We start from the raw sequence: 72,089 nt of genomic DNA, 5'->3' as shown, positions 1-72,089 counted from the left end.
CCTTTTTAAAAGCATGGCATTTCCCAGAGAAGGGGAAGCAGGGGCTTGGAAACAGATAATATTAATAAAAAGCATAATGCAAACTGCAGGCTCTAAGAGGCTAAACCTTTATAGCAGGTTCGGTGTCTTTAGTAACCTGGCAGCTTCTTATTAAATTTCTCTCAGGGACAAAATAAAACTGAAGAAGTGGCACAGTAAAGTGACTATTATTATTATCATTATTATTAAAACATTTTAAAGTGATGTTTTTCTGTTTACACAGCAAAGTGTCAAAACACTATGCCCCAGCAACTTATTTGTTTGACTAGAACCTTTATTTCTTCCAGCAAGAATTTTGCTGGATGAATTTTAACAGCCAAACATTTGGAAAAATGTCTTTAGAGGATTAGGTGGCTGGAGCTGCTTAAATGCTCTTATGCAAGCTGGGAAAGCCGTTGCTTAAAGGGCAAAATTCAACACACAGCATGTTGTTTAGGCAAATTATTTCCAGGCAAAAAGTGATAACCTGAGTTGGCATTTGTGTTAGTGGATTCTGTGATACTGTCCCTCAGGGCTTTATCCAGTATTAAAAGCCGAAGGGAAGGGATTTCCCACCCTTTCCCTTGGGAAACTCTCAGTCATCTGGTAATTGTGATTTTCAGGAAATATATCCTAATCATCAGCCTTATTTTTCCTTCTGTCATTTTTCAACTCCTCACAACTAACTCTGCTTCAACAGTATTTCTTCCTCTGTGCCTATCTAGTATGTGTGCATACTGTATTTTCCAAGATTGATCTCCTATTAACCCTCATGAAGTTGTGAAAATACAAATGATATTTGATAATTTTAATTAAATTTCTGTTCCTAGAATCATGCGATTTAAAAAAAAAATACGTTTAGGACACATTTGTTGTGAGAAAAACTGGAAAATACCTCCTGTGAAACATTACAAATCAGAAGGAAAATAAAATAATTCCAATAATATTTCTAAGCTAATTAGAAGCCAATGTCATAATTTCTGGCATCCTGCATGAAGACTTGTGGCAACTTGTGTGTAGTGACCTGGTACTCACTGCTTACCTTGAGCATGCACACATGGCGTCCTGAGTGTCTGTTCCTTGTGCTAGTTCTCACTGGAAGTGATCATTGAGGTCAGTAGGACCACTCTTCACAAATGTCTTGGGTCAAAAGGATGGATCAGAGGATCCTTAGAAATCCATTTCAAACTTTCTTCCCCTTATTTTATCAGCCCATAAATATGAATAAGCTGTAGACAATCTTCCTCACAGTATCGCTTACACTTCACATGACTAGTGTTGATGGCCTTGATGAATCAGGTTCTTCATTGCTGGAGTCACCTGAGATGCTCTTCCTTCACTATCCTTTCCTGTATATTATCAATGTATTTTAAATGTTCATTTGTAGGATGCTCCCATTTGAGCACAGTTTTGTCTCTCGCTTCTCCAGAAGTTCAAGTCTTTCTATGCATCTGAAATGCCTGCAAGTATTGCTGTGTGGTGTGGGATCATTTACCCATAGAATCACAGAATTATTTAGGCTGGAAAAGACCTTTAAGATCATCAAGTCCAACCATTAACCTAACACTGCCAAGTCCACCACTAAACTGTGTCCCGAAGCACCACATCTATACACCTTTTAAATACCTCCAGGGATGGCGACTCCACCACCTCCCTGAGCAGTCTGTTCCAGTGCTTGACAACCCTTTCAAGGCACACCTTTGCAGCATAGCACAGCACTGGAAGAAATATCTAAGCTGAAGTGGCAGCAAATCAGCTACCTGAGGTCCCAAAATTTTTATAACTGGATAAACATGAGACTATCCAGAGCTAGATGAAATACTTTCCCACCGCTGCACCCTCTGGTACAATTATAGGAAGAAAGCAAGGTCTAGATGACCTTGAGGAGATTTCCCCCTCTGTCTTTGCCAGCTCCAGTTTCAAAAAGACATGGTAAGATCTGGAGTTACCATAATCCCCTGGGAGTCCCAGACGATAAATACATTTCACAGTTTTGTGGGAATGGGAAAAAGAGAAAAAAGTACAGGACTATCCAGCCTTTTTGGAAAGACACAAATTTCTCCAGATTGCAGTGAGAGCCTGAGATTAGCCACAAGGCTTTATTTAGCTCAGGGATGTTCCTATACTAACAAGTAATCTATGCTGAAGCATCTCAAAGCATGGCCAAGGCATGCAGCAGATAGCACATACAAGTACAAATTTGTTTTTTTAATTTTTTTTTTTACAAATAAATCTAGAAAAACATCTTCCTATCACAAATGCTTAAGCCCAGATTAATCTCACTTAATCAAGACACTCAAGTCAATGGTCTGGTCAAACTCACCTCCATCAACAGCTGGACAGCAGGACACCTGACTTATTTTGACACCTCTCAGAAGAGGATGAAGCACACTTTGGGAGTGCTTATTTCTCTCCACTGAGTGTACAAGAGACATAAAGTGATTAATTTATGACCTTACTGGCCATCTTTTAGAGGATTTACACCATCAGTGTTTCGAGGCCCCCTCTCTGCCCAGGCTGTGTGGGAGGACATGTATGTGTGGCCGGGGGTTAACAACCATCAGCCTGGCTCAGCTCTGTGGTGAGAACCACGGAAGGATCCCATGTGCAGGAAGAAGTCTGAACAGCTCCATAAGCGCTGCCGGAACTGTGAACCACGTTCATACCACACTGTGTCCCTTCTCAGTCACATCATTTGCTGTCCTCAAACCACTTCCCACGCTCATCAAGCTGTGTCTCTTCCTGCTCCCACTTTTGTGCTCCCTTCTCACTCACATCAGGTCCAGCTCTGCAATTTTCAGCTACCTCATCTTATGCCCTGGCACCCTCTTGAAGACCACCTTTCCCAGGTTTTTCTTATTATTGCAGACTCTTTCTTTTTTCCCTTCACCTCCTGTTATTCTATGTATCTCTCTAGTTTTAGAGGATATGATGTCATCTGAGGTATTTATGTTTGTTCTCTGGGTTAAAATTTATAAGCAGATGTCCTGAGGTAATGCTATCATCCTCCTAAATTAAGTGGTGGGTTTTTTTCCCGTTTATTTTCAAATCCTTTCTGAACGCCCTACAAGCTCATGAGCTTGTGAAAGTCTCTCAAGAACTTCAGTTGCAAAGATCTTTCTTTGGTGATGGCTCCTCTTTGACAGCTGCCTTTTGAAATTTGTCCTCCAGCAAGTTATGTACTTTATCGAGAGTTTACTCTTCTGATATTTCACGAGATTAAAATACAAATAAAAATATCCTGGAAAACAGGCTCAAGGAAATCTCAAGAAGCCATTTACTTTGACTCCTGAGAAGGGAATAGTTAAGTTAGCACTGGTAATCAATAATGTCCACAGACTTACTCCTGACTATCTGCTCCACTGTTTCAATACTTTTATAATTAAAAATTCCGTTATCAAAATCCAACCCCCACTCCCAATTTCTAAATTGACTTTCCCTGATTGAAGTTTAAGACCAAAGTCTCTTATCCTGTCCTTAGTGGGCAGGGAGGTTGGTTTGTTTTCTTTACATGCTACTGTCTCTAGATTAGAAGACATGGTATCATGTTTCCCTTCTGTTTATTTTTCCCTGGACTTAAAAAAAAAAAAAAAAAAAAAAGTCTACTCACTGGAAAGGAAAGGTATAAGGGAAAACACTTGCACTTTTCCTCCTACTGAGAAACCATTTCTCAAATAATAAACAGGCTATGAAGCACTGAGTCAAAGGTCTCTTTCATCAAATCTGAAATTTCCTCCATGAATGAAATTGAGTTTTGTTGATCTGAGGTTGTGTCTGTAAAATTTTATTCACCAATAGCAGATACATCTGTTCCTTTCTTTTCCTGGAGCTGATATTGCACTGTTTCCCCACAGGCTGCTTAGGTTGCTGCCTTCTCCACTGCTAAACGTGCCACACCAGCAATAGCAGTCTTTTTGGATTTCTAGGATTTAGCATCAGCCTGTTTTCTGCACCGGTTAAGTATACATTGACACAATGTGCAATAAGAAAATAGTCATCATGCTTCTCTTGAGAAATGAGTACTGGAAAACTATTTCAAAATGACTGCGTGTGGAGTTCATATTTTGATATGAAAAAGAAAGATAATAGAAACGATCTCAAAAATGACCATTTTAAGCTATATTGCAATGAAGTTGTCAGAAGTATATAATAAGATTGTACTGAGATGAATCAGATTTAGAACTCATATGAATGTTAGATTTTTGTAATAATTTATTGCTGTGTAAGAAAACTTGATTTCACCAATCTCTGTCCATTTTTTTTCAATAACAAATATTCTGATGCAAGAACTGTGAAAAATCATTTTTTAATCTCAAAAGTCCCCAGTATTACTTAAACCTTGTATGACTTCTCTTTTCTTTCTGCTCTTCCTTGGTCAAAATTATCAGCTTTTAAAATCTTTTGCCTGCATTCATGTGCCTATGATAGGAAACTAATCTTCTTATACTCCGGTGGTATGTTGTCCATGTACCATGTATCATATCTTCACTTGTCCAAATCATTGTCTTGTCATTACCCTTCTAGCCTTGGATCTTTGCCTAACATTCCCATGCAAATGGATTTGGCCTCCCTCTGTTTGTTTTCACAAGCTGTATTGGGCCATTACGCTTTCTTATCCTATTTTCTCCTTCCTCCCCTTATAATATTAGGAATGTGCCTACACTAAAATATATATTTATCAAGTCTAGATTAAAGATGACCTTTGAAAATGGAAAGGTTCTTTGGATCAAACTTGTTCCACTCACAGAGCATATAGATTAGCAGCATGGCCAACTAAAGTTTTTTAAACCTGAATAAGAACACACCATTTCGCAGAAAGGCCAGGCTAAGAATAGATCCTGGGTCTCACTTGATCAAGAATAGCTAAAAGGATTTGATTTTTTTATGCTTCATATGGGGTAGGATTAGCTTCACCTAAACCCAGAAGTTTAGCTCACAGGTACAGAAAGCTAAATGTTGGAATTTGCATGTCGATGCCCTGGGGGGATTTCATCTGGCCTTCAGCTGCTGCTCCAACAGGCACAGTTCTCCGAAAAGACCTTTGTTATGTTAATCATATGGATGTCTCAGATATACTCAGGCTTTTCAACTGACACTAGAGATCTATGATTACCCATCCTGAGTCTAGCCTTAGTTTACACGTAGGCTTCAAGAAAATAATGGTTTTTATTTAGTTGGCAAAACGTACATGATTAGTGCCATCACAAATGCCAAAGGTGTCTTGTTAGGTTTTCAGATACTGCTGCAGAAAGGCAAAGGTTTCAACGACATTATGCTCAGAAATAAAACTAGGGGGAAGGTTGACCAGGGGGTCTACTGCTCAGGGACTGGCTGAACATCGGTCAATTGGTGGTAAGCAATTGTTTTCATTTGCATCACTTGTCTTTTTTTTGGGTTTTATTTGTCCCTCTCTTCATCATTTTTTCCCTTTCTTTACAATTTATTATGATGATAATTATTATGATTATGATTATCATATTTAAATTTTTAGAATTAAACTCGTTTAACCTCAAACCATGAGTTTTCTTACTTTTACACTTCCTATTCTCTCCCCTATCCCACTGGGGGAAGGCAGAGTGAGTGAGCAGTGGTGTGGTGCTTAGTTGCTGGCTGAGGTAAAACCATGACAAATACTGAACTCTGACAACAAGAAATATCTAGTTCTGAATTTTCCCAGAAATAACACATCAAGCTTTTAATCCCTGCAGACTCAAGTAGGTCAATATTATTCTCTTTGTCAGAAATGAATGAGCCTACTTATTGTAACCATAGCTATAGCCATAACAATATCAGTAACAATGACAGTAGGTCTTACCTACTAATGAGAATCTTAGAATCATGGAATCATAGAATGGTTTGGGTTGGAAGGGATCATTAAAGGCCATCCAGTACAGTCACCCTGCAAGGAGCAGGGACATCTCCAACCAGATCAGGTTGCTCAGAGCCCCGTCCAACCTGGCCTTGAACGTTTCCAGGGATGGGGCATCCACCACCTTTCTGGGCAACCTGGGCCAGTGCTCCACCACCCTCAGTGTAAAAAATTTTTTCCTAATATCTAATCTAAATCTACCTCCCTCTATTTTAAAACCATTAGCCCTCGTCCTGTCACACCAGGCCCTACTGAAGAGTTTCTCCCCATCTTTCTTGTAGGCCCGCTTTAGGTACTGGAAGGCTGCTCTAAGGTCTCCCCGGAGCCTCCTCTTCTCCAGGCTGAACAGCCCCAACTCTCTCAGCCTGGCCTCATAGGAGAGGTGCTCCATCCCTCTCATCATCTTCGTGGCCTCCTCTGGACCTTCTCCAACTGGTCCATGTCCTTCTTGTGCTGGGGGCTCCAGAACTGGACACAGTACTCCAGGTGGGGTCTCACCAGGGCAGAGTAGAGGGGGAGAATCACCTCCCTCGACCTGCTGGCCACGCTCCTCTTGATGCAGCCCAGGATGCGGTTGGCCATCTGGGCTGCAAGGGCGCATTGCCTGCTCATGTTGAGCTTCTCATCCACCAGCATTCCTAAGTCCCTCTCCTCAGGGCTGGTCTCAATCCATTCTCTGCCCAGCCTGGATTTGTACCTGGGAAGAAGAATGACTTAATTTTCTATCACTGTTTTCTATAAAAATTTTCTACTGGTGAAAGTCACTTCTGTTATGATTGTTTAATTATATTCCCACCTATACAAAGTGGATGAAAATGAGGAAGATCTTAAATAAAGCCTGTGGCCCATGATAATCCACAAAACTAATTGTTCACCTTAGTTTCAGGTCACCTTAGCTCAATCATCATTTCAGGTCACTGAAAAATTGAAGGAGGGGAAGAAGCATAAAACTTAGTCGCAAGGGCTGGAGGATGGAGGAGCAGAGAGGATGCTGACATATCTTCGTTACAGTTATAGGAAAAGCAGATCATTTTATGAAAATTTGAGTCAGATGAACTCTACAGGCTTCACAACACAGACGTTTACCTAAGAAATAACATGTCATGTATCTTTATTAATCATAAAGGCTGCAGGAAGGAGGCCACAAATACCACTCTCCTATTTTGACGGAGCTGCGTGGCTCTCTTGCTGAGTGTGGCTACTGTGCTCTGGCATGGAGAATAAAAGGTGGGGAGCTGCTGGGGAAATGGGTGTTTCTGGCAGCTGTGAGGAGGTGGCTGAAGGAATTTGTTTTTACAGGGACTCACAAGGAACTTTAATGTGTGAGCTACTTCTCCCAGGGATGTAATGGGAATTTGTGGCAATAAAATGTGGCCTCAGGAGGGCTATTCAGATTTTATTAGTTTTTGTGGAAAGATTAAAAACTCATCTAAAGACCATCCCACTATTGCTTTTCAATTATCCTACCCCCCTGGGTTTCTTGGCCAGCATTTTGGGAAGGAATGCTGCAGTGTGGGCAGGTGATGCTTTAGACTTTCCATGGGACACTCTGATTCTGCCTCCCCCCTTCTCTTTCTTCCCTTCTCCTCCATCCTAATCACCTTTCCTCCTTCCTAACACACAAACACAGGCACACACAGAGCTCCTGATTGTGCACAGGACTTTCTATGTGAATAAGGCTATCCATCTGCCTAGTTTAAGATTTTAAACTAGAGGCAATGTCAGAGCTTAAATACAACCAAGAGAACATCTAAAATCCCCTATATATGCTGGAAAGAGTTGCTTGGACACATTTTACTCCACTCAGACTCTCTGTAGACGTTCTTTTTCCCCAAACCAGCCCCTTCCATCAAAATCTGAATGAAGAAAAAAGAGCTTTGCCCGTCTGCTTAGCCTTAGCGAAAGGGACATTAGCAAAGCAGAGACTTCTCCCCTTATGACCTCAGTATGTTTTTTACTTCAGAGCATGGCAGAGAGCTTCTAATTCAAGCCTTTCATGTCTGTGTGGGTACACACCACTTTCTCGCTTGGCAGCAGCCAAATGAATCCCTATGATGTGGGAGCGGGATGCCAGCTCCTCGGCTCGTGTTGCTGGCACTAGTCCTTACCCATGGCGCAGAGTGGAAGAGCTGCTGTTGCGTCTCCACAAAATGAGGATGTGTTTTGGCTAAAACCAAGAGGTTAAGTGATGCTTAACCGCATAGCCTCAGCTGCCTTCTAAAGACGCTTGCTCATTAGTGTGCTCCTTAAAAAAGCAGCTCGTTTTGATAGAAGGCTGCTGTTGTAACTTCCTACAGTTGGATGGAGTTTTGTCAGTTCTCATAGGGTTAGTAATTTGTTTTGTCGAGGCTGGGAAGCCTCTAAAGAAAACTAGTGGCATGTAGGATGCTGTTCTGGCAACTCTAGGATTTTATTTTTCTGCCTGAGTCTATATGAAAACAATATTTTAGAAAAAACAAATTCTATTGAGGCATAAAGCCAAATCCCTACATGACTGTGCAGGCAGAAGGTTCGTTGGACCTTTTTCTCTTGATCATTAAGTGATCTGATGGTAGGAACAGCATCAGTAAAGGGACTTTTAATGATTTGTTGCACTGGAAGCTTGAAAGGGAGAACAGAGAAAGATCTCAATATTTATACAGGATCTAAGGAAATAAACTCCTCCTTATGACTAGGGGTATATGGCAAAGCCAAGTGAAGAAGATCAAATAAGGCATTTTATTTAGAGGCCTGATATGGCTTATGAGAGCCTAAACTTGTGCTCCCTAGCTTGAAACATTTTCCAACTTGAAAATAAAAATAAAATCTTACAAATTCCCCTGCTAAACAGCAAGCGGAATACATCTCTGGGTTACTTTAAACAGCATTAAGGACTAGGGGAAAAAAAGTATAAACTTTGTCTGGATTTGTTTTGCCGTATCACCTGTAACTTTACTTAATTCTTGTTGCACAGTGGATTTGTTTCAGTTTACGTTTCAGGTGTGGAGGAGCCAATTCGTTTTTTTAGAATGACAAGCACGGGTCACCCCATCCATGGCTTTGAGGAAAGGCTGAAATGACCTCAGCAAGCTGAATCTCAAGACAGTAATTCCACAGTCTCACAGCTAGAAGCTTTTTCAAGGCCCCCGCATTCATGTCCCAGACCAGATTGCTATCTGATATCCATTTCATGTTTGCTGCACAGAAGTGTCCAGCTGAACTCCTTCAGCCCTTTCCAGTGAAGGAGAACAAACCGTTTCTCAGGGTTCTATAGGCCATCCCAGAACTGCTGTCTGAAATAAGTCAGTTCTGATATATCTGTAAGTGTCTGATGGCAGGAGCCTTCACATCTTTCTTTCTCCAACTGAGACATCACAGATAGTGCTGCTCTCATCACCCTATATCAGACATTGGGCAGGGTTAGGAGGCCAAGGTGGTTACCTGAACGTTGATATGCCTAAGCACCATAGGTACTGAAATAAACCTCCTGCTGTCACTCCAAAAAAGAGACAGGTCTCCCATAGCTCCGGTGTCACGTTTAGCCTCATATGGGTGTCTTGGTGTTAAGTCTGCTCTAGACCAAACATCAAAGTTTGGGTAGCTAGAGCTCCACTGACTCTAGCTGACAGTCGATGCATACGTGTTGAACCTAAATTTAGGAGACTCAGTCTGTAAACCGAACACTACCCCTAAAGTTTAATGAGATAAATCCTCTCTCTTTGGACAAAAAGGCTGAGTCATATCTCATTTAACAGTAGACATGTTCGTGTTAGACACCCACATCTCAAGCTGTTAGCTTAGGCTTTGAGCTAATGGGAGATTACACATTTGCAAAGAAGGATTTCAAGAGCTCAATTTAGTTGCACACCTACAGGCATCTTGAGCCAACTGAGAAGCTTGAGGGCGTCTGATACATCCACACAGGTCAGCCAGACATGACATAACGACTGCAAGAAGCTTGTATCTTACTGAAGTGGCAGCTGGAGGCAAAGTAAAATTCTTTCAGACATCTCAAATTCCATTAGGCCCTTATGCTCAGACAGTTGAATTAGCCTCTCTCTATAGTTATTTCTATTTCCTTCATGGAAGAAGATAGAAATCGGGCATAGATAAACAGGGAGAGAGACACTGTACAGAAACACTGGAGCACATTGTTACCAGAAGTGTATATTTTCCCTTTCTTTGTGCTTCTTAACCAAGACTCAACTTCTTGTCAAGAACATAGGATTCAAGTAAGTAATTAGAATTAAAACAAGGTAATATGAAATTCCAAAGGTTCTGTTATGCAAGGTATAAAATTGGCCTGAAAATCTTTATAAACATTTATATACTATTTTCACCTAAACCAAGTTTTTTCCTTTGTATAATGAACTTTCATTCAGGATACAAAATGCATGTCTTTTGTGAATTCTGGAGTAGACAAATCACTGGGCCTGACATATTGACCTCAGCAGACATCCTCATCTGCTAATTGTTTTTCCACCAGACAGCAGAAACATTTTTCCTGTTTGTCTCCAGTAGGAACAGAAAACTGCAGATGCCTATGAGTTAGTTATATAATCCTAGCTTTTTTTTTCTAGCTTCTATCTATAGGAAAACAGAAAAAAAATATTTCAAATTGTGGCTTGCGACTCTAGCCTTATTACAGGAAGGCCTGCCATGTGCAGATGCCCATATATACCTGCTTCTTACATGGGATGACAAATAACTGGCTTAAAAAAGAGGGTGGACTTTCACATGTCTATGATTTAGAGAAATTAACCCAACACTTGGGAGCTAGTGGGTCCAGTTCTAGGAGGGATATTAAAGCAGCCACCTGCCAGCGTGCCAGTTCCCATAGCCAGCAGTGAACCAGAAGGTGATGCCGCAACTGTTCGCATCTGCCTACGCCTGAGCTGACAGACGGAATGACCAGAGCATCACTTACTGATGAGGTATAGCATTCAGCATACATCCAAACCAAGGCTCGAAGTCCTAATTTGGAATCCGTTATAGGAGGCCGTATACCCTGTAGGACCTTCCTACTGAAGTCACCAGATGACTTGGTTTACAGATTCCTTCATGACAGTTTACCACATTCTGAGCAATTCTAGCCTACAGTTATAAAGACTGTCTCATGTCATGATGGTCCCTATTATTAAATATGGAGCTGCTCTGCTGAACTGCAATTTTGTTATCAAGCGAGTAATTTAACACATGGTAATGAAGTTGCAGTTGTTCCTGGTGTAGAGCTAAGCCTAGAATTTGGACAGAGCCCATCAGTATATGTGAAAACAAACAAAAAAAAAGACAGGAAGAATAGCTAGAAATGCAAATTCTCAAGTCAAATAGGAATGACATTTGGCTTGAAAATTATGTACTTAAATTTAGACATCTAAATGTAGGAGTGTAAATGTTTTACCGGTGTCTAACCTCCCACCACGGTCAAAGAAGGGGCAGTCAATCTTGTCAACAGGAGACTTAATTCAGCTGCCCACAGGTAAGCACCTAGTGTTACATGAGATACCCTACTGTATTTGAGACATCCAACCGTGGGCAACAGATAGGAAATAGGATTTATGGGAAACGCTCTGCCTCTTGGCACAGCAGCAGTAGGCTAAGTGGGACAACCATCACCATTGCTAATAGCACGAGGGTCCAATGTCAGGGCAACCGAATTGTTTCCAGAGCCCAAGGGGTGATTCAGCTCACCTTGAAGTAAACACCCAAGATATGGTGCAAGTTACTGAGTTCAGGTTCCTAGTGCCTTTTAGACACCCTAGAGCAGCTGAAGCATCTTTCCGGGCCGGTGAGTATGACCACAGAACTTGCAGAAGATTAATTCCTCTCTGAAACGATAAATAGAAACCAAGCAAGGTACTCTACAGCTTATCGATGGCTGTATAGCACTGAAAACCTAAATTGAAGTGAATGAATCGCCTCCAAATGACTATTCACTGGATCTGCTTTAATTTTAATGACCATTTAGAATCATAGAATCATAGAATGGTTAGGGTTGGAAGGGACCTTCAAAGGTCATCTAGTCCAACCCCCCTGCAAGGAGCAGGGACATCTCCAATCAGATCAGGTTGCTCAGAGACTCATCCAACCTGGCCTTGAACATTTCCAGAGATGGGGCCTCCACCACCTTTCTGGGCAACCTGTTCCAGTGTTCTATAACTGGCATCGTAAAAATTTTTTTCCTAATTTCTAATCTAAATCTACCCCCCACTATTTTAAAACCATTACTCCTTGTCTTATTGCAACAGGCCCTACTAAACAGCCTCTCCCCATCTTTCTTGTAGCCCCCCTGAGGTACTGGAAGACCGCTATCAGGTCTCCCCGGAGCCTCCTCTTCTCCAAGCTGAACAGCCCCAACTCTCTCAGCCTGTCCTCATAAGAGAGGTGCTCCAGCCCTTTTATCATCTTCGTGGCCCTCCTCTGGACCTTCTCCAACTGGTCCATGTGCCATGTGTTAGGCACATAACTTAATGATTGACATTTTCCTCCCTATTTTCAGATGTTAATCTTGGGGAATAAACTCTCATGGACTGAGAAAAGGAAAGAGAACCAACAGATTTAAAAGCATCTGCCCACCTTGGAACCATATTAGCTGGATCTCCAGGTGCCACTGCCTGATGTCAGTGTGTGGATGCGTCTCTGGCCAGATGATGTAGGAAATCCATCTGCAAAGCAGAAGTAGTAGGATGCATGCATCACTGAGTTGGCTGACGGCAGCTGGAGCTACACAGATGTACATCAGCTTCTGATGGAGTTGTTCCCAATGAGCAAAGGTGGGCAGCCAACTTTGTGAGGTACAAGTGTTGGCTTTGTGTACTGGGAATGTGGGAGATTACGTCTTCCCCTTACCTCCCTCAGGGCCATTGAATATGCCATTTCAGAATTCCTTTGGCCTGTGATTGTCTTGATTTAAGGTATAAGACCTGTGAAAGAGGATTGTTCGGGGTTGCACAGTGGAACGGATTGATTGTGGCTTGCTCAGAGATATGCCACACTGCCCGGAGATGGAATGATAAGGCTTGGACCGCACAGAAGAACTCGAGTTTTCTGTTTTGTTTGTATTATTACAGTAGATTCCAATTAATAGGTTCCCTAGTAAATGTCACCCTCCCTCACCTGGCAAGGTTTCCTGGGAACAGATTCAGTGTGAGTCATTTCATTGCCTTGAAACAATGAATAAACAGCACATCTAATCCACAGAAAGGGCATGTTAGAGGGGATGGCTTAACAGGCTAAACAACAGATTTAAAATGTGTAGACTTGCTGGAACCACAGAAATGAATTCAAGTACTGTCATTACTTCTGTTTAATTTTTTTTTTTCCCCTTCTCCTTTCTTTCTTCTAAAGGTTAGGCCAAAGGAGTATCAGCAGACCGTAGTACTCTGCAGTGTTCTGCACTGCTTTACGATCCTAATTCACAAGTGCTCCGGATGGACCTTGAAAAGCAGCAGGCGTATTTCATATAAGTGGGAATTCACCCTGTTGTCCTTGGACATACTTTTCCTCCTTCCTATTGTTACGGCCAGGACAGGCTGAATTTCAGCACCAGCTCTGTGACCTTTGGGTGTGTAATTTGCGGAGTGCTTTGGGATCACAAGGGATGAAGGGCTCTGTTTAAACGCAAACTTTTTATTATTAGCTCCTGTGAATAGACTGCAGGCGACAGGTGTGAATTGGTGCTGGCTTAGCTAAGACTTCCTGCTGCGCTCGCCTTGGTCATCTCTGCCTGTCCTCCAAGCACTGCCGCTGCTTCCAAAGCTCAAGCTTACCTCCACAAATACTTCCATGCTTCCTACAACGGCTATTTTTAAAGGCATTACTCAAGTGGAATGATACCCTAAGGATTCCCCCATAGACCCTACGGATCAGCAGATACAGAGAGGAAATCCTAACTCAGGGCTTTTCAATCCAGGGTTTGCAGATTTCTGCTGGCCCACTGACTGCCTGAGAGGGGTCTGTGCAATGTAACTCCAACCCAAATTCGATAAGCAGGCATCTTCATGTGTAGCAGAGAATGTTTAAAGATCCAAAATTAAAAAAAAAAAAAAAAGACAAAACCAAAACCAAGACACCAAAACCAACTGAAAACTACTCTTTGAGTCAGAGATATAAGGAATAAAAATGAATCCAAGGGGTCAGTTTGCCACTGTAAATTCAATCCTTCAGCTTTTTGCAGATGTCCTGTGCGACCTTACGCAACTTACGTCTTTTTCGCCTGTTAATTACATTTTTCCTGTACTTTTTTCCATGGGGATGAGAGTCAAGATTTTACACTGTATGTGATATGGGGTTATTATTAATTGATTCATTAATAATAAGATCTACTTATTAGTAGGTCTGCGAAAGTTCTGGTTCTAGTTTGGGTTTTTGTTTTTTTTTTTTTTCTTTTAAGTAGTTGGAAACCTCTCTTGAAATGGCATTGCTCCCTTCTGCCCTCATCTGCTGGTAATTACAGCATGATAGCATCAGTGTCAAATGACACAGACAGGCAGTCACTGGGAAACAATTCCAGGAACAGTGACTGCAGAGAACAGACCTGCTAGCAGTGGCAATTAGTTCCCAGGGGTTGCTCCACGGGAGCCAAGCTGTGAGAAAAAAATGTAGAGTCTTGCAGGTTGAACAAGTTAGGAGCTAAAACTGATGGAGGTTGGTGTTTTCCTTAGGGAAACACTGCTTATTCTAGAAGAATGGGCAAAATGCTGCTTCTGTCTACCTAAAGGCATCACTTGATGGCAGAGCATGTCTTTGCTAGCAGCTACAAGATCTTTTCCACTTACCCCCAAATCGTCTGTTAGCTTTCCTGAGGGATATACTCCTATCTTTGATCAGGCTCTCTCCTGCTTCCTCCTCCATCCACCTGAGTTTCTCTGTTTTTAAGTCTTTGCTGTTTAATGCAGACATATTAAAAAAAAAAAAAAAGAATGTTTCTGAGTGAAATTTAAGACGATGCAAATAGCTATGGATATGGCATATATATTAGTATTTGCTGAGGATTTACGTATCTTCCATAATGAGGATGGGTGAACATGATTGTTCAAGACAGGTATCAGAAAGCTGGTTCAGCTGGCATCAAACAAGCATCAGCAGCCAATTTAATTTTTTTTTTTCTTTTTGTGGCTCAACACAAACTGGAACAACATGGGATTCATCAAAATCAGTGTTCTAGTGCTGGTAAAACAAGGATGAGATAACTCTTTTGATCAGATAATAGTACATTCTCCCACTGTAAGAACAAAAACTTGATTTTTTTCTAAAAGTTTTGCTATGACTGCTTCTTAATATTCCCAGCTTTGCGACAGCATCACCCTGGAGAGCTACATCCTGGGTATCTGATTCACTTGTAGAAAAGGACACCTTCACCCCAGGCTAGTAGTCTAAAAAAAAGCCTAATTATGAATACGTCCAAATCTTCGTCCCTAGTTATAGTCATCTTGCAATAAAAATCCGTGAGAGAGAAAGAATAATTAACTATTTTAGATCAAATCACTGCCAGAGAGAGAAATGAGGATTAAAGAGCCAGAAAGATAATGGAACAGGAAGTACAGAAAACTATCAGTTTGGGCAGGAGGGTAAAGAACAAAAAATATATAAGAAAGAACTAGGGAAATTAGAAGGAAAGGAACTACTGAAGCTCGGAAGTACATCAGTAAAGATTCAAGTTTATTATTGTTTTAAAATCCCAAAAATTATGATACCAGGGTGGAGGGAGCAATGCAAGTCCTCCATGACAGATTAAGTTACATGTTAATAAGATGTATTAAATAAAAGGTTTGAGTGGCAATACTACAATTACACTAATACACAACTGTTTTGCAGCAAGACTCAAAGCCCATTGGAAAGACTCCCATCGTTTTCAGAGTATCACAGAACAAGACAATTGCTTCTTTAAATAATAAACACAAAGGCAATTAGCCAGGGCCTTAAATTTAGGTCCTTGAGTGCTGAGGTCCTGCTTTAAAGCTGACAAAGAGCCATCTTTTAAATGGTTTACTGAATTTTGGGTTAAGAACTACTGGGAAATTACCTCTTGATTTAAAGATTATTAACTACCAGTGCTACTGAACTCCTGTTCTTTCTGAAGAAACTGCAAGAAAACAGCATAGAAACTGAAATGAGACAGCTACAGGTGTAAAACCTCAGGAGATGGCTCACAGATGCCACAGGCAAAGGTCCTCTCCTGCCTGCAACTTATTCAGACATGATCTCTCTCTAAGACAGAAAATGTGCTGACTGTGGTCATCATGCAAAGGAAAAATAAACTACTCTGTCTGCCTCCACAAATATATTAAAAAATAGAAAAGGATGCAAGGAAATGTTCCAGCCTTCACAGATGTGCATGATAGGCTGAAATTTATAGATGTGATCTGAAGATCAAGTTTTATTCTGGATTCTTAATTGTAGTTTGATTTTAAGATGTGTTTGTGTTTGCTTCTCTGGAATTGCGAAAACACCATGAATAATATCAGAAGGTCGGCACAGGTTGCATTCTTCAGAGGCTGCAGTCTAAAAGCATGTTAAGGAAAAGATGGGTAATAGAAGCCCTTGATGTGGGAAGAGCTGCAAGTGTTTTCTGATATGCCTGTTTTTGTATTCCTGTAAAAGGTTTCAGAATTTGTACTTGGGTGAAATTTCCAGATATGGTGGAGAAATGGAAAATTTTATCTCCCATTTCTGGAATCACTTCCTTTTGCTATGAAACAATTCTGAAGGGATGAAGACTTGTTGAGATAAATCAACAGTTCTGAAACTACTAGATTAAGTAACAAAATAAAGGTTAGACTTCACAGTGGTGTAGATATGGCTCTGTTTTACCCAGATGTATCTCAGAGTGCATTTTTTATATAATCTGCAGCAGGGAAAAAGAGATCCAATGACAAGTTCTGAAGCTATCAACAGAATTCATTTGGACTGGTGGGTCTGGAGGCAAGGAGCAAAACCAAGCACAGGACATAGATATAAACTGAAATTTATGCTGAGGGTCCAAGACTCATTTGGTATAACCATGCATATTGTCTTCCAGATGTGTAACATCACATAGACACTCTGATTTAGCAATTTATTTGCAGATGTCTCCTTGTTCCTTTGACTCCAGAGAGACCAAAACAAATGTTCACAGAGTTCACAAATATTCACAAAAGTTCCTAGACCTAAAATTGTCCCAAATGATGAACTAAATCATTCCACCGGGAGAAGTAGCTTTACCAGGAAACAGGTGGATCTATTCAAGTCTATATTTCATTTTTTTAATGTTGACTGTTGTCATCAAGAAGACAGGATTTGGTATCCAACTTTAACCACAGTTTTCCCTACAGTGTTGCTAAGGGTAATGAAGAACACAGTTGTAAGGACTGCACAAAACCGTCATATGAGGATAATACAAAGAGAAGTGAAATGCTTGTTCAGTCAAAAGGACCGCGTCCTCTGGAGAATTTAAGTGAAGACTTAGCCCCAAAACTGATTTGTTTGAGATCTTGAAAGCTGCAGTGGCTGGAAAGGACATATAGAAATTCAATGGAGTCCTGAGAGACTCAGTTATACAGAAAATCCCAAATGAGAAGGGAAGAGGCTGATTTCAGTATATTTATGTTTATGTATCTTTGTCCTTCACAATCTGCCAGACTTCAGGGACAGGGGCCTGATCCTGCCAGTCACCCATGTACTGACTCTGACGCTCATGTTCATTTTGCTGAGTGTTGATTTCATAGGATCTCTATGAGATAAAACTTCAGGGAAATGACAGAAGTTCATGAGAGGTCTCAATTTTTCCCTCTGTGTGTTTCCACTTGACAGAGCTACATCATCTGATGGGAAAAAGAAAAAATCTCAAAGGAATTTTATTTATTTCACACAGTTGCTGGTTTCTCTGATGGTTTTGATATTTGAATTTTGAAGAATTTGCTTCTTAGTCCTTGCAGTGCTATTTTAGAGAAAAGTATGCCAATATTTCTTTTTCCACTCAAATTTTGAAAATTGTCCTGGTTTCTGTTGATATCACAATCACCTTTGTTCTCAATCTTACCTTATAAAACAGCCTAATGTACAAGTTAAACAGCAGCAACTACATACTGGGCTTTGCCAACTTTACTGGCAGCTGAGTGGGCTGTTTTTGAAATCTGACCTTTTTTTTTATTAGCTGCAACTGAAGTCATACAATGTCTTCATGGATCAGTCCTTCTGACTGAGGGCCACTGTGGATGGGATCCATCTCATCTAACAGTAGTCATCCAAGAAACAGACACGCAAATATGATTTAGTCACCAAAGGTTTGTGCTGTAGCCAGTGGAAAAGTGGGCACTTCTAGATACCAATTCCTTTCTTCAATTTTAGCTACTTATTTTGGTATGAGGTGGAATGGACCCTTTAGCTGAAGATGTCTGGACATCAATCACCCTAAGAGCAGTAGCAGTAATGTTGGTTGGTGGATCTCTAGAAAAAAAAATATTTTCTCATGCGCAGAAAACTTCACATTTGCTCCGTACTTAGTCTGTGCACAATAAGAAGTTGAAATAACCTGGAGGTATTGAATGGGAGTTGCTTGGACGTACAGTCCAGTACATCCAGCTTATAATCTACTGGAGAAGACTGTATATGAGTGCCTTGCATGACACAAACACTGCTCATTAACCCAGAGGCAAGGATTTACATGTAAGCAGATTTAGGAAAACTGTCAAGGTTTTTCAGAAGTGCTCAGACCTGCCAAAAATTGATTCCTACTGAAAGGGTTCCCTGTTAGGAAAAAGCTAGGAAAAAAACTAACAGTAAGGCTTGGATTTATTTGTGCACACATCAGTGTCTGGTGCTGCACTTTTCCTGGCTGCTAGGTGTCATGTCAGGCAGATGAATGTCACAGAATCAGCTTTTTTTTTTTCAATAAGTTGTCTAAAATGAAATAAAAGAGACTCATTCATACCCAGATAGTGGACTTCTGAGTAAAGATGTCTAAATTTATATGTCTATTATGTAGATGTCTATAGGTGAGATAGAGTACTGATTCCTTTGATTTAATTGATTTGTTCCATTTGATGCACTCTAAGCATCTTAGTTGGCCCTCAAGTAGCTCTTCAGAAAGACATAGTCTCCTTTAGATCCTGTCTCATATCTGCCAGTCCAATGCAGATGTTGTGGATGTCTTAGGTCATCTCAGCTGGCAGTAGATGCCTCTGGTTAGATCAGCGAATCACGTTCACACTTTTGGTCAGTTGAATAGCTGTTTGGATCATACTGACTTTAGTGACTGATCTCCACTGATTTATAACGAGAGCTTAGATACCTACTGACATGTAGATACCTCCATTTACGTAGCTATGAGCCGAGAGCTAAATCTTACCATGAATACATTTGAAAAAAAAAAAAACAACACTCTACTGCATGCTCACGAATCATCTACTTATGGTTTAGTCCTGACTATATTTCAAACTGAGCACACTGTGTAGGTGGACATGTGTTCCCAACTGAAGCTCAAAATATGCTCAAAAGTCATGACATCACATGTAGGAAATAGCCAACAGATGTCATAAAAGTAACCAAACAACCTATGGTACTAACATTAGACTTCCCAGAAAACTTTAAGGATTCATATATTTTAGTCAAGACTGGTCTTGGATTCTCTAGTCTGACCTCATTCATAACACAGACTGGGGAAAAGAAACAAAACAAGCTACTCCACTACAAACATGAGTTCAATAAGTTGCTCTCTTAAATAATTTTTTCAAGAAAAGTATATCATCTTGACATGAAAAGTTCAGGAAACTGATGCCTCAGCTCTTCTCCTGGAGGATTATTATTGTAGCTAATGACCCTAATAAAAACAAAGAAAAAATAAACAAACAAGAAAACCTCATAGAATCACAGAATACAGAATAATTTAGGTTGGAAGTGACCTCTGACAGTCAACTAGTTCAACCGTCTGCTTAAAGCAGGTCCAATTAAACGAAGCTGAAGGTGTTCAGTTTTGGTTTTTAATTTGAATTGCACGGCTGCAACTTTGTTCTTCTTTTGGCAGGAGGAAGACTCTCAAATAAAGAGATTTTTAGCACTCAATATTTAATTTTCATGAAAGCCATTCTATATTTTTATGAAATCTTGGGACAGGAAAGATACCTATATAAGGCTGTTGGGTAATTGGTAGAGCTACAAAGCCTGAAATTACAAATATTACATATGTTTTGGTCAATGTCATGAGCTGAATTGTTATTTTAATTTGGAACAAATAAAATATTGGATCATAAATGCCTTATTCATGCGCATAAGCCTTTAATATTTGAGAAATGAAAAAAAAAGAAAAAAGTTATTTGAAATAAAGTCGTAATAAAATATGTTATTAGTAGGAATTTTTATACATATATACAATATTGTTGACATTTAATACAATTAATATGAGGAAAATGTCAGCTGTATATGGTGGCTTAAGCATGTGTGTACCTCAGAGGCTTGGTCTCAAATTTTGGTCTATAAAAATAACATTTACATATGTAACTTTCAAAGCATTCTTCTTTGGTAAAACTATTGAATTTCTGACACACATTCAGCATCTGGAGTCCCATAGGAGATCAATCTCCACCTAGTAAGACAGAAATTATGGTTTAAGATTAGAGGTTTGAATAGAAGACAAGTCTGCAGATGCTGACCCAAGGAATGAAGATTTTTGGATGCTTGGATCAGTTTGCTAAACATAGATGTTTAATGACATTTCAGGCTTCCTAGGCTATTCAAGGCGTATACACAAAGTTGGAGACAATATACAGGATATGTAGGAGAGCCATGCTCTTCCGAAAAAGTGGAGACCAGCAGGAACATCCTGTGACTTCTCAAATGTCACAAGACACCTATGTTTAGGAAACCAAGCTGAGTCCTTTGTGATTTGCTCATGGTGAGACAGGAAATTGGTGTCAAAATAAAGCTTGGACTCTGATTTCCTGAGCCTGCACCTGTTCATCCTAGCCATAAACGCATCTTTTTCTTTTAAAGAGCAAATAACTTTAGAAGGGTATGATTATATTGAGACAAAAGGAGACATTGTAAAGCCTTCACTTGCAAAATGAAAAATAGAGAAGGAGTAGAAAAGGATTTGTCAGGCTTCAAGATATATAGTCAGAGTAGTCTTTGAGGATCAATATTTAAAAAAAGCAGACAAGTCACCCCAACCTACGTGATCAACTTTAGACGTATTTCTGAAAACTTGGATATAAGTGCCTGCACAACCCATGTCTAAAACCAGATGAAGGTCAATTTGAGGCACAAGCTTCCTATAAGGATTGTAGGAGCATGCAGGGCAAAGACGAGCAGCATGCTGGTCTGGTCTTCAGACCACTCCTGGACCCCGCGGCAGATGCAGATGAACTGAGCCTAAATCTCTAATGACTACAGTTGCACCTTAGCTTACGTAGATGTCTAGATTTAAGGATTTAGGGGCATCTTCAATCTCAGATTGATTTTTTTCTCCTAAAGTCAGATTTCCTTTCCCTTTATTGCTGTGTTCTATTCATACTGTAAAGTTTGAAATCCAAGGAATTTCAGGAAGAATTACTGATAACTTCTGTATGCTTTAGAGAATACTGGTTTTCCTCTCTCAAAGTGTTGTACTGTTAGCATGGAAATCCAGGGACAGAGTCCTCTTGTCTTTACAGGCAACAGGAGTCAGGACATCTGGTTCCAACCCAATGAAGTTTGCAAGTGAATCAGATCTCTTTTTTTTTTTTTTTTTAATAAAAAATAAGAGGGTCTTTGGAATATTCCTTCACCTGGAAAAAAATGAATATTTTGGAAACACTTCAATTTCCACTGATTGAAATCTAGAGTATTGAACTGAAATCAGTTATAAAAATATATTATCAAAATTAGAGGTAATTATTGTCAAAATGGTCACAATTGAAACAAATTTTATTCAGACTTTCGGAAAAATAAATGTTGGATCTACATGAATGACTTTTCTGCTCTATAGTTTTGGTTTTGAAAAATGTCATTATTCTAGATTTTTTAGATCATTGAAGGACAGAAAAAGTAATCTTAAATTTGCAGACTTTGAAGGAGTGGTTAAAACATTTCCACTCAAACATAATTGCTCTGCTTAAGCTGTGAAAACTAAAGAAGGTCTGAGGCTGAGAAAATGGCTTCTTTATGAAAATCTGGAGCTCCTATACTTCTTAAATCTTAAAGCATTTTTGATAATTTTGATCCATGTCTATTAGAACAAGGGGTTCATGACTGAAGACCCACTGCCGTTAAAAAGATGAGCAGTTTGCAATGATGTTGTTAAGACTAACAAGGAAACACTTATTACTCCTGGCTTAAGTTTTGCATTTGAATGTACAAAAGAAAAAAAAAAAAAAAAAGCCCAGAGTTGGGCTTTAGTGGTAATGCTACATCTGATAGGCACAAAGTGATCTTTTTAAGAGGCAATGAAGCAATGGTCACCGGGGAAGGACAAGGAAGGATTTCACTTCAGTATTAAACAGATGATTTTCTATATTGCGGACTGCGTGATACGAGAGATGAGCTTACAGGTGTGGATTTTGATCGGGCTCTGGATTTTGATGTTTTGGAGTTACGCAACAGGCTTTAAATAACAAAAACATAGGAGTTAGATTCCAAATCGTGTTGCTTGGGTAGGAGGAAGAATATAGAATGTAGAGCTATAGAGCTTTGCTGGTTTCTTTTCTGTTGGGGTAGAGGGCAGAGATAGGTAATTTGCTGTCAGTAATTCAATAATTCCATCCTGGCTTTGGATGGAAGGGAGTTTAGACTCATGGACATGAGACAGATTATGCCACATGCTTTCGGGATTAAAAATCTACCTCTTGCCTGTTTTATTTGTCAGTATCATTGTAATCTTTGAATCTGAGCTTCAGGTGCACTAGAGGCAGGCATTGTAGGGGGAAAGCTGATAGCTAGGAGGACTCAACACTGGTTTTGCCTTGTGGTAGGGTCATAGCTATGCAGTTTTCCTGTGCAAGACCTGGGTTTTTAGCACAAGCCATAGATGTTGGTTCTTTCTCACCTTTGTAAGTTTTTCATTTCTGCTGAGCCATTCAATTTGGTCTATTAACCTTCTGGGTTAACCATTTCAAATGCTTGAAACCTACTTAGCAGCAGCTGTAAACTTTTCCCAAGGAAATTCAAGTCCAATCTCCCTATTGATTCCAGTCTCTCACAGCTGGAGTGCTTTATTTTTTCTTTATCCCTAGTGGAGGAGCAAATTAGATGCTTTTTAGTTTCCTTCTTTCTCTACGAACTTCCCTCCTCAGGCTAAATTATGCCTGAGGGAAAGAGGATGAGTACAGAAGGTACCACTCCATGAGGAGTCCTGGGAGATGTTGCAATTCAGAAACATCTTCCAGAGATTCAGTTCCCTCCTTGCTTCCTCTTATTCTGGGGAGTATGGGGATTTCTTAGTAATTTGACACTTGCCTATCCTAGCTGTAGTTTTCAACACCCTGCATACTAGTTTTTCTGCATCGACTAGTGAACTGCTGGGTAACTCCAAAGCTACGGTCTGTCCATGTTGTGTGCACAGCATGGAAATGACAGGCATTTCTGCTGCCTGAAACCTTGTATTTCAGGAAGCAAGGACAAGGTCCTAGGGAAGAAAAAAAATAGGGTTTTTTTTTCAGCAGTAAGTAAACATTCATCCCTGTCTTGTGCACGGTCTTTTAATCTTGAGTAGGACTGTTCACACCACGAGTTCCTGCTTTTCCTTGTTTCCCCCAAGGAGACATAGCTTCCAAGTCACAGTCCAGCTTGGTTGTATCACCTGAAATATGAATGTTATGAATTGTTTTTTCCTTCCACTGTTAGGACCATCTTTATATTAACCTGCCTGGGCACACAGAAATTTTAAAATGATACCTAGATTCAGTGGAAATGGATATGACAGAAGTTCCTGAAGGACTGATCCCAGACCTGGTTCATGAGCAACAGGTAGACGACGAAGCCAAGAAACTGTTCATTAGTAGAACAACATCAAGCTATAATATATTTTTTTTTTTTATTTCCACAAGAAGTTTAGAATATTAATAACATTACAATACTTCCAAAAATTTGATTGACAGAGCAGTGAAGTACACTAATCACTCCCCAGCAAATGTAACTTAAAATCCTATATTCTGTCCCAGGCCCATAAGCCATTGTGGATGTCCCAGGCCCACAAACCATTGCCAATCTGCCACGTCTGCTTTGTCTCTGGGCTGACCCAGGCAGCAATTAATTGACAGAACTAGACTAGAAATCGCCATAAATTGGTATGGTATTTTTATTACAGAAGACCTGCAAAGATTCATGTTGCCTGAGGATCTGGTTCAAAACACCTGTTTAATGTCCCATCTTTTAAACTGGAATTAGCAAGTGTGAAAAGGAATCAGAAAGTCACACATCCCAAAATCGCATTTGACTTTGTCTGAAGTGCTTATTGTGAGTTATGAGTTGGGTTTGCTCCCTCCCTCTCCATGTTTGCAGGATAAGCTCAGTACTCATCACGGCAAAATATTTTGGCTATGTTGTGTTTTTCCATGTCAAATCCCATTCAACCAAGCAAATACAATAATAATACCAGTGTCACACATCATGAGTTCACACTTTATAGACCATTACATGAGGACTAAGCACTGCAGTGCGGATGCAAAGGAGAGGGGTACAGCCTGCAGTTCAAGATCTTTTCAAGATGCTGTCTTTTCTCAGCTGTAGCTGAACTTCTTCATACTGCTTTAATGGCTTTTGTGTCACTTTCTGGCAGGGCAGCTCCATTAAAAAAAAAAAAAAAAACACCTCCCAACAAAAAAAACCCCCACAACTTAAAAATGGGGAAAATGTTTCTTGTGCCTCTATTAACCACCCAGTGTAACCCTAATAAATCAAGTGAATACATTGTTCTTAAAATATGTCCTTAAAATAGATTTGCGTGAACACATTGAAAGCTAGGGAACCACGTTGATCGTAGTAATCTATAACACTTCATGCTCGTGTAGTGCGAGGATGCCAAAATGCTTTCCGAGCATTAATTAATTGAGTTTCACATTACGCTGCGTGAGCGTGGGGATTATCCTTGCTGTATAACTGGAGGGACACGGCTGAATGGTTTTCTCAAGGCAACCTCACCCAGCAGTCAATGACAAGACAAGGAGCTGAATCGAGATAAGCCAAGTGTAGGAGGCCCTTTTCCGAAGGCAAGAAGGCTCGTTCGTATTTGTCAGTGTGTAAGCCCTGTTTCAGAGTTCACTTGGGTCAGGAATAGTTCTTTTGACACCAGTGGAGTTGCTGCGTGGTGATACCTTTACCTAGATATACTTACGCAGCAATACTTTGAAGGCAGCTGCATGCCAATCAGCTGCCAAGGAAAGAGGACCTGTTGGCATGGGGCGAACTGAAACAAGTCACTTGAAGAGTGGCAGTGCAAGCTGCCCAATACTGACCTCCTATCTATGTGTCTCCAGTTTGCTTTCCAGAAATGTGATAAAAGGTACCTCCTATATATTCAGCAATTAAGTTCTCTGTTAGGAAGTCACCAGGCAGAGTAATGGTGCTTTCAGATTGTTTAAATTTTGCTGAAATTTTACAAAAATATTCAACTTTGTGGCTGAGAGGTGGCAATGATATCCAAGTATATAAAATAAAGATTGCCAAAGAATTTGTGAATACTAAAGAAGAGTTATATGGTTAAGGGAACGTGTGTGTTTATTAAGGGGATGTTCAATTTGTCTTTTTTTTTTTTTCGATTAGAGCTGCTGTATTTTTGTGTTTGTGCACAGTTGCCTGAGAAAGTGGAGGACTGAACTCTACATATCTTTGTCACCTCCTAAACCCATTGGCGATGGTAAACATTCTTTTTGGTCTTTTTTTTAATGATGAAATTACACTCCTCATCTTTTCCTTCCCTCTGACTTCACTTACCATGTCACCATTTGCTTATCCCACACACATACTGTTTGACGGTGGGAGGACAGATGTCCTTTATGTCCTTTTTTAATTTTTTTTTTTTTTCCCTCCACCAAAGCCAGCTCCAGGAACATGTCTGCTAATAGCTGGCATTTGTCTCCCTCCTTCCTTTCTGGACTCCTAACCCTGGCCATGATGCCAGGCAGCAAAGGTTTCTGTGGGCAACTTGTGTAACTCTGTACACGTGCAATCTGTTTTTCAGGAAGTCCCTTCCCCTTCTGCCAGTACTGAGTCATCGGCACTGAGGAATTGCATAGCCATGCCAGGAAGAAATACGCGAGCTGTGGAGGGGAAGAGGCTTTTAGTTCAGCGAACCCAGTGACCAACTCTGGGAAAATCATCAGGGGAGCAAAATGTAACAGGAGGACCCATCAATACCCACAGAGTGTGAACGCTGCCAACCGGGAAAGTTTAGCCGGTTCGATATATTTCCAAGCCTAATTATTGTGCAAGGGTTCATAGTGTTTTCATGAGTCTGACCTGTTTTTGGACAGCAAATATTTCCTCACCTTTCCCAAGTCTTTATCACACTTATGTATGTGATCATTGGATTAAAAAAAAAACCATTTTATCTGTTTGCTGTCAGTAACTAGTCCTGCAAATAATTACTAACACATCTCTCTAGGAGGAGTGTCCATACACCAAAAGAATCCCCATCACCTATTTTTTGTGTCTTCTGAGCCTGTTTTCTTGGATATGTTTACTGCATGATTATGCAGACTTGGCTTCATTGATTTCATTACTATGGCTGGAGCACAAAAGAAAAGTAAATCAGTGGTGGATGATTCCTGCAAAGGCTTTGTTTTATTCAGTCAGTTTAGGACACTTTTCACAAACAGTGCTACCTTCTCCCTCATATGTCTCCCTTCACACTCGTGCTACCTACTTTATTTAGGGTTGAGATCATCACATGGACAATTAGAGTAGGGAACTAATCCAAGTGAAAGCTAACTCCGTCAAGAAAGAAGAAAAATAATTTTCAGCTAGATGGATGCTCTGGTTCTCCACGGCAGATCTACACAAGAGGTAATGTGAGTAGCAGGTACATTGCTGGAATGAGAACCCAGGATCTTGGAAGGAGTGGTAAGACCAAGTTATTTCAAAGCAGGTTGGATTTCAGTTGACATTAAGAAATGAAAATGCAAAATGCCAAGAAGTTAGAGTGATACTCTACTAGCTCTTGTGTCTTCTCTACAGTGAGGTCTATACCTCACACACATGCAATAGCTCTTCCTGCTCCTCAACATGGCATGCATCATGCAGTCATCAGATTTTAGACTCATTTTCCCACATTTCTAGGTGCTCAGTGCAAGAAGAGAGCCATCCCCAGGACTGCAGGACTGCTCACCACAGAATATCCATGTACCACATTGGGCATGTGGGATGTGTTGAGGTGGTTACAGAGGGAGAAAAGTCAGCAGAGAGAGTTTTCTTTAGCAACTGAATGTGAACAGCAGGAATGCTTGAAAGACACTTGAAAGCAGCAACTCAAATGGTTCCATGCTAAATAGAAAGCATCTGGCAGAAAAAAAATAGTTCAAGCCCATGCAAGTGCTCGAGTTAACCAGTGGCAAAGATTTGGCATCAAGTGGGGCATAATCAAGCCAAGAGACATAAACAGCTTTGAATCATGCCCTGTGTATGTCGCAGATACCACTTTGGAATTATTACTTACTGTTGAATTGCCAGTGCTTACTCCAAAGGAGTGTGAAATCCTTCTGACAGCCAGACTTCCACTGCTCTCCGTGGAAGAAAATATGAGGAGAAAGTGAGACTAAGAGAGGTTAGATTTCCCCTTGATGAATAACCTGGCAGTTTCTTTCACCTGCTTCCTATTTTCTATCCATTTTACCTCTCTGGCCACATTCATCCTGCCGCGAGGACACCTCATTTGTCCTTAGAACTGTCCTCTGGATGATACCGTTAAGAGTTGGGGTTGTTCAGCCTGGAGCAGAGAAGGCTCTGGGGAGACCTTATGGTGATCTTTCAATATATAAAAGGGTTTTACAAGAAAGATGGAAAAATACTTTTTACCAAGACCTTTAGTGACAGGACAAGGGTTAAGCATTTCGAACTGAGAGAGAATAGGTTTAGATTGGACATAAAGAATAATTTTTTTTACAATGAAGGTGGTGACACACTGGAACAGCTAGACCAGAGAAGTTGTGAATACCACATTGTTGGAAATATCCAAGGTCCAATGTCTGACAAAAGGACAGGGCCTTGAGCAACCTGAATTAGTGAAAGATGTCTCTGCCATGCCAGGGGCGTTGGAACAAGATGCTATTCACCTTCCAATCCAAACCATTCTATGATTCTACAGTTCTATGATTCTATGAAATAGGTCTTCATACCAGCCAGAAACACGGAATCTGACTGTGTAACAGGAAGAAGGGAAAGGGTGAAAAGGCCTTTTTTGAGGGAGGCAGGAAGAGGTTAGTTGCACTTCTGTGTCTAATGATGGCACAGTTTGATACACGGTTTAAAGTGTATTTCATGAGAAGAGTGTGGATGATCAGAAAGGAGAAATTTGCCTTTTTCTGGCTGCTCTCTCTGTCAGGCAGAGCCTTAAGGGAGGAGGAAGAAATTATATTTTTTTCTTGAAAATATCTGAGCTATCTTAGCTAGGAAAAACTTCTGGAGAACACAGAGCAAACAGAGAGGGAGAGAGGCATCTGGCTATGAGCCCAGGGCATGAGGATAGACTAGGACATTTCCTGAGGGGAGCTGGAGGCTTGCCCCTGGCAAGGAGCAAAGCCACAATGAAGCCTCAGAAGTGACAGAAAAAAAAAAGGGGACTTTCTTTGGGATTCAGAGGGGATGGAGTTCATACAGGAAGTGACAGGAGGTGGTGGGAAAGCAAGACAGAGGCAAAAGGGCCTCCCACAATTATCTGAAAGGCACAGTGGGGAGGACTCGTTTGCAAATCTTTTCATTTAATGTCTCATGCTGATCTGAATTTCACTGTTTAATGAGTTACATTGATGACATATATCAGAAACCTATCTCTGTTGAGATTGGATCTCTTGTGTTTTGACATGTTCTATTCAAAAAAGGCATGGTCTGATCTGTCTCCAGGCTCTGACTGATGTCGGGGTCCACCAAAATGCTCATAACCCAAGGCACAAGGCACTTGCCAGGAAGTGAGAAATCTCCCCTCTCCCTCCCCCAGGCTCCCCTTGTCTTGGTTTTGCAACACCACTTGAAGGTAATTTTTCTACAGTCTGTGGGAAAGGGATGATATGAAATCTTCCAGCCTTCAAGCACACCAGCCTAAAGCTGTGCTACTGAAGAAAAGACAGAGAGAGAAGAAGGAATTGGACAAGGTCTAACAGCCATACTCACTCTTGCTGCTTTCTGATTATTTTTTTTTTTTAAATAAATGGGAGAGCTAAAGTGAGCCCATAATGTCATCTTTTGGATCCCAGTCCAAAGTCCAATTTGCACTTTGCACACAAATGTTATCTGGGCAGCTCAGTCTGGCCAGCAGCTAAATGCCTGGAGAGGTGCACATGTTCTTTTGGAAAGGATAAGGATAGTGGAGGAGGAGCAGCCAATTCTCGATGAGTTCCTCAATGCTTTTGAAGGTCGAACGGGATGAGTCCTGAGAATCCAATCCAGAGATGAATATAATTATTGCATACTGAGTAGATGGTTACTTCAACTGTCAGCCTTGAGGCAGACACCCTTTTTGGATCTAGCCCTAAGAACATTGAACCCACAGCTTTCCCAAAGGTGCCACCAGGACCTTTGTCTACTGGTTCATCTTCTTTCAACTTCCAGTTCCTTCCAGGTATGTTTTTGGACTATCAAAAAAGCCCCCAGACTCTTCTAGTCTCTTCAACAAAGGACCTGAAGAAGGTCAGGACCTGGCTTTTTGTTTTGTAGCACGAGCTAACACTCACATTGCATGCTAAACTACATGTGTGTCCAGGAGTCCTCTGCAACCACACATGGCCAGAAGAAAACCGATTGCTTATCAAGTACAACCCTTCCTATTTACACCAGAGACATCACTCCTGGTACATGTTCACAGCTTACATTCCCAACACCCTTGTCACCTCACTGGACTGGTCAGATTCCTTTCTTTCCACAGGTGATAACCTAAAAGAGCACTGGTGCTTGACTGAAATGGTGGGAATCTTCTGGGTGGTCTCTGTAGAGTCCCTTCCCCACGTAGAGGTGTTCAGTTGTACTTTGGGCCTAGATTGGCCACACAAATTGGGGCAGATCTCTCTTCTCCTCAGCCATTAAACAAATCCATAAAATGGCCTGTTGACTGGTTTTCTGAGCGCTCTGAGTCAGGAAAAGGACCACCAACAATTTGCAGCAAATGATGTGGAGTGTACGTTTGAGAAAAGGACTATTTTGCAGGAGCACATAAGCTCTTAATGTCCTTGGGAAAAGCCAACATAAAGCATTTTTATTGCAATAATAAAACTTGAAACTTGCATGTGGTGGAAGGAGGAAGTAGAAAAAGGAGTTTGTGGCAAGTGCTCCTATTATACTGCTACACAGGCTACAGAGAAGAGAAATATCAGAGGTAAGAGACCTATGTCCCAAAAGTAGCTGCTTCAGTACAACCTTCTAGGAGTTCTTGGGAATCTAGGAGATTCATTGAAACCCACATAATTCTTTTCATGGAAAATATTGTTTTCTTCATCCTTAATCATAGGATAAAAGCAAACATTTGGGAAAAAAAATATTATGAGGCAAAAAGTTCAACAACCTGTTTTGGAAAAAATATTTTGTCATCGTGAAACATCTTGTTTATTCTATCTGTTTGATCTTTTTGTATTAATTTATGTTGGTTCATTTTGCCTCAGGTGTCATGCGCAGATGCTTTGCTACTACAAATGGATGTTGTAACATGGCCATCTAGTTTTCAGAACAGTCAAATAATTTTGTTTTATATTTAGGATAATTAAGGCCAGCTGCTTCTTAGTACAAATGCAAACATATTTTTTAATTTTTTCCCTAGATAAATTTCCTCTGTTCTTCTTATCCTGAAAAAGTTTGACAGTTCACTTTTTTTCCCTAGTTAAGTTCTCTGAAAAACCTAGAAAGAGAACTGAATACCATTCTTCAACTTGACTTCAGGCTATGGGGATGAGAGGATTGTATAAGGAAAAGTGGCTGATTATGGTATGATATTGAGAAGTTTGTTCATGCTGTGAATCCACCATAACAAAAGAAAATGATACAAGAATGCAGGAAGGGAAAATATGAATCTTATGCAGATTAAGTGTATTATGGGAGTTCTCCTGGAAAATGTGTAATGTGTATTAGTTCATCAAATGTTAGGTGCTAAAGCAGCTAAACTCCCTCTCCTGGACTTGAACTAGTTCAGTGAGAAGTGTTTTGGGACTCTATGCAAAGCCTTGAAAAGTGTCATAAAAACATACTGCATATCAGGTGTGCGACCATGTGTGTACTATGCCTCGGAACTCTCCATGGACCCAAAGGTTTGTGCGTGTAATGGGAGCAGAGGGGTGCAACTGAGTAAACCAGATTCACACAGATTTCCCACATCCCTTTTCCAGAACTTTTTGGGGTTCAAACACCAGACTCATACATTTGCCAGCTCTTGTAAAGGCAGATCTTCCTTAAAATTACCGCCTTCTCCCATTTCTTTTTATGACCTATCACTCCACTTTTCAGACACACTTATTGCAGCCAAGTTAGACTGCAATGTTTTTCCTTGGTGTTGGGGTCCTTAATGTGAGTGTGACCTGCAGATACTTATTTCCGTCACCATATATTGACAGAAAGTCTGTCATGGAGTTTTTTTTTTTGATTCAACTTCTTTTTTTTCTGGGATTGAACTTCATAAACCAGCGAGAGGCTCACATACACATACACGTTTATGTAATTCTTCCCATCTTGACTGTGACTTTTGAGATAGCAGGACTCATGAGCTATTTCAGCTGAGGACAATGCAGCTTGCTCTTAAGGCCCCCTTGTTAAAAATAAGCTGCCTTCCGTGTGGTTCCCCCACATACAAAAACAAAATTCTTTCATTGGTCAGCTGGAAATCCGCTCAGTCACCTGAGATTCATTGTAGATGAGAGTGTTTACAACGCTTGGTGTAAGTATCTCTGCTCAAATGTCAGCCAGGGGCCCTGTTAAGTTGACAGGAGCTTTTCCCATTGACTCCGGTGTCCTCTGAATGAGCCTGAAGGTGGTGGATGTTTCAATACTTCATCGTGTGGAAGCCTGATTTTGTAGTTAAGACACTGGTGTGGATATAGGAGAACCGCGCTGGGTCCCTAACCTGTACGATTAAGGCAGAAACAGGGCGAGGCAAACATCTGATTTTCATCATTTTGACAGTTCATTGGCAATTTGAAAAATTTCTAAATGAAAAAAAAATTAGTTATTTTGATGACTCAGAAAGTAAAAATATATGTTTTGCTTAATACAGAGTGATTCATCATTTTTACATTGCAGAATTTTATTCCGCTTTCTCAAGCGAGCAAGGCTTCTGTGGATACACGATGTCTGTGTGTCCTCCCGTCTTAAAATTCAATCATCTCAGACAGTTTAAGAGAAGGCAAAAAAAGGTGCTGAGAACTATAGCAGATTGGCATTTTACCATTCAAAACTGGTTTATTAATGAAAAAAAAATACATATTTTTTGGACACTGAAGCACATTGTATGATTCTTTTCAGTTCACTGAGTTTTGAAAGATCCAGTCGTTCAGTGCCAGGGTTTCTCCTAAAACGGCACATTTCCATTTCTTGAAATGTAAAATACTTTCTCCTGATGGCATTTCCAGTATTTTTAAAAATGCTTATACACCATTTCATACACCCCAGGATGGTTTTCCTAGCAGTAGAAGTAAAGAAAGCAGCTTTCATATGGCTTTCTGTCTGCTCTATATGTGACTCTGGTGCCTCAGAAGATGTAAGCTTTGGCTGAAGCTTTTCGTGTGGTTGAGGCATTTGTAGTGACTCTTTCCCATATGTATTTTTTTCTGCTTAGTGCTTAAAGCCATTTCATACTTAATATTAATTCTGGGTCTAATACAACAGGATCACAACCTCTCTTCATCCCTGTGGATGTCATCCCAATATACAGAAGAGCAGTCACAGCTCATGATGTCTTTGTTTTTTCCCCCATTATTTTATTTTTTTTTAAACCTGTCTATAAAGTAGGCTGTCTGCAAATCTAAACTTAGAAAGAAAAACATAAGTGCTCTGGAAAAATTGAACAAATATAATTGTGACGGGAGGACCCCAGCGACTCAGGCCATAAAACATTTCAGAGTTCAGAAGTTTAGTCCTACAAATGAACACGCACTTTACTAAGCAATAAAAGTGAAACAAAACTAACAAATAGGCAAAACTTCCACTTTAATGTCTGTGGCAGTAACAGATCCCTTGAATCAGCTTCCCATTGCTTATGTCTGAAGCTTTCTTGGTTCAAGGCAGAGAACAACCTACCCATAACTTTTGGGTGGACCCAGGAATCTTTTGGACCCTCCAAGTGTTGTTCTTCACCTCCATCCCCTGGTGCAATTCAGGGAATGACACTCTGGAGGACCTAGGGATTTAATTGCCCCAGATCCAGGCTACATCAACACAGAGGCAACACACTTTATGGTTCCCACACACACACACAAAAAATCTACACGAAATTAAGTGTCTCTAAAGCATTACATTTACTCGAATGTAATCTTTGGGGAAGGGCTGGACTTACCAAACGAACACAGTACAGCTGGAGCAATTATCTCATTTTAATTCAGTAAAGCAGTGTTTGTAGAGTTCATACAGACTCAAAGACAACCTCTGCTTAGGAAAAAAAAAAAAAAAAAAACACTTCAGGAGAACTTCCATTAAAATATGTGTTTAGAATATAAGATTTGCATTTCATGCCAGCTTAAGTTACACTGTATTTGGTATTTCCAAAGTTTACATGAAGAAAAATTTAAATTCCAATGAAGTATATGTTTTTCTTCCACTCAGCACCTCTCTGTAAAGTGTGACTTTGCTTAGTATTGTAATGAGAGTTCAAAATAAACTATTTTTTAAAAAATAAATGCCAAATGAAAATTATTTCAGTTTTTCCTAAAGAAAAAAAAATATTTTCCTCTTCAGAAAACAACTTTTCTTACAAAAAGTACTTAATTTTTTTGAATTTTGTGGTTTTTTTTTTTTCTATTCATACACACAAATCAATTATCCCAACTGCATTTAGACAGGCTGTTTTGTGGCTTGGACTAAAATCTCAATTTCCATACACATGGCATAACATTTTAAAGTAACTTGTAAGATAACAGCAGAAATGGCATGTAGAGCTTCCCATACTCACACTCAAAGAAAACATTAAGAGCTTTGAAAAAGGAGAGTAGATTTTTTTTTCATCTACAATTTCTGGTTTAGGTTTTACACTGTTGGGAGTATCCAGGCTGACCTCCAGCTGCTGCTCCAGGAGGGCATGGGTCTTCCATAGGTTCTCTGTCCCATCTGTCACTTCCACATCTGTTTTCTGAACCTGCCTGAATATCTCAAATGTCACTAGGTACCTCACTTGAGGTATCTGAATGCCTCTCCATATCACCACTATTATAGGGACAAGTTTCCCAAGTTCTGTGTTACTTACTTGTTAAATGATCACAAATATTTTCTTTACGTAAGAACTGGAGTACATTTTTCCTGTGAAACCTAACTAAATTCTCAACTAATGTTCCCTGCTCTTCTCTCCCAATCTCAAACCTGATTTCCTGTACCCAATAGTAGATAACAGTACAGAAAACATAAATACATGGGTTTTTTCAGCTAGGAAGTTGCACTGATATGTGCACGTATGCACGTTTCATGCAGATATATGAAGCAACAGAACCCACCAAAACCAAACCAAAATAAAACCCAAATGAAACACATAAGACTTACATCCTAGAATATCCTAATCTGACTGTGACTTCAATTTGGGAATGAACTACAGAATCATAGAATCACAGAATAGTTTGAGTTGGAGGGGACCTTCAAAGGCCATCCAGTCCAACCCCCCTGCAAGGAGCAGGGACATCTCCAACCGGATCAGGTTGCTCAGAGCCCCGGCCAACCTGGCCTGGAATGTTTCCAGGGATGGGGCATCCACCACCTCTCTGGGCAACCTGGGCCAGTGTTCTACCACACTGAGTGTAAAAGTTTTTTCCTAATATCTAACCTAAATCTACCTCGCTCTATTTTGAAACCATTACCCCTTGTCCTGTCACAACAGGCCCTATACACTCCTCTTGCATACCATATCACAACCCAAACGGAATAGCAGTCTTTGAAACTGCAGCATAACCAGGATTACCGCTGATTAAAATGGATTCTAACAAATGTAGGGCCGGAGCATTTGAATGCCTGGAAGAAGCCAGGGACTGACTCAATTTTGTGAACGTACCTGTGTTTCTGTACGTGTGTTTGCAAGCAGGTATCCAGCCTTTCCACTTGTGAAGGCCTTTTGTGATCAAAACAGCATTCCAGTAGCAAAACCCAGTACCTTCACTGGAACCACATCTTCACCTCACTCAACGGTGGCCGGAGGCATGATGCTTGCCAGCCAGAAGTGGTTTCTGTGATGCACCTTATGAAACAATCAGCGGGACAGGAGAAACCACCAACACCTGTCTTGGCAGGGATTCGAACAAAATTCTTTCCCCTGCATCCAGAGGAAGGAGGAAGAGTGAACTGAAAGGTTTAATTCGGAGGCGAGCAGACTCCCAGTGCAAGGTATTTAACCTGGAGCGCTGAGTCTAAGTTGGGAGTGATTGAAAGCTGGTGTCATTGGTGAGGTTCTGGAAGGCTTTTTCAAATGGCCTGAAGGAAGCAATCCTAAGTCCCATTGGAAACAGAAACTACAGTCGTTTAAATTGTTCAGTCCAGATGTTCAATTGGGAGGGGGGAATAAAACAAACAAGGGAAAAAAAAAATATAACCCTGAAATATTTATCATTTTTTTGTCCCAGAAATGAAAAATCAAATCATTTTTATACCATCACTGGAACATTTTGTTTGCCTTTTTTGAAGAACCGCTTCACATTTTGTGGGAACACTGCTACGGAGGCAAATAGGCAACCATGTACCTTTTGCAGAAACAGCACAGAGGGGCAGAGCTTCCCTTTACTAAGCGGTTACAATGCTCACTCCAGCCATGGGACACCCAGGATTAGTCATCCCTTCTGCGAAAGTAGTTCAGATTCTTCCTACCCTAGGTGATAACAGAGTACCATCATGCTCACGACAGAAGAATGCCAAAGCATCATGTCCAGTACGCTTCAACACTTTCCCACTATGAGCTCATTTCTGGATTGTGAGTCCACTTTCAGGCTCACAGCCCAAGTAGAGTCATGATCTGGCTTTGGAAATCAAGGTCCGAGTGCAATCTGAGAGACTCTCCACTTAATCTTCTCATCTACCCTGCAAATAAACTATTTGGATTTGCATAATATGCTTAAATATCTTTTAAGACAGGCAGAGAGGGACTGATTCTCACACAGGTTAGGTTTTCTTAAGGATTACCCAAGTCAAGTCAAAGCAAGGGGCAAACTGAAGAGGTTCTACCTCTCAAAGATGTGTCCTAACTGTAGTGTGCTGGAGGGTTTTTTTCAGAGTTGCATCACAAGCTCTCTTTTCCACTGTGTCTCTAGGTGTCTCTACCTCTTAAATATGAAGAAATAAAAGAGGAAGAGCAAGATAAAGAATGAGAGTAACTTTTTTTTTTTTCCAGACAGTACTTACCCCCAGAGATGACTGGGGGTAAGTTTTTGCTTCAACACATCTTCATAAAATTTATACAAATTGCCAAAGGGACACAGGCATTGAGCTATGGAGATGTAGGGCTGTGGATTCAGACAGAAATCACTGTCTTTCTTTCACCAAAGCTGTGCTGACAAATGGTGTTTGTACAAAATGAATAATGGGTGCGACACATGTAAATCACACCTTCACCAGTCAAAGAATTCAAAGATATCTGCACTACAGTTTGTAGAAATTAGTTGACATGTTTATCCGTAAGGCGTAGCTAAATTAGTGAAATGTCTTCTTCAGTTCCCTGTAAGTCATTAACCTGGGCTGCAAAAAGGAAATTAACCTTTCAGGCATTTTTCTCAATAGTTTAGAGTTCTCATAAATTGTTTCATAGGCAGTTCCTATGCTGGAAAGACTTTCTTACCAGACCTTTTTTTTCTTTTCTAGAAAACAATTTTCTTCTCCTTTTCTCAGCATATTTAGGCAGGCTTGTAATACTACTGGCAAGTTTCCAAGTGTTTAATTTGGAACATCATACCTTTCATTTAAAAAAAAAAAAAAAGAAAAAAAAAAGAAGTCTAGCTGAAAGATCAGAAGAGTTTACACTAGAGCTGCAGTGAGCTGCTCAAGGGAGAGTTGAACTCCGGTGAACAAGCCCCTGAGGGCTGGCTGGGAAAAGTAGTTCAATTCATTCTTGTTCGCCTTTTAGTGTTGGGATAAGTTTGCAAGACCGAAGTGGAGAAACCATCAAACAGCTGTTTGCCGGAGGACATCAGCAATTCAAGCCACTCCAGGACCTATGGGCAATGATGCTGTCTCTGCTTCCTATGGGCCACCATAAGGGAGGGGGGCATGAAGGCTAAGAGACACCAGCCAAAAAGAGTAAAGAGACTTCAAACCATGTAGGACTCTTCCCTCTGGGCATCTGTTGGCCCTTGACTGTAACCTCCATTCTCTGAAGAGTTGTCATTGTAGCGTAATCACCAGCTAAGAAAACAAATTCTCCTATATGAGGCAAAATGGACGCATAAAGAAGCCTGTGTAATCTGATCTATTTTCTATGATAGTGTATGGATCTTTTTTTAAAAAAAAACATTTTCCCTCAAATTCTTATCTCCCTGTAATAGAAAGCTTTAAGTCTCCATTTCTGTCTACATAAATTTCCCTCTTTCCCCTCAGTGTTCCAAGTTTTGTTTCACTGGTGATACTAGTTGCAGAAATTCTTACTCCTCTTGGGTTCATGACATTAACTGTCCATGTGCACTCAGAGTTTGTACACAGAAATACAGCAATTAATGTCCTGGAGGTGAATAATAGGACAATGGTAAGTCCTCCCTCTTCCCTTCATAGTTGGTGAGGGGAAAGCATTGATGTCAGACCAACCAAAAGACCTCCCCATGGTCTTTCTTGGAAGCTGTGGGTGAAGTCTTGGTTGTGATGCTCCCTATTGTATGTCCTATCAACCCTTCACTTTGATAATTTGGTTTTTATTTATTGGTGTTTTTGGCCAGCCAAACAGCTTGTTAGTCAGAAGGTTGATCCCAAAAGTGGGTCCTAAAGTAAGCAGAGAGCAGAGGAGACCTGATGAATATTAGATTACAATGAAGTGTTCTGGGTGACTACAAACATATTAACACAGATTAGACAATAAAAAAAAATGTTTTTCATTTGCACACCTCCCTCTATTCAGGGAACTCAAAACATTTTGCAGAAACTGTTAATTGCAACCAGTTTGCTGACACTGCAAGAATTATCAAAACCCCTTTACTTACTTAAAGACTTATACAGAAAAAAATAAATTGGACATCAAAACTACAATCTGGTTAAAGGAAGCTAGACTCTCACTTTCCTGTCATCACCAATGGACTTAAGTACTGTAAGCTCCAGAATTTTCACTACTTCAAGTTCAGTACTAGGTGCAATGGTGTTTAATAATAAATAACAATAAAATATGATAGGCTAAGGTTCTTCTTCCTGAAAGCAGAATGCCTTATGGTCAGTGGAGATCTAGTTAGTAGATTGTGAGGGTAATTAATTGCGTTGTCAATTGTATGTCTAAAATGTAGCTGAATTGCTTCCAAAAGGTGCCACTTTCTCTGTGTCAAAAAATAAAAAGGGAGTCTGAGGAAGTTTGTTCAGTTTAAAAAAGTCTGCAATGTAGACACCTGACGTCAGGTGAGATAAAATCCATCCTCAGTGACTTTCTGAACTTTCAGACAACCCCTCACTCCAGTGAATACACTAATGTCTTGACCATGTTTTGCCAAATTAAGGAACTGAACTGAGCCACTCCCAGGACACAATTTTTATTTTAGGCCCAGGAATAGTGATTTATACTCCTTAGAGAGTCTTGTTCGTTAACTTATTAGGAGATTTCCTATCTGCCTAGACCCTTCCAGGTAATATAGTCATGTGAAATTCCTGGCAATCACTACCATTATGGCACATTTTGCTCTGTCCCAGCGGGCCAAAACATCCTGTTTAGTTGTTGAGCTGTTACTGCAACACCTCTGAAGGACCTTTAGACCAGGGTGAAGTGATTTCGATATAGCCTAAGAAATACATCCTGCTCCCTCTGTTTGTGCTGGTCTGCTCTATAGGTGAGCAAGACTTAGCTCCTACAAATATTTTGTCTCCAAGTTTGTTCGTGTTTCATCAGATCCCAACAGTGCTCCATAATGCATCGACATCTCTGCACTGAGCAGAAGCTTTTTTTTTAAGAGCCCAGCCTCTTTCAATATGTGAAGACAAAGAGGCTGAGATCCATCTCACCTCCTTTTAGACACCTACAATATAGATCTCACTAGCTGACCTAGTGATCACAAGATGTCATAAGAGAAATGGTCATCTTTGGGCATATTTAAGGGGAGATATCGACTTTAAGAGGAGCTAATTTGGGCCTGAGATTCATTTCATTAGGGGCATGATCGATTCTCCACACATGACCCTTTGCCCTGCCCTTGAACATCCATGCTTTTAGCTGCCTTTCTGGGAGCGTGAAGATCTCCTCTGTCCTATCCACCAACTCCTTTTGCATGTCTTAGACACTCTAGAGCATCTCAAACAGGCATACAGATTCCTGTGTGTGAATCCAGATTCTTTTTAACCCAGGTTTCTACTCAGATACAGATGTCTTCAATTATTTGAATGAATATGAGCCTGACTGAATGAGGAAGAATGTTCCAAGTTGTTGTTCCCTTTCCAATGGGAAGAAACAGGTTCAGCTGTCAGCATCAGCACAGGTCTAATAGTGGCTTGGACTATTGTAATGTTTATGTGAAAAGTGACCCAATACCAAGTTGCTGTGCCTAACCTAATCTCAGATTTACTCCTCTTTATAGTCCTTGACCTTGTAATCTTAATTTCCTTTTATCAATTTGTCCTTGGAGAAGCCAGTCTCTGCTCTCTGGTGTTGGAAATAATTTTCACAGTACATCACATTTCTAAGATACTGTGTCTTTCTGTCCCCTCCAAAGTAAGAATACACTTTTCCCTCTTTTAGCTTGCCCCAAAATGCCCCTTCTTGTTTGTGAAGTTGTTAACACAAAAGGAAATAATTTTCAGGCAATACATTTTTAGTTGTTGATAATTCTTAGCTTTCATGTAATTCTGAAACTGCAACAGTGTTGGATATATTAGAGGAAAAGTGACATTGCTTCTTTACTTACGAATGAAACTGAAGGAAGAATTTAGTTCACTAATAAACATACTTATTATTTGGTGTTTACTTTTCTGTGTCTGAATGAGAGCTGACGGATCTAAGCCCATTGGAGAACTAGTCAATAAAACAAGACATCTGTAGGTGGTCAGCTGAATGACCCCAGAGATTTCACAAACTGTGCCTAGGACTTTACTCAACTGCTTTAAAATAAGCATTTAATGCCAGCCATTATATCTATGGCTTCATCATGACATGGATATCCTGATCCAGAAGGGAATGGGTTTCCTCTACACACTATTTAATATTTCACATTTCACTTGAAATGGTTTTAGATGCTTATGTTAAGGCAACAGAATCAGGTCCTAAATCACGTAAATCTGATAAAAAAACTGGATATAGGTACTGAATATAGGTATCTAGGTATGTGAGATGAAATCTACCCTGAGAATTGACTGCAAAGTATCTGAGATCAGTAATTAGACTTTGAGTGCTTTAGGCCTGACCCTGGGAGAGCTTTTCTCATATGTGTACTCTTACTATCTCTCACCCTCCACACAGGTATGTTTCTTCAGGCTTTTGGAGCCAGAGTCCAAACTGGAATTTCTTAGATAAGCTATGCTTCTTTCCATCTTTTGCAGCACATTTTCCATTTTATCCTTCCTGTTAAATGATAAAATCTAATAATGACATTTTTAAAAGCTCACCATTGCCTGTGATTCATTCACCTGCCAAAATTCTGAAGGTCAAGTCCTAGCAAACTCAAATCTCGTAGCCATGACTGGTATGGGGTACTGGACCTGCAGCAGATCTGCGGCTGAATGAATCTGCAGTCCTCTGAACTTCAGCCTTCAGCTGACTTTCCTGTTGCCTGAGGGGTCTTGGGCTCTCTGCGTCAACAGATTCAGTTGTTGAGATCAAGCACTTTCACTGCTCAAATCATCAACAATTTACTAGGTTTTTCGGTATCTTCCTCTTCCCTCTCTCAAAAAAAAGCTTTGGACCTTAAGGCTATTAAGGCTATTAAGTCACTCAATATATGTATTTTTTTCCCTGTCCCCTCCCAAAATATGAAAATTAATTTTCCCAACATGTCATAAACATTTATGGACCTTCTGTATACCACTATTTTTTTAAGATCCGTATAAAGCACCCATTGTAAAAACATCTGTGTCACTATACACAGATGAACAATAATTAGGATAATCGTAGCTTGGTCATTCAGAGGTTTAAGGCATTATTACACCCACAACAACCAGAGGGAAAAATACCCAGGCCAAAATAAACAGATAAATAAAAATGCAGAGTTAATGAGGCAGGGAAAGCTGACACTGTGAAAGAGAAAAAAAAAGCTGCCTGTAAAGATTTCTGCCATGTACCTGAAAGTATCACATAGGATCTCACGATCAAATCTTTCATAAATTTACCTTATCACACAGTGCAGGCCAAGGAAGCTGTCATCAATCATCACTTCATAGAATCACAGAATCATAGAATTTTAAGGTTGGAAGAGACGTTCAAGATCATCAAGTCCAACCGTCAACCTAACACCACCACGTCCACTAAACCCTGTCCTGAAGTGCCACATCTACACATTCTTTGAACACCTCCAGGGATGGTGACTCCACCACTTCCTTGGGCAGCCTGTTCCAGTGCCTGATCATTCTTTCAGTAAAGAAGTGTTCCTAATATCCAACCTAAACCTCCCCTGACACAACTTAAGGCCATTTCCTCTTGTCCTATCACAAGTAATTTGGGAGAAGAGACCGACACCTGCCTCCCTACATCTGCCTTTCAGCCAGCTAGAGAGCAATGAAGTCTCTGCTCAGCCTCCTCTTCTCCAGACTAAACAACCCCAGTTCCTTCAGCCACTCCTCATAAGGCTTGTGCTCCAGACCCCTCACCAGCTGTGTTGCCCTTCTCTGGATGTGCTCCAGCAACTCAACGTCCTTCTTGTACTGAGGGGCCCAAAACTGCACACCATATTCGTGGTGCGGCGTCACCAGTGCTGAGTACAGGGGCGCAATCACTTCACTGCTCCTGCTGGCCACACTGTTCCTGATGCAAGCCAGGATGCTGCTGGCCTTCTTGGCCACCTGGGCATACTGCTGGCTCACTAGCAGCACCCCCAGGTCTCTTTCCGCTGGGCAGCTTTCCAGTCACTCTTCCCCAAGCCTGTAGTGTTGCGTCTTCATGCCTCAGAAGAAAGTAGCATTGAGGTTTTCCAATACCTGAGGTCCCTCAACCAGAGTATGAGGCTTCTCACTGCTGGAAAATACAAGAAAAACCTTGCAGGAGCTATCACCAATCCTTAGTAAAAGGAGATAAAACTAGGAATTTCTATGGAGTAGGAATATAGGGAAAGCTAACCAGCAGCAATCCTCAATTTGGAAGATGTCTAGCAGCAGCAAACGGAGGCAGGTGGGAGGTAGAAGAGGCAAGAACATAATTTCCCCATGTGCTTCACTCTGTCTTCTTTCAAAGAAGATCAAAGAGGGATCAAGTGTTGAGAGACCAGTCACTTACATTGTTGTAAGTTGGAACCATTTCCTCTGAGGAGCATGGGTTTGTGCACTTTTTACACTGCAGTGCTATTTATACCCAAGTAAATGTTGTGCAGAGTGCTGTTATCTAAACACACCTATTCTAGAGTAAATGTGTGATCTCACGTGGCATTCTCTGCTTCAAAGTCATTTGTAGAATTTTGTCATGGGATAAACGTGGCCAGCACAATGCAGGCTATCACTGAATGGCGAGCGGTCCGGTGTTGTAGGGGGTTAAGCCTGCACAGGGAAATACACCACAGAGGAGTGAAAACCATGGTCATGTTTAGCTTGCTTAGTAACTTCATCGTATATCCTTTGCCTAAGACACATCAAATTCACACTGACTTAGTGACACAATCAGGCTCGTGAGATTCACTTCAGAGACATGTCATAACACTTTCCAAAGAGGGAGGGGGAAACATATAATTACTTCAGTAGAACTCATACAGATTCAATAAGCAAAATGCTGACAATTACTTAACCACAGAATCTGGAGAAGTTAGCAAAAAAGACACTAGCAATTACTTAATCATATCGTCTGGAGGAGCTACGTATTAGGATATCAGTAATTATTTAACCACATCATCTGGAGAATCCAGTAAATTTGAGCTCTTCTGAGTATATAAATGCAGTTTCTAGAGAACTGGTAAAAAAGGACAGTAACAGTTATTTAATCACAGTGTCTGGAATATCAAGACAACTGGCAATTTGGCTTCAGGATTTGGAGAAGAAAGCAAGAAATAGCTTCCTCCAGATCTCCCTGGGGTATGCATACCCTTTAATGTAGAACAAAACCTGAGTAGAGGACTCTGTTTCTCATTGAGTTACTGCAAGAAATTCTGTCTTGTTTGCAAAACCAGAGGTTTTTTGATTGAGACACACGTAAGAGAACCAAATAAATGTGGAGTTTAGAACATTTCATGTATCATAAGGTCCCAAGTAAGTCTCTGAAAATCACTTTTTCTGTTTTCACATCTGTACTTTGGTTATAAAAGTACAGGAGAAATGTGCTGTAGTGGCTTTAACAATCTGGTTGGTAGCCTGGGACTTCAAAGACACAAGATCAATACCCTGCTCAAGGAGGTTGCTTCTTTGTGGCCAAATCACATAAACTGTCTATGCCTTCATTCTACTGAAGAATGATGGCAGTGCTGTCCTGCCTTGCAGATAAAGACAATAAAGAGCATAAGAGATGTGAAGTGCACTGCAATGGAAATCTGAGAGACATCCAAGACAGTTTGATTGGAAGATGGCAGCTGACCAAGATAAAATGGCTCCCAAAACAGAATTAAAATTGTATAAGCAACACTTTGGGCTGAAAAATATTTTTAAACTGCCAAAAAATGTAAAAGATTTCCACTAGGAACTTATCTTTATTACAGTAGAAGGAGATCTTCAGTTTATATGACTTCTGTATCAGAGCCAGACTTAAATCCCCAGCAAAAGGGTGCAAATATGAGCAGATGAGCACGCTGAGCCAGATGTGCTGACTTGCACTTATTAAATATGAAGAGTTTGGTGTATTATGTGGTTGAAAGAATGACAGAGGACTCAGAATGTGGATTAAATATCCCAGCTCCCTTCGAGAGTTGCTGGGAAATCATAGAATCATAGAATAGTTAGAGTTGGAAGGGACCTTCAACGGTCATCTAGTCCAACCCCCCTGCAAGGAGCAGGGACATCTCCAACCAGATCAGGTTGCTCAGAGCCCCATCCAGCCTGGCCTTGAACGATTCCAGGGATGGGGCATCCACCACCTCTCTGGGCAACCTGTTCCAGTGCTCTACAACTCTCATTGTAAAAAATTTTTTTCTAATATTTAATCTAAACCTACCTCCTTCTAATTTAAACCCATTACCCCTTGTTCTATCACAACAGGCCCTACTGAACAGCTTCTCCCCATCTTTCCTGTAGGCCCCCTTGAGGTATTGGAAGACCGCTATCAGGTCTCCCCGGAGCCTCCTCTTCTCCAGGCTGAACAGCCCCAACTCTCTCAGCCTGTCCTCATAGGAGAGGTGCTCCATGGTTTAAAGCAAGAGAGATTTAACTTGTAAATGCTTAATTCACCAAAACACATTTTGGGTTGCACCTATATTTGGAGGTTGTTCACATCCCCTTACTGCAAAAGTTTCCATGCGGAATGATCCACAAGGCATTTACATTTCTAGTATGGGATATATATGTACCACAGCCTATGTCCTGGCAGCACCAGTTAGTTCAGAGACCTTCTCATCCAAAAGCTCCCATGAAATTTGCAGTAATTGTGTCCCTTAACTCAGCCATTGATTCTGATCCATCATATGTCTTTATAACAGATTGATTGCTGCAAAAATGAATGCCAGGGAAAGACTGTTGATGTACTTCCTTGAACACCGTACACTCCTGCCCTCCTTTAGCATTGTGCTCAGGGCAGTGGGCAACGTAAGCACGGAGGGATTCCTCCCTCCTCTGGCTGTGGGGATATGAAACTCACATCTATCATTTTGGTTTCATGTTTTCTACACAGAAGATGGCCCTTCTACTCCTAGGAAATTAGTAGATAAGTTTAAAATGAACAATATAAAGTTCAGTATTTTTGACAAAGAAGGCTGAACATCTTCCCAACCTCAAAAGTTGCAAAAACCTCCTCTGAAGTAGTGCTGCAAGCCCATAGACTTTCCACTTTTTTTTTTTTTGAAGAACGCTTCAGCTTTTGTTCTATTTGGTGTAGGGAAGAAAGATTTGCTCTTTGAAAGGCAAGAGGGGCTCCACATACCTGCCAGGAGCTAGGAGACAGTTCATTGTTGAAATATTTAATTACATGTGTGAATAGGTACTTAACTCCTTGAAGTAAAGCATGTAAGTCCCTTTCCTTTGCTCTGTATTGTCTGCTCTCTGCTGTTTTTTATAACTCTTGTGATAATCTTAGTTCAAGGCTCCTTGGAGTCCTATCGACTTTCCCTGGCCAGCATCAGTACAAGAGCAACAACAGTGTCATTCTAATAGGAAATAGCAGTCTTGGAACCAGCCATGGGGGAAACTCAGTGGGACTTTCACAGAAGCAAAGAGGAGTTGTACAAAAAGAGACACTGTCTCCTTCGCATGCCAAGAGAACCTTCCCCTCTGGCTCCACCACCACCACTTTGGCAATCCACCAGCAAAGGAGCAGGATGAGGTCTGCAGACAGAGCAGCCAACTCAAAAGGAGACTAGGATTTGCTTCATTACTATTTGACCATCCTCTGCGCCCTTCCCTTTCCCCACTTCTTCCTTTTAATCAGACAGCTGTCTTCTCTGGCCCACGGCATCCTCCAACGATGAGTGCTCTTCCCTCTCTTCCCCCTCTTCTCTCTCTGCCACTTAGCACACTGCTTCTCTGTCAGACACTATTGCTCCCAGATTAAAACAATATATGACAAAACGATACCCGCTGACTACTGACACTGGCAATTATATAAGAATTAAATGGGCTGCGTGTTTTGGACACGCTTCAAAGGCTTGTGGGATTCCCACACATGCTCAGAAAGCTGTGGGGTCCTTTTCAGTTCTCAGACATATGGCCACTTCCAAGCCTGCTATTTCCTATTAATGTGAAACTATTATTACCCACTTACTAAACGCTTCCTGTCGCTCTCCAGCCAGGAAAGAGAGCGTCCAAGATAACAGCATCAGAAACTCCAAGAAAGGGGGGCTGGCAGATGGGCCGGTTTCCTAAGGAGCCGTGTTCAGCAAGGTTGATCTGACTTTCCGTTCCCCTGCCGATGGGTGTGGTTGAAAGGGTGATGTAATTTCTATCAGCACTGGCTGTTGAGCCTAGCATCTGTCACAACAAGTGTGTGAAGTTCTTGCACCGGCCCAAGGTATTGCACATGCTATGGGAAAAGTCCCTACCTGAGTTTTGAACCTGCTCCCTCTTGGCTCTTGGTTAGTGCATTATTTTGCAGTGCTAACTCTGAATCCACTTACACCACTGCATTGATGTTGGAGAAAAAAAAAGCCTCTAAGAATTGTCTTTCCAATAACTTTTTGAGATGTGAGGGGTTATATAGGTATTTTTATATTATGTCCCTCACTTCAGTCATTTAACATCTCAGGGACGTTATAAGAAACAGAGAAAAAGGTGAGGAAAATGTTATTCCCTTTTTTTAACAGAGGCTAAACTGAAGCCTGGATTTTCTACCTCATTCAGATTCTTAAGTACCTTGGAAGTGGTGTGTGAGGCCAGTTAAGGATGAAGATGTGAATGAGATGATTCCAGGGAGATCTTACAGCGGCCTTCCAATACCTAAAGGGGGCCTACAGGAAAGACATGGAAAAACTCTTCAGTAGGGCCTGTTGTGATAGGATGAGGAGTAACAGTTTTAAAATAGAAGGATGTAGATTTAGATTAAATATTAGGAAAAATTTTTTTACAATGAGGGTGGTGAACACTGGCCCAGGTTGCCCAGAGAGGCGGTGGATGCCCCATCCCTGGAAACATTCCAGGCCAGGTTGGCCGAGGCTCTGAGCAACCTGATCTGGTTGGAGATGTCCCTGCTCCTTGCAGGGGGGTTGGACTGGGTGGCCTTTAAAAGTCTCTTCCAACCCAAACTATTCTGTGATTCTATGATTTTTGAAGTGGACAGCCCTTTGTGTTTCTGTGCTATTGTACAAAAGCTAACAGATCTTAGCCATTTTAATGTCTTCCTAATTAAGAGAGAGCATTTAGGTGCCTGCTTTTAGACAATCGGGTCTGTAAGGATTTTCCTAAGAACACAGTGAAACCATATAACAAAAGTAAGTCTTGAAGATGATCCTCCAGCTTTTTTCCCACAAGGGAACCTCAAGCCTTGAAACAGATGGGAGTAGTCTACCTTCCTTAAAAAAAAAAAAAAAAGAAAAGAAAAGAAAAGAAAAAAAGAGGAGGGCGGAAAGAAAAAGGAAAAAAAAAGATGGAAGAAAAATAAAAATATTTTTTTATGCCTAAAAGGTTTCTCGGTTCAGAGAGCTGGGCCAGACCCACATAGCGAGGGTTCCGATGTGAGCTTGAAGAAGGACCTGCCGTGGTTTTGACTCAGGCCCCTCATTATGGTTTCAGTGGCCGACGCTGAGTCTTTTTGCCCAAGGGCTGCTTGTGGCCAGGCTCGTCGGAGCACATTGTCCTAGCCCTACAGCGCGGACTGGATCACCCCCTGCTCTCCCGCCAGGGAAGCAGGAAACACCAAGCCAAAAAGCATGGCTTTGCCCTCAGTGACTCCCTTCCCAGAGGTCGAGAGCTTCCATCAAAGAGCAGGCTGAGACCATAAGGCAAACACAGAGGCTCAACTGCTGCCAGCCCTTCTATTCTGCGCTTCTATTCTCGGTCTCATCTTCCTCCATGTGCAGCATGGAGATTGACATGGATGTGTCCACGGAGTTCCACAGCATCGCCTTTACCGAACCTCTCTCAGGTCACAGTGCCTTGGTGGTAGAAACAAAAATAAAATACAGCCTGCTGATGTGGGGAGCAAGAGAGAAGATAGAAATGTCATCATGGCAGTGACTGTACAGAGAGTTAAAGCACTGGTCAGAATGATCTGTTTAATATCCCAGCCTCCGTGCAAACAGGCAGCCTGTTCCTGAGGTTAACCATTGATGCATGACATAACCCTGTTATTACGCTTCTATTATAAGGCCTTGAGTCTAGGCGAAATCAGACTTTGCTCATGGCACAAGGAGGGTACGTGTGTAGCAGGAGATGGTCTTCTCTGGGCTCTCATCTCCTCCCCAGCATCCCAGAAAAACTGGCAGAGAGACACAGAGGAGTTTAACTCAGTGGAAGCAAGGTCAGTTGAAGAGGAATGATCAGCACTTCTAGACCTTGTACCCACAGCAATAGCTACCACATCAGGGCACAAAATCTTCTGGAAAAAGGTTGTGGGAATCAGACCAAGGTCCACCCTGCCTTGACCTGCTGGTCCCTGGGACCTCTACCAGCATTGCAACATACCTCACTCTCTGAGTAGATTTTAATTAAAAGGCAGGAACTGATTTGAGTTGGAGAGCCCTCTTTGTCATTTATCTGGCAGTTATCTCTCATTTCAGTGGCACGTGTCTTTGGCCTATGTGACCCATAACAAAGCCTCATGCTTCTTGAGTGGGCTTGGGTCTCAAGGGGATACATTTCCAAAGGGGATTTAGCCACATGACTGCTGAAATCCAACAGACCTTGCTTTGAAATTGTACCCAGTTGTGTATGTACCATACTGCTCTTGCAAACAATATGTATCTTCACATGCAGAACAGATAATCCAAAATAATATAATATTGCCATGAAAGTGTTATTATAATAAAAAAATCAAATTTCTTGAGAAAAAAATGATTAGACATTTTCTATAGGACTCCTATGAAAAAAACAGCTGAAAAAAAAATCACATTTAAAAAATGTGATTCGTGAAATGTGAAATGTTCATTGGTTTAACCCCACAATAACTTGAGGGGAAATCACATCCAGGTCAAAAAAGAATTGGCTTTTATATGGCAACATCTAAGCAGTAAATATGACTACAATTACTGCTTTTAGTCAAATACTGCTTAGTGAACATCATTGTCCCAGAAATCACTAGTAATTTATTAGCAAGACATTGCTAACTTCTTCCACTGTTCCTGCACCTGTTAACACAGCAAAAATTTCAGTTAAGTGAAAACACTTAAATCTTTCAATAGGATCACAATATCAGAGACTTTTTAGGTTTGGTAGGGATTGCTGGAGATAATCTAGTCCAATCTCACTGTTCAAAGCAGCGTCAGCTACAACAGATTTCCCAGAACAGAGTCCAGCTGAGTTTTAAATATCTGCAAGGATGAAGAACCCACAACCTCTCTGGGCAACCTCTGTTCAGTAACTATCACAGTGAAAGAAAAAAAAAATATTGTGGTCAAATAGAATTTTGTATATTTAAACATGTAAAATGGTTTCATTCTCTTGTCTACATAGACAGCTACATGAAGGTGGTTCCTGCACTTGAGTTTGTGTTTTTAGGTAAGACAGCAGTGAGATGTCAGGATAGACATCCGATTCCTACCTCAAGTATCTCTGTATGAAGGAGAAGATTGAGGAAGTAGGGACTGAATTGAATCCTGCTGAATTTTATGGAAATCTTTCAAAGAGATCTGGAGAAAACTCTCAATCTTTAAATGTTTTTGCATGTTTATACTTGGAGACAAGTATATTGCTTACTCTAGGCCATGAAATCATGCTTCACTAGCCATCTGATAAATGCTGTTAATGATACTCATAACCATATCCTACAGAAAGAACTCCACCCACATCTTCTTAAAATAAACCCTGCCACAATACAGCTTCTCTTTTTGCCTTGTAAAGGAACAAAAGATTGGAAGGGACCTCCTCAGGCCTTGAGACTATTACAGACAGGGACATGTTCCTAACTTCTTCGTAAGCCAAGAGCCAGTCCCAGAGGATTTTATTCCCATTGATATCAGAGGGAATGTCTCCCCAGGTCTAAGCTCTGGGTGGTTATATCAGTGCCTCTGCTCTCTCTTTGGTTTTGTTTGCCCTCTGTGGTATTTCTGCACATCAGCTATGGACCTCTGAGCCTGCAGTCTATTGGGTTATATAAACGAACCCAACCCTACTTCTTTGTTGTAGCCACTTAACTCACCAAGGCATCTATCAGCTTTTCTTATTTTCTCACCTTCCTAGTCGCAATCCACCGGGTCACTCTGCGCTCCCAGTTGGAAGGTAGGCGACAATCTCCTCTTTGGGTTTGGAAGAAGAGCTTCTGTGCCTGAAAGGTGATTTTTTTTTCCAACCTCTAGAAACTAATCTAATAAAAGATATTACATCATGCCATGCTTAGCCTCATTTTCTAAAATTCCTCCATATCAAATGAGAAGAAGCAATCATATGTGGGGTATAATATGTTCCTACACATTGGAGGCAGGTGAAATGAATTCACCTTCAGGATAATCTCTGTCTCTCTCCTATGATCATAAAAGGAGTGAATGGAGACCTAGTTAATGAGTCTAAAAAGAAATTCATCTTCCTCCTCAGAGGATGTCCAGATGTGGTCAGATGAATGGCTCTCTGGACTCCTCTGACTACATCACCACTGTCTGACCACGGGAGCTTAGTCATTTATGTCACATGGAGATCTCTATATGAAGACATCTTTAATGGTATCTGAGGTGCTGTGGGAGATCTGAAATATTCATGTGGATTACAGATATGGCACTGGACCTGTGGGAGACCAGTACCAACCAGGACTGGAGGTGGAGCCAGAAGGGATACACTCATTTAAGCTCTATGTGCATATATGTTAATTCAGATGTTGAATTCTACACCTGTGGTGCAATATTTTGTTTGTTTTCTTAAAATAAGAAGAAATGTACCATAGCTGGTGCTGCAGGTAATATTTTTTTTTAATTAAACGGATACACGCAACATGCAAAGCAAGAGAGATAGGTTTAGGTGTTGGTGTGTGTGAGAGTGTCTAATGTTCTAATCTGCTTCTCTGTATTCTGCTTTTTCTTCACTTAGAGATGTTTTGCATCCTCTCAATCTCTACTTTCCGTGGAACCCATCTATCTCAGTGGGACCTGTCAAATGCCAATATATGAAGCTTGGACTCTGCTCGTTAGCCATTGAGGGAAGTAAAAAAAATAATTTTTTTTTTGTTAAAATATGACTGTTTATTCTCACAATGTTTTTCTTCTCTCTTTTTATTAATCTGTTTTTATACAGATGTAGCTCTTCTGTCAAAATAAGACTGAGTATGAAAACCCACAAACCCAATTATCTGGAAATGGCCCAAGCCTGTTCCGGTCTATTACAATCTATTGGGAAACTAGTGCTGGCAAGTTTCTTCCAAATATATAATCAAATTAATAGGAATCAGAGGCTTTTCTTGGTGCAAAAGGGGAGGGGGTGAAAGTTACAGACACAAACGAGACACAAATAATATAACTATGGCAGAAAACGAACCACCATTTGTTGTTAGTTATTGTCTTTCAGCTTGAAAGTGACAAAAAACCAAACCAAAGAAATTTGTTATGTACATTGAGGTTGGAGGAATGTAGGAACCATGCAGCTCTTGAGGACATTCAAGGAAATGAAATGAGCTTTTGCCAAGTATACTACTGCCATAAATCTGTATTTCTGCCTGCTCTTTGCTTATTATATCAGAGATTTTGTTGACAGATTGGGGAAATTCAGGGAGATCAGCAACAGAAAAATTTTAAAAGAATAATAATAGTAACCTTTCTTTCTCTTTCCTTAAAATCAATGAAGGGTGAAACCATCCTCAAACTGAAAGGGTGGGCCTCAACAGGAAGCCAACAGACTCCCACTACCACAGGCAAGGTGCTGGAAAAGATATATCCAGTAACTTTAGGGTGTGGTTTTCCAAAGTAGCTGGAGAGTGAAATACTTCTCACCTCACTTTAGCCACCTAGAAGCAAAACATCTTGAATAGGTAGTCCCCATTCACCTCCACAAGACATTTAATTACTTACGTAATTATCTACAAAAACTGGGTTACTCTTCAGAGGTGCCTGTGTTTCTCCACTGGCAAAATGGGAGTCTATATTCCTAGTTTAGGCTAGTTACATAAAAGTTAGGTGGCTCTTCAGTGCCTACAAATGGGTGAGTTGACCACACGTCCACTGCTGTCCGTAGCAATCAAGGGTGAGACCCTAGGTGCTGGTAGCTGTCTCAGATGTTACGAGACCTCTACATTTGGGCAACTAAGTCACATCCCTACTCAATAAAGCTAATATATCTCAAAGGAGCAGTTAATCTCATCATTGTCTATACTGATCAGGTGAATCTCTTTCCTAACTCCACTGGCTTCATGAGGAGTCGATTGAGCCATCCATACATAGACAGACTAGATGACCTTCAAAGGTCCCTTCCAACCCAAACTATTTTATGATTCTATCATAGATGTTTCACGGGATTTGAGATGCCCTGTGATACGTTGGACTTGCTCACAGGGCTGACAGATATAACACTGATTGCAAGGCAACTGTACCATTCTAGAGGAACACCTAAAGACCACTGGTGTTTCAACCTTACAGAGGGTTTCAAATGGCATTAGATGCCTGGTTGTGGGCCACTGAGAGGTATAGATCTCCATTAGTTCTAATGGGACTGAGATATCTATGTCCTATGAAGACGCATGTGCTGCAGACTAAAGATATCCGTACTGCAGGGTAAGATGCAGAAGTCCACCCATAGGCACCTGATGCTGTTTTAGACACCCTTAGTTTTTCTAGGTGTCCTCACATGTAGATATAACACAGAGCCTACATAAGATTCATGTTGTTTTCCAGCAGAGAACTCTACAGTGACTAAACGACACTAAAAAAATTATGATTAGGCAAATGTAATATACCCATAAAGTGTATTCATCTGGAGATGAAAAATAACTTAAGAGTCTAGGCTTTAAGCCAAACCAACTTTCCTGTGTTGTGACACCGATTTAAAGTAACTGCATTTCAACAACCTGGAAAATTAAGATCCAAATTCTCAAATAAAGAGAGATTTGGGGAATAGGGCGAGGACTGCTGGTCCTTCCAGGGACACAAGGAAAAAAAAACCCCAAACATTAAACCAGTGATTTTTAATTTAGTCTTGAATTAGGGAATAATAAAATGAAGAATTAATGAGAGATTGGGAAGAGAGGAGTGGAAATATCTCCTCTGTCACAGTACTGAAGACACAGACATTCTAGGGTGGTGCACAAAGACAGTGTTTGCCAAGTTTGTGAGGCCACTACTCAGAAAATCTTCATACTGATCTTGCCATTTAACCTTGCTAGGAAAGAGGGGTGTATAATTAATAAAACTCTTGTATCATTTGAGGGCCTCTATTTGTGGCCTAAAATGCAATAAAATGTGAAGGAAAAAAGTTGATAAAAATGTTTTCTCCACATTTTGGAAAAAAAATAAGAGATTCTTTTTAGTTCAGCCATAAGATTGGAGACAAGGCTCTTATTTTTTTGTAAACCAGTTTGATGATGTTTAATGGCCTAATTACAAGGAAAAACTCTGAAGCAGAAGGGAGCAAGTGGGGGTATTAAAGAATTAATCTCTTTTAAGATATATCCACTCCAAAATGGAGCAATAAAGTTAAGAACTGACACTTGTGTCACCAAACAACACCCTGTGCATTCAGGACAAAGCTGAGTATAACTCAGCTTACGTTCCTGGCATAACATTTGAATTTTACGCTTGTGTAACGGAGACCAGAATTGACCCTTTTCTCTTAGGAATTTAGTCTAGACAATTCTTGGAAAACTCAGAACCGATTCAAATTAGTTGGAGGTCACAATGGATAAAGACAAACAATGAGAAAAGCTCTGGAAGAGGAAGGGAGGTGCCAGAAGAAAGAAACACTGAGCAGAGAAGTGGATGAAGGAATCATGCTGGAGGTGGAAGATGAAACCTGTATGAGTGTTATTCCACTCCAGAGAGTTCTGCACATTTAGCTGCTGATTATGACTATGTATATCAAGGATCACATTTCTCGCTATATGCTCGTTAAGTTTAGTCACTCCAGCTGAGCACTTCACCTGGGTGGAGCGGTAGGTTATTCAGGATCATGGCTGCTTTGCTTTCCAGATTAATCCAAGGGTGATGTAGCCCACCAGTGCACCTGGCTCGCTCATCTGTAAAACGCTTTTGAAATCCCACAGAGCTAAATGAGCCATGGAAGTGTCAATCATCTTCACTGGGCGTATAAGCAAGCAGGTATGATGTTGGGAATTTTCAGAAACTCGCTCACAGCTGAAGCCTGATGCCTGCAGCTATTTGGGTGGAAAGCCAGACGATTTGTCCTGCTTTTATATAGAAGTAGAAGCAACATTAGCCGATTTTGGCCAATTCACACGCTCCTTTTTACACACTTTCCTTGGCTTCTCATACACAATACTAGCAGTTAGTTTCCTGCACTGATTCTTCAAGTCAAGTGGCTAAAAATGATTAGCCCCAAATGACTAATGCAAATGTCAGTGAATCAGTAACTTTCTTATGGTACTAATACACCATGGCACTCATACACTACCAATTGAGCAGTTTCTTTTAAAAAGTGCAAAATTTCTTCCACCTCCACCTCTTTTATTCTAATAATATGGAGAGTTTCAAGCCTGTGTTCCCAAATCACACCCTGAAGAAATGCCAAGATCTGTTTTCACCATGCATATGATTCTCATTTAGGAGACACATACTTAGATGAATCAACGTCAAAGGCTCATTTAAACAGAGCAATTCTGCAATGAGCTAATAACTCATGCACAACAAGGTATTTCATTTGCTAGGTCTAAACAAATTATGAATGTTAAATAAACATCATCTTCTTGCTTAAACTAGTCAAAGAGAGAGGAAGCACCCGGCTGCTTTTAATAAAAATGTTGTGTAAAATGAGAGAGTCACAGATGGCAAGGTTTATTTTTTTGTTTTCTAAAGGGCGATTTTAATTTTGATTGAAGCTTAGTAATTTCTTTTCTTATTGGATTTCCCTAAAGCAATGTTCCAGCAAACACAATTTTCCCAGTTTGGATACTTAGGCAGTACTGAGCTGAAATTCTCATCTGGAAGAGTTTTTCAGTCATTCATATAAGATGTGATCCAGTGCCCATCAAAGTCAACAGGATTCTTTCTACCAATTCCAATAGGCTTTGGATGAAGACTGTGGGGTCTGAGCTAAAGCCCAGTAAAATCACAAAAAGATCTTCTTGACCATAAGAGAAGGTGGTTGAGACTCCTGCATTCTGTCCCACTTGCAAAACAGTGGACTTTTTCTGACAGGGGCTTCAACCAAAATAAAACTTCCAACTTAATGGGAAATTGTGTTTAAAAATTTTCAAATTTTGAACTATATGGGGGAAAAAAATATTTTTTTTTTAGTGTGGAGTTGTGCGATTTTTAAAATGTATTACCTTTTTCACCTTCTGATAACAAAACAGGGAAGAAATGAAAGAAAAGAGTGGGAAATGTTATGATTTTTTAAAATTCATTTAAAAAAATCGGTGAAAAAAAATACTGCATTTCATAGTTCCTTATTTTCCTCAAGACTGTTTTTCAGCAAGAGAGGAAATTGAAGCATATCAGGGGTGTAGAAAGTAAAAGAAAGTTATGGTTTTTACTTTAGGCATCATAGTTCTATTTCAAATGATAAACTGAGAGGTATCAAAGCTCTAGTGATGCCATTTTAAATCTGTCTTGCTTTTCCCAAGCTGTACTCTTTACCTGATCATTTACTTAGATGTAATATTAATGAAATACAGTAAAGAAGCACATATCAAGAAATGTAACTGTAATTATCAAAATATTTCAAATTAAAGTTGGAAAATGCTGTTTTAGGAAAATTCTTGGGACAACACACCAAATTGTCTACATTTTGTTTCTCTCTTTTGAAAAGGGCAAAAAAAATAATTACTAAGATAAATATTTCCACTTTTAGACAAACAGGTTTTTTACTTTGTATATAATAAAAAATAAACTGATTATTGACAATGTTTTTCAAGTTCATTTGAATGTTATTTCAAAGCTTTTTCAAACCCTGACATAAACTTTTTTTTTAATCCCTGAAAAATAATTTGAAGAGGTATTTAGAATTTCCTTTTTAAGTGCATAAAAGTGGAATTTGTTACCATAGAATTTAAGTTCCCATTTCTGCTTAGCATAACTAAGGTATAAACAGAGACTGAATATGAAATTTAACCCAGGTCTATGGAAATTAGTTTAAGCTTTACTACACTGCAGGATGGATGCACCTGGCTCAGCATAAGTGAGTGCCAGGTCCTTCAGACTGTCAGGTCCTGTGTAGTGAGCCATGTACAAACCAACTGCTCTGTTTTGTGCTATTCACTTTAAAAGTAATTTTTTTTTCTCCCATACTGCCCAGGTGACTGTAAACATTTTAGTAGACCTTTGGTATCTTTGGCTTCATATTGTTCTAGCTGTGACTTGAAGGAGGTGACAGAGGAGCTGTCTTGAAGACAACTCTACTGTTGTGATGATTTGTTCCCCTGGACTGTTGGCTTTTTAACTTTAACTAAAGAGAAAGAAACACACAGTTCTTGTTCAGGAAGAATAAATCCACCCCACTAGATCAGTTGTAAGAACACTTCTTGGTTGCAACACAAAGAAATGTGCAAAACAAACTCTACTCTTTTGAGAGAAATAAAGTTGGATGTTTAGAGAAATAAAATGATTTTTTTTTTCAAAGATTAATCTTTTACTTTGCTTTTTTTTTTGTTCTGTTTCCAGTGGCAAATTAGAGATAAATACTGTTGAGAAAACTACTTGCAGTTTCTCTGTAAGAAAAATGCAAGAGAAAAGTAAATAAGAATACAAAACTTGAAGTAATTCAGTTGAAACATAGGAGGATTTTATTTGATTAAAAAAAAAAAGTCTATTCAAGAAAAAATAATTCAGTTTTGCTGCAAGAAGCCCCTTTCTCAGTAGGGAGTGGATAAAAAGAAATAAAATGTTGACGGAAACATATTGAAACAACTTGAGTAAAAAACTTATATGCTTCTATTGACGTACACAGTATTGTTCTTTTACAGCATATTTAATGGTCCCGAAAGAGATAGAGGAGGCCTTGCTCTGCTGGAGTCCAAATACTCAGTATCAGGCAAAGCAATCCCACCCAGAAGCAGATCATTAGTAGCTGAAAGAAAGATGTAACTGAAAAAAGGGGCTCTGCCTAGGGTGCCAGTAAGCAGAAAGAGTGAGCAATGGGGTGCCCAAAGGAGATGGCCACCCTTAAAAGTTTAGTCAGAGAAAATTGCCGTGAAGGCTCATCAAGATAGTCTGGAAGCCAATGTGAATAAAACTGAGGCACTTTCTCTCTCTTCCAGCTTTAGTAGTTTCTCTGGGCTTTATGCTCCATTTTGTTTTTCATGGCTTTTAGTAACCTAGGGAGAAGTGAGCACAGGGGAAGTAAAGGCACTTGCCCAGCTCTCCAATTCTGATTGTTCAGAGGTGCCACTCCCATGAATATTAATCAGTGCAAGACCATCAGAGCTTGGCTCTGGCTCCAAGTGAAGCAAGATCCTGCTCTGTTGCCTGGAAAACATCTGCTGGAGTGGAAAGAAGGAACAACAAACACAGGAGAGAGAAGAGAGAGCTGGGACATGGAGAATGGGCAGTTGGTAAAAAGCTACAGACCTTTCAAGTTCTGATCCAAAGCCCACACTGAGTCAGTGACACTCACAACTGAGGTCAAGAGCTTTGGATCAAACTCAAGAAGGCTGTTTTAAGCTTTCCAAAGCTAGGATTTTCATCCTGTGGCTTGCAAACTCATGATGGGTTATGATCTGGAAAAGTCAACTAACAAATCGAAGAGAGACTTAAGTTCACTAAAAGATGGGGGAGGTTTAGTCCACATTAAAGCCTTGAGGGACCTGTAAAACAGAAAAGGTAGACCACCATCACAGAGCATTTCACTGTGCATCGCTCCCTTACTCCATTACCATTGGGACCTTTCTTAAAATCTACCACCTCAGAAGGCCAGCAGAAGAAACTAGTAATGGCTTGTGACTAGAAAAAGAAATCATACCCAGAAATTTGGATACAATTCCTTTTCTTGAGTCTTAATTTAATGAGGAACTACACTAACACAACTGTAAATTTTACCTATGCAAGGAAATATTGATGGAAAAAAAAAACAATTAAGCAAATGTGCAAAACAATTAAGGGACCCCAGAATACGGATCAGCTGCATTACGTTGCTGGACTAGTTACCAAAGTTTCCATGGAGCTTTGCAAGCTGTAGTCAGCATATATATAAATACAGACACATAGAATATCAGCTCATGTTCTAGGAACAAATAGTTGCAACCACACAGCTATTCAATGCCCACTGTAGCACCGTCTATTTATCTCATCTGCTCTTGCAATATTGCCTTATGAGCGGTGTAAGGGAGCTTTGGTCTTTCCTAAAAGTACCAAGTCTTTGAGAGGGATCAAGGAGTCAGTTTGTGCAGTCTGTAAGGTAGCAGCTCCCAGGAGCGCTCTGAATTTCAGTCTGTTCTCCTGAAGTACAGCATAGAGTCTCATCTTTCTTTTTACTGTAGTTCCAGGATAAATAACTCCAAATCCTTGCATCACTTAATGGCATGATTATTACAGCAGAAAGGCATGATAAAATCCTTGTTAAAATGCTAAGAGGCAGAGCACAGTATAATGCAGTAATCCTGTTGTTGGAACTACGTCTAATATATTTGCTTTTCAGAGCTGCATGTATAGAAATAGCAGCCTTGGAGCTGGTGATGTTTCTCAGGACCATGACCTACCAGATCTGTTAGGGTCCAAGTAGCTGAGGTCACACCTCTATTAGCAGTTCTGCCAAGAAAATTTTCACAACATAGAAGTGCCTTCATTAGGGAAGTGCCACTACAAAGATCAGCTGTCAATTCCCACACCAAACAAGTTGCATTAGGAAAGAGGAATCTGATTATGGGAACAGTGCCTGTGCTAAAGCCTTGTCCTGGCTTAGTTATTCCAGATGGAGACCATCCACCTGCTTCAAAGCTCCTTTACAGAATCGCTAGCAGACTTTAACAGAAAAAAAAAACCCAGAGTTTTGATGATGTGTGTCTGTCTTTACAAAAATCCCTAGTGTGTAGAAACAGTTTATAGTCAGACATGAAAGTGTTTGCCTAGTGCAAGGAAACACTGAAGAAACCCACATGAGACCTCTGAGCAATGCTACTGTGACCACACCATGCAGTATAAGGCAGGTTAGCTTTGGATGAACTTCGAGCTGAACCGGTTATATGGGTGCTAATTCTCAGCTCTCTCAGCTTGCATGGTCCTGATATTGTCTGGTAGAAACATATCTGGATTTATCTGCCAAAAATCTTTGGAAGGAATCTACTAGGGAAGTTACAAACTGCTCAAATCCTGTATATCTTTGCTCTTTTTAATTTCTTATAGCTGTTGCCAGATGGCCAAAAAAAAAGAGTTTGGGAATCAAAATCCCTCGTACAATTAAGAGTGCTGGTGGGTGGCATAAAGTTAATACTACAGGACTTCAGCAAAACAGAGCTGTTATTGAAACAGGAATTTCCAGGCACTAGTATTGTTTGTATCGTGTCTATGAAGTCTGCAATGCTTATGTGCTCTTCTTCTTGCAATACTTTTTGTATCCTTTAATCAACTACTGTCAAGTTTGACAGAAGGCAGGGAGCTTTAAGGTTCCTACAGTTATGATGAAAATATCTAGTTAGGAAAAGCGAAGAGTGAGTGCCTTACCAAAAGAAAATGTGAACTTGCCTCATATTAGGCACTAAGGGATCTCCAGAGGCAGGAAATAATACAAAATCTCTAATTTCAAAACTTTTATTTTAATCCAATCTCACACTTCAGCAGACACGAAAGACTCCAGTCATGAAACCTTACGCTATCGGAAACAAAACTTCATCCTTTTCATCACTCAGGACTTACTAACTCTCTGGCTAGCAATAGTAATTCAACTTTTTCCTTTCCTCGTTTCTCTGGACAAGTATTGTTTGGCTCTGTACATTTGTGTTTGATCACTCTTCCTTTTCCCCTTTCCAGAGTATCCTTGAATACCAGGTCTTTGAACAGCACTTCATGAAGCAATTGCCCACGTACTTTGGATTTTTCTGTTCCAAATGGGTTAGAGCCAGCTTTATGTTAAATCAAGTACCTTTTAGGATTCCCCTCAACTACTCTCTGCTTCTGGAAAGCTATTTCTTGTCAGGAAATCAGGGACTGTGATCACTTGGTGCCTCAAGCTTTCTTATGCAGTTTCATGAAGAATCACACTGGCCATGATCCAAAACGGGTGACTGTGGTGATGGACATTTGGTTGGAGCCAATTCACCTAACCCTACCTTCATACTACGCTGGATTAACGTGCTACACTGTCACTGATTCTCACATGACCAGGCCCACAGCAGTCCATTAACTTGTTTTTATTTCTGTTAAAAATTAAAATCAAACGAATGGCTTTTGAGAAGACACTTTCAGGAAAACATTTCCACTTTTAACTAGAAACAGGTTTTTCTGTTCTTAACAACAGCTTGCGGTTTTCAAAAGCCAAAACGTTTTCAAAATTGAGATTTCTTTGCCTTTTTCTTTAATAAAATAAAAACAATTCCTAAAAAGAGAACCATGTCCAAATAGGACCAACCCAGAGGTCTAACTCCATGTTCCATGGTCAACAGTGGATACCCATTAAACCATGTAAGTGATGAGGTTTAGGGTAGTCTGCCTGCTGAGACAAGAATGTCTCACCACTCCAGACCACCACAAGTGGATGGAAGGTTGTGGTAGAAAATGGCCTGTAAAGAATTGTATGCAGAAGCAGAGAAACTAGATGGAAGGTAGACCCTTTGTCCAGAGTTTCCACATCTAGACCTCTACTTGCTGTGGTTAATCTAAACTGAAGCAATGAGCATCACAGGACTGAAATACCTTTCCGTCAGTCTTCCCATTGGCATTAGCTTTGGAAAACAGTCAAACCAACACACAGGGAGGTAACATACCAGCAGTCATCCCTTATGCTAATAGGGGACTATGTTTTCTTCAACCAACTCAATCCATCATCAGTAACACAAGATAAATCTCCTTTCAAGTCTTTTTTGGCTCTTCCCTCTTGAACCACAGTGGCTGGATAGATGGCTGAATGACTTAATCTTTATCCTTGAAAATAAAAAATAATTCTTCTATATGTGTGCATGCATGGAATCTTCATTTTATAATCCTGTCTGAAGGCTAGCTCTTCAGGCTTGAAGCGTTTAAGAAAATAATTTCTACGATTTGAAGCTACCCATTCCCGTTCACTGGGGTGCTGTAGACAACAGCTCGTGCTCATAGTTCACGTTGACCAGATTACATGTGGTATGAGTAGGAAGAAGCACACAAGTTCAGCAGCATACTGTTTGGCATGTCTGATACTAGGTTCTGGGTTAGCTCATGAGGCAGTCTCTTTGTTGGGGGTGAACTGTGATCTTAGTCTTCTCCTAGTGATACTTGTTGAACATCATTGGATCTAAACTTCACTGTTTAGAAAGGACAGTACAGAGGGGAAATCCTTTCTTTCCCTTCCTAGCAACTGTCATATGCATTCTGCTTCTTCCTTTTTCTTCGAAGACTGATAAATGAAGTCTACATGGCACACAGTCATGAAGTTATACTGGATCTACCCAGACAAATATATTCCCCCATCATCTTATCACATCTGCAATGACTGCCTGGGCAATGTCTTCTTCAAGGCATAAAGCATACCTTTCTTTGACTTATCTATGAGTAGAAGCTATGTGTGGGCAGTTGCTTGAGCAACTTTGCTGGGAGAGGACACAGCTGTAGAAAGAGGGCTTCAGAATGCCACAACAAATTGCAGATGACCCCGTAGCACCACAGAACTTCCTTTCTGTTTTAGAATCATAGAATTATAGACTAGTTTTACCTTATTTCTGTTTCTGTGTAGTTAGGTACAGCACACAGATGAAAATGCCCCGAATGGCTCTAGTTGGAGCCAAGAATACTGGACACTTCAAGGCAATTTCCCATCCCTATTTCACACCTAATCAGCCCAGAGGTGTGTGTGAACTATGTAAGTGTTGTTGATGACACTTTGCTATTCCAGCTGCAAACAGACCGGCTGCTACTGCTTGGGCTAAGAGCAATGTGGTGTGGCTGTTAGAGACAGATCCCTTATCCCTGACCTGCTACGGACACCAGAGGGTATCCACACATATTCTTTATCCCTCACCCTGACGTGCCTTTGGTTGACTCTCCCACATCTGTTCCTGTGGTAATTCTTCAAAGGATAAAAAACTGCTTTTAAAGACCTATTGTATAAGTGATCACCATAGTACCTGTCTGATCAGAGAATGGTCTTTTGCCTTCTGCTAGATGGAAGCTGTGACTTGGGTCCATGGAATTTTTTTTTCTGTAGTGTATTGTGAATAATTCAAGGACAAACAGGAGAGGGGCAGAATGCTCAGATTAAATCCAGCTTAGCAAAGGGATGAGGGGAAGCAGAGAGGAAGAAAGGATTGTAATTTGGCATGTAGTTCCAGCCCTGACTTACCATTGATTTTTTTTTTTATTGACACGACAGGCAATGGGTTTGGAGGGTCAGCTTCTGTGAGTGCTTACCTCCTTCACAAGCTATTGAAGAAGGACATGTCTAGCTAACATAAGTGACTAAGGGATAATGTTTCTGGGTCCTAAACTACACACAAAGTTAGGCACACATGAACTGTCGCCAAAAAGTAGATTGAGAAATGCTTGAACTCCTTGGTGTGGTACCTGTAAAAATAAGGGTCAGTATGGATTTGATGGTGCTGGGTTGTGTCATTTTTGGATTGGCATTGGTGCTTTCCCCTACTAAATGCATGTAGAATCAGTCCCACCAACCAAATGTTGAAAATGTGATGATAAGGAAAAACAAAACAAACAAACAAAAATAAAAATCAAACCCAAGAAAGCAGAGTACCAGAACTGAAGTGTTTTAGCTACTGGATGGTGTGGGACAGGAGTTCAAGTTTTCTGAGCTATTGATAAGGTTGTGAAAGACTGTTTGAATATTTAAAGTGATTTCCCCCAAAAAATATATTCTGCAGTACATTTCTACTCTCTGTTAGTCATTTAATAGCTTGAAACAATATCTGCCCTAGACTTAATAATAAATGGAGAGAAACATGACCATCCAAGAGGTGATTTTTTAAAAAAATCTTAAGAACTTTGTTGAAAAAAGCTTTATCTAGGTGGTTAATTTCAACTTGAATATCTTTTTAGTAAGTGAAGGTAGGTGAATCCCATCTATGGAGTATAGAATTTTGCTTCCAGGCTTCACTTTGATGGCCTGTTCCTAAGGGAAGCTGGTCAAATACATCTCAAAAGTCACTTTTCTCCCTGACCGCGTGTAGGGAGAACCAAAGTGTCTAGGCAGAATGTACAGAATGCACAATACCTTAAATCTTCAACCTTGAGGCATTTTTTTTTCAAACTGTTGGGTCCTAGGATCCACTTTGCTTCCTTAATATCTTATATCTCAAGGCAGTTGATATCTTTCTGTACCCTTCTTGACTCTTGTTGGCAGGTTATGCCAGACATCATTTTTCAAAGCTGTTCTTTGGCTTCTTTAGTTGAAAATAAATCATTCTTCTATCGTAAGACACAACCCTTCCTTCCTCCCTTCATTAATATTTTTGAAGCTAATGTTTTGGAGTTTTGGTTTGTTTTTTTTTTAATATTCAGGTTTTTGTTTTTGTTTTTGTTTTTCAGTGAATAAGCTTAAATAATACCATAGGATTTCTCATATTCTATGAAATAACTCGCATTCAGAAATTTACCAGTAGCTGATGTGCACCTCTAAAAAGCTGAAGAGCCATTTTCACCTTGACGTTGAAATAGACTAAACCAAATAGTCGTTGTAAAATAAAGTGTTCTACATCCATTTTATCTATTGCTCTTGTGTTAACCTCAGATTTTCCAGTCTCAACAGCATAGATCCTCCAGTCATGAGTTCACCTCTTTCTTTCTCTAGGTGGCTCTTAGTCTGTGGCAGATCAACCAGTCCTGTCTCTCCTCCTCCTCCACCTCTTTCTAACTCCCTGTTGAACTCTGAGGGGCAGAAAGCCAACTGGAAGTATGGACTCCTTACAACTATAAATTTTTTGCATGAACTACAGCAGCCCTCAGGCTAGTTTAGTTTGGCAGAAGCAAACTGGCCGTACCAAGGAGTAATACCAACTTTGAGCTATTTTGACACACAGAATGCTCTGCCTTGTGTGCACAATGTTTATCAGTTCCCCAAACCTGGCTTGAAATACTTTTCTGCAGCTCTTTGATGACGAAGCAAATGAGGAGGATAGTGCTAGTTCAACACATTGGCTTTCAACTTTTTTCTGGACCATCACTGCCTTCTATGTTTTCATTTTTGGCAGATGTTCAGGGTCTGCACAGTGAATTTAAACATGCTGGCAACAGAAATGGCTCCAGATCCTCCACTTCCTCAGGCAAGGCTCCAGGAGCTCTGTAAGTCTGTCATCAAACATTGTGCCCATCCACCAAGGACTTCAACAGTCATCAAAAGAAGACACTGCCTCCTGCAGTCACTCTCAGATCAATTTTCTTATGAGTCCTTCACAGATTTCGAGACAGCCATTAACTCCCAGGGAACTGTAGGCCAGTGCTTGTTCTGCTCCAAAAGGACACACAACCAGCAAACAGTGGCAGGAAATATCAAGTCACAGCCAGGATCTTTGAAATATTACAGAAAGCAAACTGATGAAGATGAAAGTGCGTATTCCCAGCATGCAGTAGTGAACTCCAGCCTAGCTAAGGTCAGAGAATGATCCAAGGACTGATATATGATTTTAAAGGGAGTTTTTACTTCTGTTTACGCAGTTATTTAAAATGAACTAGTTACCTTTGGAAAAGAGACTGTACATTTGATTTTTATTTTTTTTTTAAATAAACAGAATCTATCCAATTCCTTCATAAAGTTTTGGGCAGTAAGATGGTTATTTGCATGCAACAGTGTATATATTTAAATGTGCATGTCTATATAATAGACACAAAGATTTCAATGTCCAGAAGATCCAGTATGACCTACTTTACTGATCTACTTCACACAAGCCTTACATGTTCTTTATACTGAACAATAGTCGTAATTTTGGATTCTAGGGGGGGTATTCTAAGATTGCAAGATCTGTTTTCATTCTAAATTAGGACAAAAAAGTTAGTTCTTCTTTCTTTAACTATAAGGAAATGCATCTGTCAAAATGTATTCCTTCAACATTTTTTACAAAAAAAATAAAATATTTCACCATTCCTTGAAACTGGAATGTTTCACTTGGATTCACTGATTTAGCCGGAAGTATTTTATTTGACATTCGTTCAATGGTAATCTGCTTTTATTTTTTTTTCACTGTGGCACATTGCCACTTGGAAGCCGCAGTCCCAAGCCTGCTGGTGTCATTATCACCTTTGGTACAGGTTGTATGGCTGAGTTGTCCTTCGTTAGTGTCCTTCCTGTAATGCCATAGACACAGTGTACAATCTCCATCCTTGGACATTTTCAAAATTGAAGAGTTTCTTCTAGCTTTACAGTTAACCTTGAAAAAGAGTTAGTCTCTGGAAAGGCGGTTGGACACGAGACCGCTGGAGGTCCCTTCCAACATAAACTTTCCCATGATTCAGCAATTAAAAGTCTGTTTAAGAGGCCTGGAGTTGCTCCTTGTAGAAGTCTGGTAAATCCAGCTTCCAGTCTTCTGTCCCACATTTGACCTCCGCCGAGAGCTGTCATGTGCACAGATCTTTCATTTGCTGCACTGGCACTTTCTAGTTGTACTTGTTCTGTACTTGTACTTGAAGGCATCAGTCAGACTTCAGCTATGAGTGAGTCCTTGAAATATGTCACCCACAGCTCAGATTAGGTTGACACGAGATGGTTTCTTCTGGCCTTAAAACATATATAGGCTATACATGCTAAGAGTGATGGAGTTCCGTTCTCTCTCAATTTCTTTTCTGTGCTCCTCTCCCTCTGTTTCCTGGTTTCTCTTGGGTCACCTGGATGTCGCAGCAAAGTCTAGGAAAAGAGCAATCCCATAACTTCCCCTGTTGCTGATGCCAATTTTGCACCAAGGACTCTGGAAAGAACGTGGCTAGAAGATGTTGAGCCAGAGCTTTCTCTCTGGAGAGTTTCCCAAAGTAATTCCATCTAACGGAACAAAAACTCCAGAAAAGTACTGTGTTTCTTATAAAACAGATGTTTTAATGCCTTGCCAATGCCTAATAAATGGCAATGTATTCACACTGTCAAGGTTGTAAACTTAATAAATTACATTTAATACTGATATAAATACAGAAAACCACATTGAAAATAGACAAGAAAAGTAACCGTGTCTTATATAAGAGCAAAAATGCTGGTATGAGATTTCACCCAGGCACATGTGGGCATGTATCTGTATATATCTATATACAAGTGAATGTTACCAATTAGCTGAATGGTTCTGGGTTACTCGATCAAGATTGACCTGAAAAAAAGAAAAAAAAAAAGAAGAAAAATAATTAAAAAATAAAAAGAGAATTTATAATGCCGGGCAGATCAGGTAATGCTTTGAAAATTGACATTCAAAAGTCAAAGCTAAATCGTTAGCACTGACTAATGGTTTGCACAATTTGTCTCTTTCTTTTCAGCTTCAGTATCCTGACTTGTACTGTAGAAGCAAAATGAGGACTAAAGCTATTTCAGGTAATTCTGAGAGCAACAGAAAGATAAGACTCGTAGCCAACACTTTGAGGGAGTCAAGACTGACTGACAGCCTAAACACTTCCCCCTCCTAGCTCCAGAGACCGGAGCACAATTTGATGCTGTTATTGATACTTTGGTAAAGTGTCTACCAAGTTCAGTCCTTGCTTCATGGGGGATATTTTATACCTACTTTGTCCTTGTTTAAAATCTCCTAACAGCTGTGAGGCCATAAAAAATCAACTTCATCCCAAGTCAAAACTGAAATGCTGAAACTCAGTAACAGCTGTATAAGGGAGTAGAAAACAGACTTTCCCCTACATCTTGAGACTTTGTGAGTACCAGTAACTCAGCATTTTCTCTGTCAAGGACTTCCCCCTCCCTCTCATCTTGGAATTTCCTCCTTTTTGGCTTTTGTCCAGGACTTGCCTTCTTACCTTCAGGGTGAGATATAAGGTGCGTTTGTTTGCTTTAGCTCTTGCTTCCTTTTTTATTGCATTCCTTGGTCTAGGGAATGTATGTTCTTCAGTGCTGCATATGAATATCTCCCTGCTGCAAGGAAAGGTGCTGCACTGTGAAGCCTGGTCCGTGAAGGATGATGAATGATCTTTTCCTCTGTCTGCCAAACAGACAGCACAGGCTCCCGCTCTGAGTGAGACCCTTAGTCATGGTCAATGGTCAGTACGCGAAGGTTTGCCAAATAGAGACCCTTATATTTTTCTCCTGTTGCTCTGGCTCCTTCTCTTGTTTGCCTTACATCATTCACCTGGGCCCTGAGGCAGGCTCTGCCCTTCTTTTCTAGGTACATCGTTGCACTATTACAGAATTGCTGATGCTGGGAGAGACCTCTGGAGATTATCTGATCCAATCCAGCTGGAGAAGGATGTTCAGGGCCATGTTCAGTCAGGTTTTTTAATATCTCCAAGGATGAAGACTCCACAACTTCTCTGGGCAACCCGTTCCAGTGTTCAACTACCCTCACAGCAACAAAGAGTTTTCCCTCGTTTAAACAGAATTTTCTGTATTTCATTTTGTGCCTGTTGCCTCTTCCCCTGTCTCTGGACATCACTGAGAAGACTCTGGTTTGACCTTCTTTTCTTTTTCTCCATCAGGTATTTATAAGATACTCATGAGCTTTCTCTTTGGCAGGTTAAACAACCCCAGGTCTCTCACTCTCTCCTTGTATTAGAGATGCTCCAATTCCTTAATTACCCTCACTATCTCCACTGAACTGGCTCCACTATTTTCATGATGCCCTTGTCCTGGGGAGTCCAGCACTGTTCACAGTACCCCAGATCTATCTCACCAGTTCTAGGTAGAGGAGAAGGACTGCCTCCCTTACATTTGCTAATGCAGCTGTGGGCCTCCTACGCCACAGGACACATTTCTGCATCGTGTTCAACTTGTTGTCTGCCGTGCAACATTCTGATCACCCTGATGTTGTCAAAAATTATGGCCTGATAAATGAGTGTATCAAGTCTCACTCTGTGGTTGGTCTTTGCAGAACAGGAGCCTGTTACCATTCCAGAGACTTTTGCTCAAGGACTAGTATCTTCTGTTTTTTCATTCAGGAGGTTGCTCACACCAGCTCTGGAGTCCCTATGACCAACAGGAGAACAGGTCCACCTCTCCCTATCTGTTTCCGGAGCTTACATGGAACATAAGTCTGTGATGAGGCCACTGCTTTCCAGCAAGTCACTTCAAAGGGTCTATTTCTTTCTTTTGTCTATAGAAGATGCGTAGGGTGGTAGCTTGGATGGAGACATTCGCATGAGATGTATTTGTTTTCTCAAAGGAAGCCCAACCATAAGCTCCAAGTTCTCAGTCAAACAATGATATACCTATTCATTTTAGTTATCCATTCCCTGGGGCTTCCTGCAATGAACCTCTTCCTTGACACATCTCTGATCCCAGTGTTAGCCTCCAGGCATCGCCGCCCAAGGTAGAGAATGAAACTACCTCCAACCAAGGCAAAAGAAGTACAGATATAGGTGTCCTTCTGTTCAGGGAGCCATCTGTTTGCTGTTTTCACATGAAAGCTGTGTAACCATGTAAACAGAGTCGGGATTTTTCCTTGATTGTAGCAATATGCCCATTTGTTGTTTTTCTTATTAACCTTCCAGTGATGGAGCAAAGAGATTAGGAAATGAGCTACATCAAAGAATTCTGAATGATATTCCCTATCAGATCTGGCTGTTCCTGAGGTATGTTAGAAATGAGCCTTTCAAATGGTTATTCATCAGAGTCCTTTTAAACTTGGAATTCACAGGTCAAAATGAATTTGTCTCTCTCCCTTTTTCTCTTTCAAAAGAGTATCTGAATAAAAGGGGACATGTTGACCTTGGAAATTATCTCCTTCTGTTCCTGAAGGAGATGAGAGGCAGAAGGAAGAGGTTAGAAGTGCGAAGTGCTTTGGGGTTTGGACGTTGAACACTTCAGCCTTGTGTTGCAACCCGTTTGCTAAACAACACAAGTGATGAAAAATAGCATTCTTCTGCACACAGCCCCTTTATCAGCCTTCACATCTGACAACAGGACTGCGAATCGTGACTAGCTATTAACAATTAAATAGGAAAAAGGGTGATCTGATGACCCCCATGGTGCTGGAAGAAACTTTGAAAAGCATCTAAGACCTGGCTTGGTGATAACTACTGAAGACAATAACATCTGTACAAAAGGATCATGTCAAAAATAACCAACATTAACAAAAGATGTTAGTTCTGAGCAAACCTAATTAACAGAAGGCTCTGTTTCTTTTATTTTCCAATCTGCCTTATGATAAGTCTTTATTCAAATTCCAGACAAACTGAAATATGTGGATACCTGAGAGTGCCGACTGGCAAATATTGCCACAAGAAAACCATTGACCAGACTTTGCAGATCTGACCCAGGCAAATCTGCCACTGGTGAGGGGCAAGGAACCAACTTCATTTTATATATTCTCAGATATTTCAGGTGTCACTGAAGAAAGGCAAGCTCATGAGTGCTGTCATAGGCTCATGTGGATATCTCAGATACACTGTCAGATGACCTGAAACACCCACGTTTAGGGAACTGAGTCACAGAGTTTCCAACAACATAGATGTCTATGTGTGAGCTCCGTGTGCTCAGCTCAATTGTTCACATTCTGGCACCTAGTGTCATTTGAAATACACTAAGGCATCAGAAACATACCAATTGGGCTCAATGATGTGACATAGGAGCTGGAGGAGACCTGTGTATTTCTGGACCAGCAACTGGAGGTCATAAGGTACGTCCTGGGGATCTCAACTGGAGCTAGATATCTGTGTGTGCAAAGCTAGATTGAGCCCAAGGTGTGAGCTCCTGTTACAGTCAAGAAAGAACCTAGTCAAGACATGAACTTAGATTTCTTAATCTATGAGCTGAATCCCACTTGTCTTGCTTTGGAATACCTAATACAATAGCTATTATTGCTTTTAATTTGCATAGCAGAGGCAGGAAACTTGCCGGTGAAACCTAATTTTCAGGCTCACTAGGTAGTGTACTCCAGGATTTGGAAAAAAAATTAATTGGCTCAAAAGTTTCAGTATAGTATGATGCAACGCCAAGATGCACAGGTTCATGCACGCACAGAGACACCGAGTACCCTGCAAAGACAATCTTACATACCATCCTGGCCTCTTCTAAGACAAAGCTAGTACTGTCATATTCCTATACAGCAAAGTATAGTTCTGCCTTCAGCTGTTAATAATTCTAACTTGTTTAGAATCTGACCCACCAGACCATGACTCAACCCTGCCTGAGTTTAGTTGTCTAAAAGCTGGACATCTATTCTATGTATGTTTTCTGAGCTCTCTCTAAAGCCAATGGAAAGGGACAGGCCTCATCTGCAGGAGATCAGTCATCCTACTCATATGTTCAGGTTGAACTTTCTCCTAAAGGACCTAATGCTCTTCCCTCAAGTAGAGGGGAAAACTATTACTTTGGATCTTCTATCTCATTGTGTGTTCTTCATTTATTTGCACACCTATAAGAATTTAATGCCATGTGAGCTGCCCAAGTGCACCCAGTTAATGTCTAGTTGCCATTCCAGAAGGACTAAGCATTGCAAAATTTGGGGGTATTTCAAGTTTTATGAAAGCCATCCATGTGACTGGCATAGTCATTTAGCTTCTAACCTTTAGGTAGCTAGATGATTAAGAATATAGCCCTTATTAAAGGTCATAGCAACAGTCAGTACTACATGTCTAGCATTTTATGTGGTACATCATATGACCTTTTTGTAAAAAAGGATGACACGCTTAGAGATATGGGCACTGGTCTTATATTTCTCTTGTCATTAAAATTCCTGTTGATTTCCAACTTCCTGTGTTTCTAAAAAAATTCTCAGCCGTCATCGTTGGGTTATGACTGCACCACGTCTACCACAAAGGTGACAGCCAGGCTGAGGGCAGCTGGATATTGAGATGCAGAAGGTGTTTACCGTGATGCCAGTTTCACAGGTAAAATCATATGAATCACAAAGGCAAACAGCGAAATAAGAAATATAAAATCCCATTGAGTCAGGAGGATATATTTCAGTCTGACTTCAAAGCACACTAGGCACTTAGTAAACTGGAACTATCTGGAGGTATTTTATAACACAATCCAGAAAGCCAGCTGGGTGGAATTACCACAGTTGTAAAATTAAATGAAGAAGGCAGTTCCCAAAAAATTTCTCCCAGGACTGCAGTGAACAGTTTAATTGCCAAAGTGAAGGAATTAAGCTAGCCAAAGGATTACTAGTACAGAGGTAGAATAGGTGTCTACAAATATTTGGAGAGAAAGGCAAGGAGTGATAGCAAAAAAGAGTTAAATGCCATAAGGAATAGGTTAAAAAAATGAGAAGAGAGTGAGCAAAACGTCCCAACCTTGAAATCTTTTTATTATGTGTAAGCTATCAGCAGACATTCCACTCAGGGCATAAGAAATTGGAAGAGTTGCTTGAGATACTTACATAAAACAATAAAATTTCAGGCACTTATAAGTAGACTTCTAGCTTAAAAATGGAAATATTACAATATTTTCATTATATTTTATCAATATTTTAATTGATTTAATTTTCTATACTCCTTTAAAAAGACTGGATTTTGGGTTGATGGAGAATGTCAGTCATTGTGGTTATTTCTTCTCTAATGTTATGAAGGCA

This window comes from Chlamydotis macqueenii, chromosome 2, assembly GCF_036417535.1.
Source record: "Chlamydotis macqueenii isolate bChlMac1 chromosome 2, bChlMac1.mat, whole genome shotgun sequence".
Taxonomy (NCBI): domain Eukaryota; kingdom Metazoa; phylum Chordata; class Aves; order Otidiformes; family Otididae; genus Chlamydotis; species Chlamydotis macqueenii.
The sequence above is the reverse complement of the archived record's forward strand: the minus strand, read 5'-3'. Positions refer to the sequence as shown.